The 72,089-nt window shown below is 40.1% G+C and overlaps 2 protein-coding genes and 1 long non-coding RNA gene across 4 annotated transcripts; 2 read left to right on the forward strand and 1 right to left on the reverse strand.

Moving 5' to 3' along the window:
* Positions 1-11,789: 11,789 nt before the first annotated feature.
* LOC108715353 (nuclear envelope phosphatase-regulatory subunit 1) lies at positions 11,790-50,389 on the reverse strand. The gene is made up of 6 exons (XM_018260429.2): positions 50,225-50,389; positions 40,235-40,306; positions 34,542-34,615; positions 18,712-18,821; positions 18,315-18,369; positions 11,790-13,971 (listed from the first exon to the last, which is right to left on the reverse strand). Exons 1-6 carry the CDS (start codon positions 50,247-50,249, stop codon positions 13,930-13,932), a joined length of 378 nt encoding a protein of 125 aa, XP_018115918.1. The 5' UTR covers positions 50,250-50,389; the 3' UTR covers positions 11,790-13,929.
* Positions 38,205-39,019, forward strand: LOC121393208. Its single transcript, XR_005960853.1, has 2 exons — positions 38,205-38,501; positions 38,677-39,019. It is a non-coding gene; the product is annotated as an uncharacterized LOC121393208 (long non-coding RNA).
* Positions 50,390-50,497: 108 nt separating the features above from the next.
* Positions 50,498-55,172, forward strand: tiprl.S (TOR signaling pathway regulator S homeolog). Of its 2 annotated transcripts, none has more exons than XM_018260426.2 (2): positions 50,498-50,666; positions 53,908-55,172. In XM_018260426.2, the coding sequence occupies exons 1-2, from the start codon at positions 50,591-50,593 to the stop codon at positions 54,747-54,749; spliced, it is 918 nt and encodes a 305-aa protein (XP_018115915.1). In that variant the 5' UTR covers positions 50,498-50,590; the 3' UTR covers positions 54,750-55,172. The 2 variants fall into 2 exon arrangements, with proteins under 2 accessions (XP_018115915.1, XP_018115916.1); XM_018260427.2 differs by having other exon boundaries at positions 50,513-50,644.
* Positions 55,173-72,089: the final 16,917 nt, after the last annotated feature.

A 72,089-nucleotide genomic window follows, 5' to 3' on the forward strand; every position in this document is an offset into this window, starting at 1 on the left:
ACCTTGCCAGGTCACCTTATTGCTTTGTAGTTTCGAAAAACGGTCCGCACACACCAATGTTGCAGTCGGGGATAGTACCCCTTTTATTAATGCCACCAACAATAAATTTTCAACGTTTCGGGGGGACACAGCCTCCCTTCTTCAGGATAAATTTACAAAGTGCACAGTGCCATATTCTTATACCCTTAACTCCTCCCATCTCATCTGTGTAACACCTCATTAGTATCAATCATGTGATTAACCCATTCAGTTCATTTAAGTACAATTACAGTGTAAATCATGTTTTAAATAATATTACATATGTTTTTTTATATATTTTTCATTAAATAGTGGAAAGCATTTCTTTCAATCAATAAAAAACATTTTTTACTCACTGCCCCTGGTTGCGTTTTTACTTTAGCTTTAATATTTGGAAAATCTTAACACCACTCTTGTGTAATTGGGCTATCATGATACTTCATCTGTGAAGGAAAAGGGTGATTGTAAAAATTATTAAATAGTGTATAATTATCTAAAAAACCTACAGAACCACATATATTACAAATAACATGTTAAATTAAAATCTTCATTGAGGCCTTTAGGCGAAAGTGTTTTCAGACGCCAAATCCAATATGCTTCTCTCCTCAATAATGATTTTTTAAAATCAACACCTGCATTTTTATAAGTAACTTCTAAAACTTGCCATCTTATTTGGGAGACATTATGTTTCGCATTATAAAAGTGTCTAGCTAGTAGGGTTTCTCTTTTATATTTCTCTTTACTTCTTTTATCTTTAGGATCAGTTCCCTCATCTGGTTTATAGTTTCTAATCACGCTTTTGTGTTCATTTAGACGTGTTTTAACTGCTCTTGAGGTTTGGCCCACATACCCTAGACCACAGGGGCATTTTAACAAGTAGACTACCCCCTCCGTATTACATGTTGCCATATGTTTTAATTGAATTTCATATCCTTGACTCGGATGGGTGCATTTGTCACCTTTAATTATGCCACTACAGTGGCCACAATCGTGACACGGAAGGGTACCTCTCTTGTTAAACCTCGCACCCTTACCTTTCTTTGGTTTAAAATCAGATCTTATTATTCCATCCGCAACACTTTTACATCTTTTAAAACTAAAGATTGGTTTTTTGGTAAATAATTTACCATAAATTTGGTCTTTTTGTAGAATGTGCCAGTGTTGCAATATACTTTTCTTTATCAAATTGGAATGTGGGCCAAACGTGGTTACACAAACACACTCCTGTTCTCTCTTTTTCAAATTTCCTTTTGGTTTCAACAAATTTTCTCTTTCTATCCCCATTACTTCATTTTTAACCTGATTTAATTCACCCCTATTATAACCTCTTTCACTGAATTGTTTTACAATCACCTGTGCCTGTCTTTCATACAAATCATTTGTTGAGGTGATTCTTTTAGCCCTTACAAACTGGCTTTTTGGTAGTCCTTTGCTGACCCCTGCTGGATGAAAACTGTCTTTCCTTAATAGATTGTTCCTATCTGTTGGCTTTCTATATAAATCCGTAACAAAATTACCATCCTTTATTGTGACTTGTACATCTAAGAAACTGACGGTTTGTGGACCCTTGTTCATTGTAAATTTTATTGTGTCATGTACACTATTGATATACATGAAAAAATCTTCCAATTGGTCATCTGTGCCAGTCCAAATTATAAACATGTCATCCACAAACCGTCGCCACATACCGATATACTTTTTGTATTCAGGATGTTGAAGGATGTACTTATGTTCAAACCAATGCATATATATGTTTGCATATGCTGGAGCCATATTAGCACCCATACTCGTACCTTGCAGTTGTAGATAGAAATCTGTGTTGAAGCGAAAATAGTTTCGCTTCAACACAAATTCCAAACAACTGCATAAAAAATTAACCTCATGCATGGGTAACTTTTCTGTCACTAGATAATCTCTACAGCATTCAATGCCTTCTTCATGTTTAATCGAGGTATAAAGATCTTTTACATCGATTGTACAGAGTATGGGTGACTGGGAATCAATTTTTAACTCTTTAATTGTGTTCAGGAAATGTGTTGTATTTTTGAGACAGGTATCGAGTTTAGGTAAAATTTCTTGCAAATATGTGTCCACATAAATTGCAAGTGGTTGTAATAGGGAGTCCACACCTGAGACTATCGGTCTTCCAGGAGGATTAATCAATGTTTTATGCACCTTTGGTAATATATAGAAGACTGGTATTCTCGGATTTTCCTTTTTTAATAGACCTTCAATCTCAGGTGTGATACTCCCCATTATACATGCATCATTTAGGAATACCTCAATATCAGTTTTTAATCTGTTGGTTGGATCACTTTGTAATTTACAATAATGTTTCACATTTTCCAATTGTCGGTTAACCTCTCCCACATATTTCTCTGTGTCCATTAACACTATACTCCCTCCCTTATCCGCTTTTTTTATAACTATATTTGTGTCATTCTGTAAGGTTTCCAATGCTTTCCTTTCTTTTAGTGTTAAATTTTCCCTTTTAGGAGTTATACATGTATTCAAATTATTTTCCACATCTTTATACACCACATTTGTAAATGTTTCTATGGAGGAATTAACAACAATCGGATTATAGGTACTGCGATTTTTAAGTTTATTATATAGAACCTCAATTTTATTATGGGGCAAAATTCCCCTGGTTTTATCCATGAATATCATTTTTAGTTTGAGGGTTCTTATAAACTTAAAAAGTTCTACCTGTACAGTAAAGGGATCACTCCTAGCTGTGGGCACAAAACCTAAACCTTTGTTTAAAGGAGAAGGAAAGGTTAAAACTAAGTAAGCCTTATCAGAAAGGTCCATCTAAATATACCAGTAAACCCCCAAACTAGTGCTGCTCTGAGTCCCCTGTCAAAAGAAACACTGCATTTCTTTCCTTCTATTGTGTACACATGGGCTTCTGTATCAGACTTCCTGTTTTCAGCTTAAACCTCATTGCCCTGGGCAAGAGCATGCTCAGTTTGCTCCTCTCCCCCCCCCCCCTCCCTTTTCTACTGTAATCTGAGCCCAGAGCAGGGAGAGACTCAGGCAGGAAGTGATGTCACACCATGTTAATACTGCAGCTCCTATCCTAAACAAACAGAGAGTTTCTAGAGCTTTTTACTCAGGTATGGTAAAACATTCTACAGAATAAATATAGCATTCTAGCTTGCACTATTGTGGTTAATATATTGGCAATAAAATGCCTCTGTAGCTTTCCTTCTCCTTTAAAACAGACAATTCATCTGGGGTTATAGTCCTGGACGAAAGATTTATGACAAGATCTTTTACCTCCTCACTCTGCGTGGATTCAGCTTGGTTCCTTGCTGTATTGCCTGCGCCCCTTCTCCTCTCGGCTGTGCAGTCCTGCGCATTGTTGTGGTATCGCCTCCTGCCTCTCCCGAGTCCTCTCCTCGTTCTCCTGTAGTCGACAAAAAAGGAGAGGAAGTAGACGGGGCTGCGCTGACCTCTCTTGCCGGCATTTCAAACGAAGATTCTTGCGATCCGGTGGTTGACGCGCTCCCTCTGCGATGTCCTTCATGTTCCTCTGCTGACGTCATCCTTGTGCGCCGGTCACGTGTGCGGAAGCGTCTGCTGACTGGGCCTCGGCGTTCTTCCCTTCTTTGCTGCGCCCACGTGTATACCTGGCTCCGCTCATAATCTAGCGTGTCTCGCCTGAACTTCTTCAATTTCTTTTGGAGGATAATTTCGTGGAGTTTATCCAGCTCTTGCTTCGTTTCATCAAACGCTTCCTTGGCTTTCTCTTTAGTGAGTATATTTTTTAACTCAGTCGCTGCCTTGTATACCTCCTGTGTGGTTTCTTGAATCTCCACCTGTAATGCCTCTATCATCAGGGTCATTATATATCAATAGTGTACATGACACAATAAAATTTACAATGAACAAGGGTCCACAAACCGTCAGTTTCTTAGATGTACAAGTCACAATAAAGGATGGTAATTTTGTTACGGATTTATATAGAAAGCCAACAGATAGGAACAATCTATTAAGGAAAGACAGTTTTCATCCAGCAGGGGTCAGCAAAGGACTACCAAAAAGCCAGTTTGTAAGGGCTAAAAGAATCACCTCAACAAATGATTTGTATGAAAGACTGTGATTGTAAAACAATTCAGTGAAAGAGGTTATAATAGGGGTGAATTAAATCAGGTTAAAAATGAAGTAATGGGGATAGAAAGAGAAAATTTGTTGAAACCAAAAGGAAATTTGAAAAAGAGAGAACAGGAGTGTGTTTGTGTAACCACGTTTGGCCCACATTCCAATTTGATAAAGAAAAGTATATTGCAACACTGGCACATTCTACAAAAAGACCAAATTTATGGTAAATTATTTACCAAAAAACCAATCTTTAGTTTTAAAAGAGGTAAAAGTGTTGCGGATGGAATAATAAGATCTGATTTTAAACCAAAGAAAGGTAAGGGTGCGAGGTTTAACAAGAGAGGTACCCTTCCGTGTCACGATTGTGGCCACTGTAGTGGCATAATTAAAGGTGACAAATGCACCCATCCGAGTCAAGGATATGAAATTCAATTAAAACATATGGCAACATGTAATACGGAGGGGGTAGTCTACTTGTTAAAATGACCCTGTGGTCTAGGGTATGTGGGCCAAACCTCAAGAGCAGTTAAAACACGTCTAAATGAACACAAAAGCGTGATTAGAAACTATAAACCAGATGAGGGAACTGATCCTAAAGATAAAAGAATTAAAGAGAAATATAAAAGAGAAACCCTACTAGCTAGACACTTTTATAATGCGAAACATAATGTCTCCCAAATAAGATGGCAAGTTTTAGAAGTTACTTATAAAAATGCAGGTGTTGATTTTAAAAAATCATTATTGAGGAGAGAAGCATATTGGATTTGGCGTCTGAAAACACTTTCGCCTAAAGGCCTCAATGAAGATTTTAATTTAACATGTTATTTGTAATATATGTGGTTCTGTAGGTTTTTTAGATAATTATACACTATTTAATAATTTTTACAATCACCCTTTTCCTTCACAGATGAAGTATCATGATAGCCCAATTACACAAGAGTGGTGTTAAGATTTTCCAAATATTAAAGCTAAAGTAAAAACGCAACCAGGGGCAGTGAGTAAAAAATGTTTTTTATTGATTGAAAGAAATGCTTTCCACTATTTAATGAAAAATATATAAAAAAACATATGTAATATTATTTAAAACATGATTTACACTGTAATTGTACTTAAATGAACTGAATGGGTTAATCACATGATTGATACTAATGAGGTGTTACACAGATGAGATGGGAGGAGTTAAGGGTATAAGAATATGGCACTGTGCACTTTGTAAATTTATCCTGAAGAAGGGAGGCTGTGTCCCCCCGAAACGTTGAAAATTTATTGTTGGTGGCATTAATAAAAGGGGTACTATCCCCGACTGCAACATTGGTGTGTGCGGACCGTTTTTCGAAACTACAAAGCAATATTATGAAGTGAGACAGTAGCACTTGTATTGTAGCTAAAGTGACTACTGGTAGCTGTCCAACTACGAATATTAATAATAACTAGGAGCAGCTGGAAAATGAGAGGAGAAATGTAGGTATTTATTCCCAAAGCCAAATATAGTGTAAGACCTGAAATAATGCAGAATCAAGCCTCATCAAGCCTTTTCTAAGTAATCATCAGATGATCCCTCAAACCAGTGGAAGGCAGAATCTACAGTTAATGAAAACTTATATATTTTCTTATTTTCATTTGCCTGTGACTGCATGTGGGGGGTTGGTTACTCATGAAGTTGCACCTATAAGGCAGGTCAACAGAACTCACACACACAAACTCAGGCGCACACACACACATTCAGGCATACACACACACACTCAGGCATACACAGACTCGCAGACTCAGGGATACACACTCAAACACAGACTCAGGGACGCACAGAGATACTCTAACACACACACACATACACACAGAAATGCACATCACAGGCACCTGTTTCACAAAAGACTGACCATTAAATCAAGGTGAACAGTCACTAACAGAGCACTCCATAGCGTAGCCTTATCAAGTCTCTAAAATAAATAAACAAAGTACTGTTCACATTTCACAAAAGCCAGACCATTAAATCAAAGTGAACAGACACTAACAGAGAGGTCTAACATAAATAAAATAAGTACGCTTCAGTCTGTCCTGCACACCGAATACAGACACAAGTTCCAGCTAGAGGACTCAGGGCAAATGCTGACGGAGTTTCCTGCTGCCATATCTTTCTCCTCCATGTGGGAGGTGAAATCTCACGAGATTTATAGTTTTTCCCTTGAGGCTTTGCGTGCCGACTTTCAGAAAGTCGGACTGGTAGAGTCTCGTGCACTCTTTGAAAACACTGCATTAGTTACATTTATTCAACAAAAAGATGCTGGTATGTGAGTATTTATAACTCTTTAATTACAGTCCTACTGTCAGTAAAAAAGGGTCAGGTTTCCTTTAACTAAGAAACTCAAGAGTAAGTCAATCTACTCCTTTAAAACAGGGAAATAACAAAATTAACTGATGGAGGGCGACACAGACAAGCTTTCTTTCTAGGCTCTGATCCATGACCCCCCAAACTGAAGGATTTCCCAGCGGGGTGCAACAGAATTGCTCCCCCCTTTGGAAACCCTAAATAGTGTGCCAATTTGTGAGACTACAAAACATTTTGATTGTTATTTGTGCTTTGTTACTAATTTCCTTCTCCCCCCCACTAGACCACCTCTAACTATCTATTGTTTTCTCCTTCCCTCTACTATGGTGACGCTCCAAAATATTATACCTGCAGGCGAGAGAGGCCTACGGACCACTTCAGGTCACCGCCCCTTTGAACTGAAGGTAGGCTCACACAATGTCAATGGCCTGAACTGGCCCCAAAAATGCCTTCTCAGGTTATGTTTTTTTTTTTTTAATTTAAATGTTTTTCATAGTTTTAACATTTTCATAAACAACATCAAATTGGACATCAGTTTAGCTCTTGCATCAAATTTTAGCCTTACAGTTCTTGAGATATTTATCTGATGTCCAATAACATCTCAGTTTATGTTAAACAAAGAATAAACATCTTGCTGCTACACGAGACACACTTTAGTAAAACATCAACACCAAAATACCCATCTAAACGCTATCCTCATGTATACATGGCTCACGTTATCAGACACAATCCAGACAGAAGTATTCAAGTAGGAATCCAGGAACATAAAATAAACCTCTTTGCTGATCCTCCTCACACTCACGTCCCCTCAAACCACCTTACAAATTTATCCAGACACCAGAACTGTTTCAAAGGGTATCCGGGTACATAATTAACCCCAAAAAATCACACGCATTGCCATTGAAAATGTCCGATCCAGAATTGAAACTACTTCAGCTAAATCTTGACTATAGATGGGAAAAAGAAGCCTTAGCATACCTTGGAATTAACCTCACTCCATCCTATGACACTTTATATAAAGCTAACTATCCAAAACTGATCGATAAACTCAAAAAAGATTTAGTTACATGGCTTACTTAGCCCCTATCGTGGTTTGGCAGAATAGCAGCTGTCAGGATGACACTAATGACAAGACTATCTATTTAGGACACTACCAACAGCTTCCTCACTGCAAAAGGCAATATCAGACTTCATCTGGGGGGGGGGGAAGAGACCCAGAATTAAAGCAACAATTATGACCAAAACTAAGTCACTGGGAGGGTTAGGAGTCCCACATGTATATAGATATTACTTGGCCATCAGACTAGAAGCTATGGTCCAAATACATACCCCGACAGACGAGCCATGGAAAGACATTATAAATCACTATAAAAACCTTTTACTAACTACCTCGCCTATTTTGGATACCCAAGAAGTCCAGAGTCACCCCTAGGAACCACTTACCACCATCGCAACAAGCCCTAGATTTGTGAGACCCAATAGCTATCAAGATGAAACCAAGTACAGTAGATACAGAACTATTTTCTTTAACAAAGGTTTCCCACCAGGTTGCAAACCAGCAGATTTTAAACCCTGGATAGATGCAAACATGCTCACCATTTCAGCTTTTCATCCAGATCAGACCACAGTATCTTTCCAACAATGTAAAAAAAAACCCACAACATCCCATGCTCGCAATTTTTCAGATACCTACAAATCAGACACTTTGTAGAAACAGAAATTAAAATCCAAAAGACCCAGACCCCAACCTATTTTAAAAGCATGAGTTTAAACATTCTTACCCATAACACAATCTTACTGATATACAACTGTCTTAGAGAACACAGACAACATGACAAAATGGGAGGAAGATCTAGAACTCACGATATCCGAAAAGTCCTGGTTATACATGTGGGAGACGTCTGTATGAAAAGTTTCCAGCGAAAGAGCATATAAAATTATATTTTGATGGTACTACACCCCTACACGCATCACCAGACTTAGCAGTAAACCAGGCCACTCCATCTGTTTTAGAGGATGTGGAGAGCAAGGGTTCTTTCTACATACATGGTGGATTGCACAGTAGCTCAGGAATTCTGGAACATGGTAACGACTCTGCTCTCCGAGATTCTTCACTGCACCATTCAGGCGACCCCCCACACATTTCTCTTAGGTATGAAAATCACAGCCATTTGTTCAAAACAACCTCATAAACTAGCCACACACATCCTAACAGCAGCAAGAGCACTGTTAGCAGCAAATTGGAAACTACCACACATACCAGGTCGGCAAACAGAGACCAATGTGAATTGGTTCAGGGCAATGGAATCCATTAGAGACAGACTCCTAGACAGGAGCTACGCGGCGGAGCTGTAGTGGCATTCATGGGCCCAGTACTTGGAGAGTCGACAACCTGAGACTAACACAATTACATAAGGTACTATTTAAGGACTGCAAAAGATATTTTGAGAGATACACTGAGAAGCCGGAACATTTGTGCCCCCCCCCCTTTGTTGTCTCCCCTTCTGCTGTCACCCCTTTTCCCACCCCATGCGGCTATATGATAACAGAATAAATACAAGATAACTCAAGAAGCTTTAAAGGAGACTTAATTTTACCTAAAGATGCATTGGAAGAGTCGCATAGAGTTATAGACTAATGAATCATAAGCTGCTGTTTATATGTTGTATCTATTACAATTTTATTTTGATATGCATTTATTAAAACCAATAAAACAATAAAAAAATCTATACAGTGTTTATAAGAAACCTGACGGTATGCAGTGAAATTCCCCCTTCATTTACTTGCTCTGACTGCTGCAGATATGAATCTCTACATGGTCACCAGCTGTTTTACAGGGAAACAAACAAAGCTGTTTAAATTCTGGGAAGTCCCTCCCCCTGCTGTTTGAAAGTATGATCTTTTACTCTTTAGAAGTAATATGATTATTCATTATAAGTACATTTGGGCATTATAGACCACTAGCGCAAGATCTATTTTCATCGGATTGGGAAAATAACTTATTTGCAGCATTGTAGGTGGTTCTTCACAGTGAGGACAGTAAGGTTGTGGAATGCGCTGCTGGATGGTGTTGTGATGGTTGATTCTGTTAATGCATTTAAGAGTGGCTTGGATGATTCATTGGACAAGCAAAATATCCAAGGCCATAGTGATAGTAAAATCATCAAATTATAAATAATTTCAGTGGGTGTGTGTAGGTATGTGCAATGAGTTTTATTTGGAGGGGTTGAATTTGACTTGGTCTTTTTAAACCCAACTTGTGTGTCTAACTTGTGTGTGCGTGGTGTGTGTAACTATGTATTCATTACATATATATGCAACATTAAAAAATATTTTCATCAGAAATCTGCTAGGTTTTTTTTATCTGTGTTCTCCTGACAGACAACATACATCATGAAGCTACTGTACATTATGTACTGTTTATTCTTTACAAAAATTGCCCTTTGTACACTGTATTCTATTTGTAAATGGCCTTATTAACACTGCAGTTGCTTTTACGTCACAGTAACATAGGATGTTAAAAACACAAAATAACTGTTTCATGCGCATACCCTGGCCTCTGTGATATTCCTGTCTTATGCTTAGTGGACATGGCACTCACTGCTTACACAAAAAGTATCCACACTCTCAGGCAATTCAAACCGGCTGAGGCCACAAAAAAGGTGTTCTTTTAACTACATTTCTTGGTAACCTGTGTTTTATAAAATTTTTTAGAAAATCAGGGGGGTGTTGCTGATATTTCTCAAATACAAGCAATACTTTCTGGGACTTAAACGTTTCTGTTTAAGGCTAGGATTTTTTAAAAGTGGGTTCTCCATCCAGAAACCTGTTTTGTGCATAATGAAAGAAACATAATATAAATTAAAGTTTTTTCAAACTATTTGTATAAGCAATTGAAAGCTGGATATGTTTACTGAAAGCCTTCTGTTGCATGGTTTTAACATTTTTCCAGAATCTTTTACATAGAACAAGTATGTAATGCATTTTGGAATGGTGTTTAAAACAACATTTTATTTCATTCTGCAAAAAACATTTTGATTAGCATACTGCTTTAAATCAAGAAAAATAGGACATGACAGAAACCAGGGAACTCAAAAGAGAGAGAAGCAAGTATGGCGCAAGACAATCATAATCTAACAGTAGCTAAATGTAAACATTTGTGAGCATGGACCATAGGATAGATCCAAAAGAATCCCTGCAAAAGTTGTAAGGTGATAAAAGTTCTCATGTGATTACCCTTGGAAGTAATTGTCTACAGAATATTCTCTTTATAAGTAATATCATAACACATACCTTAAAGAGATACGAACACCAGAAATGAAACCATTTTTACATCTATCATAGTATTGGCTTTGTTTGTTACTTATAATTTTGCCATTAAGTATTTGCTCAAACCTTTTACATTACCCATCTGACTCCCCGTGCTCATCTATGAGGGGGCTGCCACAATTGTGCAGCAGAAGTCTGTTAGCATTAGAAACTTTAACTGACAGGCTGAGATGGGACAGATTACAAAAACAGTAAGGTTTAGGAACAGCAACTAAAAATCATTTACAAAAACAGACCTCTCTGCAAAAATCAATCAACATGACCTATAGGTAACTTTTAATGTACACACGTCCATCAAGTTCACCCTTTTAGTTTTTTTTTTAATCTGCCTAACTGCTAGTTGATCCAGAGGAAGGCAAAAAAAACCCCATCTGAAGCCTCTTTAATTTGCCTCAGAGGGGGAAAAATATCTTCCTGATTCCAAAATGACTAGTCAAGAAAGACTAGTCCCTGGATCAGCTTGTATTGTGAGCTATCCCCCATAACCCTGTGTTCCCTCACTTGCTAAAAAGCAATCCAACCCCTTCTTAAAGCTGTTTAATGTTTCAGCCTGTACAGCTGATTCAGGGAGAGAATTCCTCACTGTAAAAAACCCCTTCCGAATATTTAGGAGGAACCTCTTTTCCTCTAATCGGAATGGGTGACCTCGTGTCAGCTGGAAAGACCTACTGGTAAATAAAGCATTAGAGAGATTATTATAAGATCCCCTTATATATTTATACATAGTTATCATATCTCCCCTTAAGCGCCTCTTCTCCAACGTGAACATCCCCAATTTGGCCAGTCTTTCCTCATAGCTAAGATTTTAAATACATTTTAGCAGCTTAGTTACCCTTCTCTGTACCCTCTCTAATACAATAATGTCCTGTTTGAGGGATGGAGACTAAAACTAAACAACATATTCTACCTACAATGTATAATAAAAATTAAACAGTTGTTCAGCAGACTGCTTGTGCTGTCCCAGGGCTATGAAGGTATAGTATATGTGAGAACATCAAACACTGTAAAATGCAAACAAAAAATTAGCATTTATTGTGAAGTGTGAAAATAATTGCAACAATCTATCATGCTGTCAGTTTTGCACTATTTAAATATACTTAAAAAATACATAACCCTAAAATTGGTGGAGACATTGTTATAAATCTACCTGTTCTGCAAATCGGCACATACTTCATAAAAAGGAAAAGAAAATATCAATATCTTAACAAGTGAAGCCCCAGTAGCAATATGAAAAATGATTTTACTCAAACATCTGCTTTGTATTTTTTAATAAAAAGTCCAAACATTTATATAGTTTTCAGACACATTAAGTCAAAAATGTAAAAATAAAACACTACTAACCGCCATCGCCAGCAACTCAAGATATATCTAAAGACATGTACTTAATCTGTGAAGGAGAAGGAAAGTCTAAATCACTGAGGTGCCAAATGGTGATCAAATCACTTACTTGATACCCCGGGCTGGTGTTGCTGTTGGCAGAAAACTGCACAGGCCTGGGATACTTTTGTGCAAGCACCAAGGATGGAGCAATTATTTACCTGCTTCTTTCTTTGTGCAGTGGGGTGAAAACTTTAACAAAGATAGATGGCTATTACACTCTTAACTTTGCATGCATCTGCATTGAAGTTTGTTAAAGAAAAAAGTGGAAGAAGAGGATCATTCCTTGGTGCTCATCAGGTCAGTGTATTTTTTTTTTGCTTACAGGAGCACTGGCCCAGGGTTTCAGGGTTGTATGTGATTACAATCACGGGGTGTGCCTAACATTTGGCATACCCCAGTGATTTAGATTTCCCTTAACCTTTAAATGGGACGATAAAAGAACAGCTGTAGTTTAGGCATTTTGCTTCTTTTACTATTACTTGTTTACTGTGCTGTAACAAGTTAAGTACCATACATCACTTCAGAATTACCAATGCATTGCTCTGAATGAGTTATAATCATCATTTATTTATATAGCGCTGTCAAGATACGCATTGCTTTAATGCAATCGCTTAAAGCAGTCTTAGCCTGCCAAGTCAGATATGAATCAGGAATGGCACTGTTTTGGCCCCATACCTGGTCCAGTATGTTGCTGTATTGATCAAGACTTGCTACATATTTGTCCAAGTTATTTTAACTTAAATTCTCCACAGATCAACCCCATGTAATGGAGAGAATGGGATGAGAATATTTTGTGCAATGTAATTATGATTTAGATTCTCTCATAAGCACATAAGAAGGATTAGAGACCAAAAGGAGGTTCCTACATAGCATTAACAAATTCAAAAAAAAAAAACTTTAATTAGAACAAATAACAAAAGCACATTTTTTATATTCCCTTTGCTAATAGGAAGTTATTTAAGACAAAAATGAAACGTCAAAATTTGTCAAGAAACCTAAAGAAAAGGTTAAACATTTGAAATTAAAATATAAACATCCCACTCTAAAAACATATATCACAAATATAGTTTACAGGTAGAATAGTGACTTAAAATCAGACCAGATTTTCATTTGGCTGTCTTGGTCAATAAAAATATGATCATTCTAAAAAGAAAATAGCGTGTAATACTCTTGGACCTTTTAGGTATAAATGCACAGACAGCATCATTATTTGAAATATAAACTCCCTAAACTTCAGTTACACACATTAAGACCCTGGCATTACAAAAGTATACACAATGAAAATATATAATATAATACAAAAATAAAATAAATATTATGAGATACATTTTCCAGCCTTACTTTAAAGGTCACAACTCGCTCTTATGTGCATGCGTGTGGCATAAGTTTGTGAGGTGCATACATATAATGAGCAAGCGGGGAGATTCTATCATTATGCGCATGCATGGCCACTTGCACAGGAACCATATCCCTCCCATTGCAGACAGCCTAGCACTCGCAGGGGCAATAAAAAATAAATAAATAAATATTGAAGACCAATTGAAAAATTGTTTAGAATTTGCCATTCTATAACATAGTAAAAGTTAACTTGAAGGTGAAACACCCCTGTGTGCAGAATTTCTAAGGTCTATTGATTCAAGTGTATTAAACAGCTCCTCCAGAAATGGAATAGATCCAGCTGATGCTGCACGCTTTTAGTTTGCTGGAACTCTTTCACGTGACATTACTTTCTGAGAGTTTTCTTTCCAATGTTAGAAAGATAAAGATGGTCATTGGACATGAGGCCTTGGCTTTAGAATTAGCTTTCCAGTCTGTAAAATGAGAAGAAAAAGCAATGAGATGCCATGATAGGATCACATCAAAAATTAATTATTTAAAAACATATTAAACACAGTTGCACAAATTGGCTCTTCTATTTTCATATCACTCTAGGCTGGTTGAGAAGGTTTGGGATCTAGTTTGGTTATTTGCGCTGGTGTACAATGAAAGTGCTGAAGACATAGTTACTTATTATGAATGTAACCTCAATGAACTATTGCCCCAATGCTAGAAACTTCAGATAAATTAAGGTCTAAACCCCATGGCTACCTCCTGCATTCTTCCAGTTAACTACATTTATTGAACATAAATTAGATGAACATCTTTTGTTTGACTTGTTGCTTTAAATTTTTCACACATTTTCATTCCTTGAACTGCATTAGAGTGGATTCTACAAACGTGGGGCCTACATCTCACAGCTCTCCAACTAGCTTGTGTGGTCCGACATTGAAGTCTGGCTGATGTGACTGCTTACCTTTATGTATGCATTAAAAAGGTATCAGAAGTGTAATTAACTGGCCTCTACATTGTTCGCACATCATTTTCATTATTTAAGTGCCTGCACTGTTAACTTGTTAACACCTCAGACTCGAACCCAGGCATGTCCAAAGTCCGGCCCGCAGGCCAATTGAGTCCCGTTTTCACCGGCCCGCAGCCTCCATCATGAAATTAATAATAATGCAGCCCGCCAGTACAGTGCAATCAGTAATCGCGTAGCCGTAGCAGTAATATTTGGGCACATTAGTGAAATGATTTGCCACTTGGTCTATACTGCTGCCTGTGTGCTGAAATCGTTAGCAATAGACACGTACTGGCACTTAGTGACGCGCCGCTCTCGCATACTTCTTTAGGGCTGCATGTGTTAAACAATTTACTGATGTACAAGTACAGTAAACTTAAGAAGTATGCGAGAGCAGCGTGTCACTAAGTGCCAGTACGTGTCTATTGCTAACACCCTCAGCACACAGGCAGCAGTATAGAAGTGGCAGATCATTTCACTAATGTGCCTAAATATTACTGCTACAGCTACGCGATTCCTTGTTTAAATAAGTTAACTATTAATTAATTATGTTAATGGTTCAAAGAATGTCAGGCTAAATGGTCGGCCCCCACAAATTTTCACCTCACCAAATCTGGCCCTCATTGCAAAAAGTTTGGACACCCCTGCTCTAACCTAACACCTCAGAATGTAGAAGCAGCACTGGTGTTAATGTACATAGTACAGAATGTACTGTTCACCTAAGCATAGTCCTGATCAGTTTTGCATGGTCCCGAAAGTTTTCCCTGTCCCCTACCCTGCTCTGCCTGCCCTATGTTGCCTGTTTGTGCCATACGCTAACTGCCCTACTCTGTCTACCCTGCTATACCTGTGGGAGGCGAGTCTGATGGAGGGTTTGTCACATTTAGAAATACTTGTTAGGGGTTCCTAAGATGTTCAATTACTCACTGGGGATAGCTGTGCTATCCACTGGGTTTGAAGAGGCATTTAGATTTAAGGGTATGTCCTAACATGACACACTTTCACATATGGGTTATAGGTAGGGTTACCACCTTTTCTGGAAAAAAAATTCCGGCCTTACTATATTCTTGCCATTTTATCCTATTAATTACATTGGCATAAAGCATAATGTTTACCGGCCAGTTGGCAACCCTAGTTATAGGTGATATTTGTTTTTTTGGTGTGCTACCACCATTAATATGGATATTGTCTTAACATTTCTTGTGTTAACATAGGTGTGGTTTTAATAAAGGGAGTGGTCAATACTGGTTTTGATTATCATCCCCCCCCCCACCCCAGTAGGCAAGACAAATTCCCTCAGTATCACAGAAGTTGGACAGCACTGTCATGGATCCATATTACATAAAATTTATTTTAAAAAAAGGCATAACGACACCCGGTTATTAAAATAAATGATCTCACATGCAGGCTAGCTAGAGGTACTATTCTGAAGAGACTACGCTGTGGCTGCTTTCCTGGGTTGTGATTAAGACTTCCTTCATCTTTAAAATATATTATTTTTTTCTGCTCCTGTGTGCTTAAAGAGGTTGTTCATCTTCCAAACACTTTTTTGCCAGTTGAGTTCTTTTCAGATTGCTCACCAGAAATAAAGGCTTGCTTGCTCATCAGAAATAAAGGCTTTTTTCAATTACTTGACATTTTTTGTTTTTACCGTTTTTTCCAAAATTGAAGTCTAAAATTTAATGTTCGTCCCTGGTATTTCAGTCTCAGTTATCCAGGTGCAGATTCAAAATTTTTACATTTAATTGTAACAATTGTTTAAATATCCTACATTTAATTGATACATTTATCAGCAGCATCTGTGGAATATTAGCAACTTTGTATAAATGTAACAGTTGCCTTTAACAAGACTCAGGGACTCTGGTCAGCAGGGACAAAGATAATAAATGTATCAACTAAATGTATCAATTAATTAACAGTTCGAGTTGGTAACACCTCCTCTCAGAGTTGATTCACAAAGATATAACTGGAAAATTAAACTTTGGACTTCAAAATTAGAAAGTAAAAAGAAGTCTATTTTTGGTGAACAAACAAACAAACTGAACTGAAAAAAGTGTTGGAAGGCGAACAACCCAATAACCATCTCAATATGAGTCTGTGGCACTGGAGAGGCTACATTGCACACCTTCCTTTAAGTGTAAGCATAATTTGCTTTGCCTTTTGTTTTTTTTTCTATATCATGCTTGCATGCCAATGTAATACAGTAATGATTTTTTTTTTATTCCAATACCACATAGAAATCACCCTATGTCACAGCTGATTTCTAATCAATTACAGCAGCTGTCCACCCAAAAACTAAAAAAACCAACTTTTTTTGCATGACAAAATATAATTCTAAATAACTTTCTAATATCTATTAATGACACATGTTGAATAGTTGTAAATGTAATTTGTATCCACCCAAATATATTTTGTAATAAATAAAATTGTAAAAGAAAATATCACTTTAATCAACTGTTCAATATACAGTACAAACATTTATATTTTATAGATGGCTTTAAATTTATTTGAAAATGTAATTGCAGCTGAAAGCAGTGGAGACTTGGACTCTTTTTACACAATTCTAAGAGGCAGACCAAGAGAAAAGAAAGGGAAAAACAAAACACACAATTCTTTCAATTACAAATGGTTTTAAAACTAATGAAAATGTTTAACTAATGCATAGTGAAAAGATTCATATTATAAAAAAAGATCCGTTTTCTGATGGAGGACCCCTTTAGAATTCCACGCATCACTGAAACATTGTATAGGTAGGTAGGTAGCGTTCTTCCAGCCAAGATTTCTCACAATGCCTGATAGCATACCTGAGAAGAACAGCAAAAGCTAAAAAACCTGAAAAGCCTAAAGCAAATGCATTAGGCTAGTGCCACATGGGGTTTAAATCAGCCTGTCGAAATATGCATTTTAAGTCCCTACGTGGGCAGTATAGAAATCAGCTGAATGTGTTTGCGCAGGAGCCGACACAACGGTTATGGATGCAAAAAGAGAAGTCTATTGCCTGTGTTGGGACAAATAAAATCGCCCCACGTGGCACTAGCCTTATGGAAGTCTTGGCTGGAAGTTATGCTGATTTCTGATAAACTGTTTTTGGAATATGGCAAACTGAGAAGGAAATGGCAAAACACAGAAAATACTTTCAATAAATATGTATTATTTGAATGGAAATTCCCCATTTAAAAATGTTAAAAAATTGTTTATATGCTCTAAAAACAAATAGCTTAGCGAAAGCCTTGAGTCATCCTTTAAGAGGCAAAACAGCTACCAAAAAGGCTTTTCTTTGTAATGAAATAGTTAAGAATACTGCTTACTCTACATAAGAATCTTTACTTAATGAAATACATTTGGGATATTACATTTTTTTAGCAGATCCAGTGTACACAGCGTCATACTGGGGGGCCCAGGGCCCACCGGGCTGCGGCCTCAGGGGTCCGCCACACCATCCCCCGTGCCGCAAAGTCCGACCCACCGCATACCACACAACCCCGCTGCAAAACACAAAGCCACCAACCTCCCGCCGCCGAGCATTTGCGCCTTTATCTGGCACGTCTGGGTGCATGACATTAAGGAGAGAGGGTCTCCCTGCGCAGGTCTGGGCCAGCGGGGCCCACTGGGTTTTTTCCCAATGTCTCACCAGCCCAGTCCGACCCTGTGTGTACAGCAATGTGTGTTATCACCTATATCAAATATGAATGGAACACTATTGAATGGAATCAAAGCAAGTTTTACTAGACCTAAAATAGTGACCTATAATGTGATTTTGTATGGAGAAAATAAATAAAACAAGAGTAATGCAATTTTTAAACCACAGATACATACATCATCACATGACATGTTATATTCAGCCAGGACAGTTCGACATCGTGCGGCTAATCTAAAGGGTTTATAGTCAGGAAAAGAACCAACAATATTTTCAAAACTTATAACTTCAGACAATTTCATAAAATAGTCCCAAGGAATGCTTCAAGGGACAGATATTGCTTATTCAGAGCAGGGACTACAAAGTCACTAACCATTGGTGGCGGCAGCAGCAGCCCATAAGTTACCGGGGCCAGCAAAAAGCCAAATTTCCCATTTTTAAATTGGAATTTTGGCTTTTCTGGTGCACTCCTAGGCTGCATAAGGGCAATGACATTTCATGCATTCGACTTCAGGGGAACATTGCGTTCTATGCATGCCTTGCCACAGCAATTAGAAACAATTAATTGAAGGATACATTGACGGAGCCACTACTCTTTTGTGGATGCCGGCAAAGAACAAACCAATTAGAGTTATGCAGCTAATAGTAAAGAAAGGATGGTTCCACAAAGATGTGAAGAATGACACCTTTAAAACAAACAAAAAGGCATTATAACAACCACATAATCAACACCAAACATAAAATTCCTGAACAACCAATATATGTTTTTCCTAGAAAAGAGAACACATTTGTTAGATTTAGAATAACATTATAGGTGCTTATGTGGTTTTTTTTCTCTGATGTTGATGGAAACCATAGGTAGAATAATGAAAATGTTAAGCTTCCCCAAAGGGAATAAATGCTACATATTCAAATATAATTAGAAATTATCCAATAGAAAGCCTTTTATTTGCAGCCTTCACAAACAACATTTTCACACTTTTACACAAAAGGGAAAAAATACTCAGATACACCGGGTCTACTATATCAAGTAGAGGAGATCTGAGGCACCTATAGATGACTATGGTTATTTTCTTTTTTTATAAACTGATGTTTTGTTTTTAAATTACATTTGTACTTTTCCCACAATAAAAAAAAACAGTTCATGGACAGCAAGTATTGCAAATTTTCCAGCTTGCAAGTTTATCATGATAGTGATAAATGATTATTCAATTATATTGAAGTTGCAGAGAACATAGTGGTTATAAATTCATGAAGGCATTTGTTGCCACATAATATTGTTTTATTAAAAAAAAAAAAGCTTTCGCTGGGTCTTTCCTGAGAAGCACCCCTATAACATTTGTGATAAAAACATAAATACTGTAAGGGCTTAGGTAGCTGGGATCAGCTTTCTGGGGGTAAAGCAGCCCACGGCACAATCAGAATTCTCAAGGGGGTTGTTTCTTTCTGGCAGTTTATTTTCACTTGCAGCAAAACAACATAAACAATTCAAAATAAAATCCTTGCCACTTAATGGGCTTCTAACTAATACAGGTCAGTTTTCCTAACTACCAGGAGAAGGCCTACCGCCTGTCTCCCCAAAACAAAGAACATACAGGAATATATAAAATCCCAAACCTTTTGGTGATTTCAATCCCTCTCACACACAGCTTTTCTGTGTCTTTTTACCCAGCCAGGAACTCTCCACTCTGGCTTGAGCTGCCTTTTAATTAACCACCTGAGATACCTCAGTACAATTCAAAACACCTGGGCTGGACTAGCAGTCCCGGAACCACTCTGTTAGGAACCTGGGGCATAAATAAGCTCCGTCCTGGACTTTCCCAGGTATCCTGGTAGTGACCTCACCACAATACTTATCCAGAACCTGAATAAGTTAGCTGGCTAGGACACTCTAGCCAGCTAACCACAGCTGCTGTAACATAAATGTGTTGCAGCTTAATCAAATAATATCAAGCAATAGATTTTCTAAACATGAACGTACATTTCTTTCCCAAAATTGGATAAATCTTAAATCCTTTATTAGGATTAAATGGGCTAGGTGATCATATATCACAGATATATATATATATATATATATATATATATATATATATATATATATATATATATATATGTGTGTATGTTTTTTGAGGAAATACTTGGAAGCAAATGAGCTGAAATAGCATTGGTTTGGGAAACATTTTCTCTCGCCATTATGACAATATATATTTCTTATTTGCTTGAATTTAAATAGTTCCTGTTCTGGGATATCAGAGGTCTTGTAGTTGTTGCCAGGTCAGTAAAGCATCTGAGCAAAGAGATTATGTGTAATTGGTGTTGTTCCCACCACTGGAAGAGACCTTTCTGGGTTTCAGGGGGAAATTTCAAATTAGCAATAAAACTAGTCACAGTTTTAGGTTATATTAAGAGGTAAACTTATGTGATGTGGTGACCATTTACCATAATTTAAGAGAATGTAGTATAACAGGATTGGTATCTGAGTTTCTTTCCAAACACTTAATCAAAGTATCCGGTTACATTTTTACTCGTAGTGGAGCGTTGTACTCTTTAAGTCAATGAATTAGTTGTACAGCCACATAATAGTATTTTAGATTAGGGATATCCAAACCCCCTTTGCTATCTATTTCTGGAGGCGATAGCAAAATTCAAACAACCCAACATTAATTTGTTAAAAGCTCTCTGTAATTTCCTTAGCATCTGACTCTGGTAGAGTCCGGAATAAACTACTTTTCCTGGCTCTTCTCTGGGGCGCTAGGCCAATGAGGTAAAAGTTGAAAAACTTGCCTCAGTTGGCAGCACCAACAGCGTATCTTTAAGAGCCAAGCCAAGTGCCATTGCACTTTCCGCACTGGCGTTGAGGCCTCCCCCCAGACTCCTGCGCAGGAAAGGTAAGCGGGTGAGGGAAGCAGCATTGCACAAATCACAAAATTAAATGAGTCTGCAAGAAACATTTGTACTAAATACAGATGTGCAAATTTGCCCAGTGGGGGGTGTGCGAGTCTATGTCTCACTCACAAATGCAACAATATAAGTCTTCTACTAACCACGCAGGTATTTTGCGACATACAATTCTATACTATATACATTGGGAAAAAGGTTATCAAATAATACAGAGAATTGGAGTTGAGTAGGAATGTATCATGCTAATTGAAGAATAAAATGTCAGTAGTCACAGCTTTATCTGGCTTGAAACTGCTAAACTCACACCTCAAGCCCACACTCAAGGTCACACCCCAAGCTCACACCTAAGCTCTCACTCGAGCTCTCACACTTCAAGCTCTCACATTTAAGCTCCCACTCAAGCTCACTTTCAAGCCTACACTCAAGTTCACACCTCAAGCACACACTCAAGGCCACACTTTAGGCTCACACTCAAGCTTTCACACTATATTTATTTGAATTGGGATATACACTTTCTGGAATTTTTTTTCTATCACTTGATAGCCACAATTGGTAGATAGGGTGGTTGAAATGGGCTGTTACTATATCTTGATGAGTATGTGGGGCTGAGAAGCCTATATATAATATGAAGCTTAAAAGAGAGAAGCTCCTCAATAAGGAATAACATTGAAATAGTTATGTAATGTGGCCTAATGTTAGAACGTATATATGGGGAAGAGATGGGGCTCCAGGTGACGAAAGGGAGAATAAGCAAAATCGAGATACGCTGGAGGAGGATTCGAGGGAGATTACACATGAAAATATATGCTCAGCTTTTTGATGGACATCAAAAGAGTTTTGTTGTTATTTCTATGTTGTTTGTATTTCTATTTTTTCTTTGTTGGATTTTTCTTTTCTTTTTTATGTTATTCCTGTAGTGTACATTTTTACTTGGAGAAAAAAAAAAATTCTTAATAAAATATAAGTAAAAAAAAAAAAGAAACTGCTAAACTGAACTTAAATGGGCACATTTTCCCAAATCTGATTTTTAACAACTATTTTGATAAACAAATACCCGATACACGTGACACACAATATAATTTGTTCCATACACATAATATGGGAAGGGGAATCTGCCTCTTTCATAGTATGGTTATGCGTTTGAGTACTTGGAATAGACTTTGTTAGGTAAATTACTTCACTGCATACTTTGGCAATCACAACAAAAGTTACATGTGAGTAGTAATAGAAGGCATTTTTCATATTGTGAGTGCCCAAGATAATGTGTAAAAAAAATAAATAAGTGCATTTTGCCTTTAATTTCTCCCCAATAGGAGATAAAAGCTGCAAAGAGATGTTACTAAACAGAGTTTAGAGAATTGTTTTTCTGTTTAAAGGATTTTGCTGTTTGGCCCTAAAAGCTATGGTGTTCTGGAAGAAAATGCAAGGCAGAAAATTCATTCCAGTGGTCCGTATATTGGAACTCACTTTCCACAGGAAGGCTGGCTTGTGGAGAGGTATATAATTGTTGTGGAAAGCTTAGAATGGCCTCTCTGAACAGGACAATTACCTGTCTGTGCTAGGAACTTCCAGAGAGGCTGGGGGTGCTGCCTGCCACTGCAAGGAGCAGAGGGAGTCAAGACCATGTGACTGAGAATCTAAAGTGATTGAGAAAAGCCAGAAGATGAGCCAGCCCAGAGGCTGGTGAATTGGTATCATCGGTGGGGAGAGTCAACAGGGGTTAGTGAGAAGCCCAAAATATTCTAGGAGTGTGGAAGCCACTCTGAATGGTGAGAACCCGAGTGGGGAAATGTCTTGAATGTGTGCTGTTAAAACGCTATTGAACGGTGTTCATGTTACCTTTATGTTGGGAAGAGCTGGCCTAAATAAACCTGTGTTTTTGCCCGAAGACATGGTGTCCCTGTCTTTATGCTCCTGATCCAACGCTTACCTGACTATCATAGCTAATTTGCCCCAAAAACATTGTGTACAGGTAGCCAGCTTGTCACATATGCTGTTCTGATAAAGGCAGAAAGGAACATTTAAAAATACATACACCTGCTAAAAGGGCTAAATAGTATGGTAAGCACTGCCTTTAAAGGAACACCAAAAAATGAAAATATAATCTATTGTTGCCCTGTACTGGTAAATCTGGTGTATTTGCTTCAGAAACACAACTGTTTTTTATATGAACAAACTGCTGTGTAGCTACAGGGCCAGCCATTCAAGCACAGGATACACAGAAGTTAAATACCTTCTGAAGAATCTCATTGTATACTACAGAGCCTATAAGTTATCTGTTGTTTATCCTGTGATTTTTCACCTTTTTCAGCTTTAAATAGCTGCCCCATGGCTACACAGCAATTTGTTTATATACTATTGTAGAGTTTCTGAAGCAAAACACAATTTTATATTTTCATTACTTTAAAACACTTTCCTTTTTTAGTGTTACTGTTCCTTTAAGAGACTGTGATTAATATAAGTGTTGCTGCTTATCCCTGTGCTTCAGCTGTTCAGTAGGAGGCTATGCAAGCCATGTTAAAGGGACTGTTGAAAGTCAGTGGAAGTAAAAGTTATGGGTCACACTGGATGTTAAATTAACTGAATCTGTGGTGTGGCATGAACTGCTGCTATTTATTCTACCACAGCAGGAGGACTCTAGTGAACAATGAAAGGGACTGTCCACTCACTTGTGGTTGCCAGAGACATTAATGAGGAACTGTTGAGTTGTGGGGAACAGGGCCGCCATTAGAAATCATGGGGCTCCATACAACAAAATTTTTGGGACCCCCTAGGCCCCACCCACCCGGGCCCCACCCACCCCAGTCCTCAAGCCCCACACCACAGTTAAAAGATTAGACAGACATCTGCGCTAAAAACGGCAAACCCTCCATACACAAGTTATAAAAAGACATTAATGGTCAGGGCCCTCTTATGAGTTAAAAAAAACAAAAAAACAAAAAAAAAAAAACTGTGCTGCCACGGCCCCCCATAAAAGTTTTTTTTTAAAAAAAATTAGTGACCAGAGACCCCCTATAAGTTAAAAAAAAAAAAACATTGGCTCCAGGGCCCCATAAACTTTTTTTTCTCAAAAAACATTTGTGCCAGGGCTTCCCCTTAGAAGTTAAAAAGAAACATTAGGGCACCAGAGAATATTTTTTTAAAAAACATTGGTGGCAGGGGCCTATAGAGTATTAAAATAATACATTGGTGGCCAGGGGTTTAATAAAATAAAAAAAAACACACATTGGTGTTCAGTAGAACTTCAACTTTGGTTCTTCGGACTACGGCAGATGCGGCTTGGCAGTCAAGGGGTACCCGGCAATTTTGAAAAGTGCAGTACAGCCGGGCCCCCCTTAAGGCCCGATACAGTAGTACACCCTGTGCCCCCTGATGGCAGCCCTGGTGGGGAAACCACAAAGTTTTGAATGTGGAACAATCAAAACAGGTGAGACACCTGTAAGGGGTGGTTCACCTTTAAATTAACTTTTAGTATGATGTAGAGAGTGATATTCTGAGACAATTTGAGATTTGTTTTCATTTATTATTTGTAGTTTTTGAGTTATTTAGCTTTTTATTCAGCAGCTCTTCAATTTGCATCTTAACCAATCTGGTAACTAGGGTTCAAATTACCCTATCAACCATGCAGTGAAATGAATACGAGACTGGAATATGAATAGGATAGGCTTGAATAGAAGGATCAGTGATAAAAAGTAACCATACATTTGTAGCCTTACAGAGCATTCGCTTTTTAGAAGGGAGTCAGCGACACCCATTTGAAAGCTGCAAAGAATAATAAGAAAAATTACTATAAAACTATAACAAATAAAAAAATGAAAGCCAATTGAAAAGTTGCTTAGAATTGGCCGTTCTATAACAGAATAAAAATTACCTTAACGGTGACCCACACCTTTAAGTGAGAAGTAAAGTGAGAGTCCTGAAATCTTTGACTCCCAAGCTATGTGTGTGAACATAGCCAGAGTAAATAATGGGTGAAAAATGGTACAGTGATTGTTAATGATTATAAGCCAGTCAGAGTGTCTGAGTGGCTTGGGTTGCTCACTAACTTTTTACATTTGAAAGGACTCGCTGATAAAAAAAAAAAAAAAAAAAAAGGTTGGGGACCCCTGGTTTATATAAACAAGCTGCTGTGCAGTCCTTGGGGCAGCCATTCAAGGCACATGCTACATAGCAGATAACAGATGCACTCTGCAGAATACCATTGTATTCTATTAACGAGCATATATATTATTTAAGTAACCTGTGCCTTTTCTCCTTTTCAGCTTCAATGGCAGCCCCCATAAGTACACAGCATCTTGTTTATATAAATAATAGTAGTCTTTCTAAATCAAACACAACTTTTACCAGTGAAGGGTAAAAGTACATTATATACTGTAGTGCATAAAGTACCCCTTATTGTAAAATGTAAGGAGATTATAAATCACAGAGGAGTTCCATTACCATATAAAAGCACAAGCCCAAAGGCTAAAAGCATTTTTTAAGGATATAATTTAAAGGATGTTCATGGCTTTTGTGCATTATATCTGAATTACTTCTAAACACTTTAATTTTTAAGGGTTACTGTTCCTTTAACATCTGAAAAAGTCCAGCCATTCCAAACTCTCTGAGGGAGAGTGAAACAACCTGGTGCCTGACTCTGTACCGGACTGCTAACAAACCGCATTAAATTTGTTACAGGCACTTCTTGACCCCTTTGATATTTTATTTATTGCCACTTTAGTTCTACTGATTTTAGGAAAGGATCAGCATTTACTTGGAGATTTTTTTTCTGGACCAATGCAAGAATTTTATATGTACAATTTTCAAAACTCTGTATATTTTTGGGCTAAATACATTTCTCAGTTTTTCACAACTGAAGGGTGCTACTGGATCCTTGATTGTAATGATGGCTTATTTGGGGCTTCTAGTATTGGAGTTTGTGTAGGTACCCTGGGAAGCTATTACACGAAGCAGTTGGGGGCCCATTCTTGAAGAACGTTCTTCCACAAACACCTCCAGGTAAATACATTCTCTGGTAGGCCTGGCAGTTTTATATTACTATTCCTAATGCAGTGAGTGCCCCATACATAGTAGATTCTATATGTGACTTTTATAGGGTTAGTCAATAACAACCTACAACATTATAAGCCATATGGAAGGAAAACAAATGCAGAAAGCCTAACCAATAATGAAAGTACTCATGATTGTCGTAGGACCTCCAGCTCTGCTAAGGACGCTCCCTAGAAATGTTTTTTTTTACACATTAAACACACATTCATGTATACTAGTTTTATTATAATTAGCTTTTTTTTTTGTTTTCCACACATGTATACACTCACACACACGTTTACACAAATTTATACACTTTTAGAGCTGTACACACATGCATACACAAACACACACTTATAGGTTGTTTTTTTTAGTTCTTTATTTTATCAGTTTTCCTCGTTATTCCCCTAAAAACTGCTGATTTCACATTGTGACTATTGACTATTCTGACCGTTGACCACGCAATCAGATCAGTTCTTTTGTTATTTTATTGATTGACCTAATTATAATAGCAGTCAGGTGCTTTGCTCACAGAAGCCGAATTGGCAGCCGAGAAAATTCATATGCACTTTTTATTTGGGGTTCGCACATTCCAGCTGCTTTGGTATATCTATGAATATTGGGCATCAAACTGTTCAGTAGACCCTCCGCATCAATATTTATTGTGTGTGTTTTATAATTGTATGTAAGAAATTGGGTGAGATAAATGCAGCCAATTGCAATAGTTTTAGGCGAATTTCAGAAATGTCATAAAAGCCGCTGCCTTTATCGTAGCTTTGCAGTATGGTAGTTTGGAGTAGAAAGACATAATTACTTATTTTGGATTCATCAGAATGTGTACTTTACAAAAATATACGGTTTGGGTTTTTTTTTGTGCTGTAAAGTGGACTTGTGGCACATAATAGGCAATCAAGGGTCTTTGTTCACAGAAGGTGAATCGGCAGCGCGAGAATATTCATATGCAATATTATTTGGGGTCCGCACATACCAGCTACTTTGGTATATCTATGCACATTTGGTATCAAACTATTCAGTAGACCCTTGACAACAATATTTAGGGTGTTTTCCAATTGTATGTAAGAAACGGGGTATGATAAATTTGGCCACTTGCAATATTTTTAGGCGATTTGCAGAAATGTCATAAAAACCAATGCCTTTAGCGTAGCTTTGCAGTTGAGTAGTTTGGAGTAAAAAGACAAAATTAACCATTTTGGATTCATCAGAATGTGTTTTTTCCAAATAAAATTGGTATATGATAATTTTTGTACCTTTTATCCCACATAAAATTGGCATTGTTTATAAATTAGTGTAGCCATCAAATAACTAAGCAAAAGGTAGATTCTGGGGTCTTTACAAGCCATTTACTTCAATAAACCTATGTACATCGGGTATCAAACTGTTCAGTGGACCCCATGCTTTCATATTTGGGATGATTTATCTTGATACCTAATAGTATGTGGGAACTAAGATGCTGCAGGGTGGAAGTTTTGAGGTGATTTTTGGAAATGTCACCAAAATTGACAAATTTAGGAAAGGTTTGCGGCTTGGTGTTTTGGAGTAAATACCCAATTTGGATTTGGGGGAATGTGTAGTTTGCGAAAATATATGGTTTTCTAGGGTGAATGTACTTTTTTCTGCCTTTACTCCCCCCCCAACTATATAAATGTTTTGATTTTGCAGTATCTGGAATTACAGAACTGATAGCTCAAATGGGGTGTCTATATTTTGGGGCCCCTATATGCCACATACTTAGGTAAATCAATACATATTGGGTATCAAACTGTTCAGTGGAGTAGGATGTTTTACATTGGTACCTAATGATGTGTGGGGGATATGATGCTGTAGATTGGAAGCTCTGAAGTCATTTTTTAAAAAAAAAAATCACCAATTTCTATATAAGTTATAAATTTAGGAAAGAATTGCAACATGGCAGTTTATGGATGTATTTCATTTTGCCTCACAAATCTTTTAGGAAAATATTCATCCAGAATTACTACTAATTTTACTATGTCTGATACAAAATCATATCCCATGTCTACAGAAATATAACTTTTAGCAATAAAAGCCTTTTAGCAATTGGCAGCAGATTAATATTTACAGGGCCGGCCTTAGGCTGAATAGACCAATCGAACCCCTTGCCCATGGGGGCACCACACAATAGAAGTAGCAAGGACAAGCTGGACCTTTCCACAATGGCAGATGCTGCCTGGCTCCAATCACAATTGCATCTTCAATGTGAGACCTACTTTCTGCGATCTTCCTGTCTCCAGGCTGTCTCCTGGAGAGCAAGCAGGGGGCACAAACAAGAAGAGCCAAGAGTTGTAGTGATCAAATTAGAGTCTGGAGTCCCTGACAGTAATTCACATTTCCTGCCCACACACTGGCTGCTGTTCATGAGGGACAGGAAAGAATTTTCTTAAAGGAATAGTAACATCAAAAAAATGTATAATTTAAAGTAATAAAAATATATAATGCAGTGTTGCTTTACATTGGTAAACACAACTATTGTTTATACAAATAAGCTGCTGTGTAGCAATGGGGGCAGCCATTCAAAGAAGAAAAGGCTTAGGTTACACAGCAGATAGCAGATAAGCTCTGTAGAACATAATGGTGTTATCTATTATCCAATATTTAACCTGTGCCATATAGTCTTTTTTCAATTTCCGGCTTGTTTATATGAAAAGATACCGCAGTATTCGAGCGCTGACTTCCAGAATGCGAAAAAGTCTATTTCCACAAGCCATCAGTTATCTCAACTCCCAAGGACTGAACTGAATATATTCATAAGGAACTGAATTTATGTCAACTTTGCCCAGCATGACCGTGTACTAGAGTGGTTGTCGGGGGGGTTCTGGAGGAGCGCCATTTCATTTCTACTATGCACCGTCTATACTGTATATGGCTGAAATGACAATAAAATCCACTTGACTTGACGAACTACAGTCCTGTTTCTGAAGCAAACAGATCAGTTTTACCAGCGCAGGACAAGAGTACATGATATTTTCATTACTTTAATACACTTTCATCTTTTGGTGTTACCGTTCCTTTAAAGCTGGCTGGGCTCTGAAAAAACATGGCTGAAAGCAAATTGGGGGCTCCGTGGCTGGCTGCTTCCCAGATCCCCACTCCCATGCAGGAAAAATACTGGTTAGGACTTTATACATGAAATTGCCTCTGTCAAATCTCCTATGAGTCTGTGGGTAATAGTTACCATCCTACTAGGAGTTCTGGGGGTATTTATACATGAAATAGTCAGTGTGCAATCCTATGATTTCTGGGGGTATAGTGTGCCATCCTGCTATAAGTTCTAAAACAAATAGCAGCTTTCATCCGGGGACCATTTTTTCCTCTGACAAGTCATCAGTGACATTTCTATCCGCAAACAGCACATGGGCCAAGTCCATGCAATGTAAAATGCAGGCTTACACAGGGGTTTGGGAAGACCAAGCAGGCTTGGTAAATATAGGTACCAATGACAAAGTTAGAGCGGGTGATGTCCTCAAAAATGATTTTTAAAAAAAACTAGGTGTAAAGTTGAGGGCAAGGACTTATCTGTGCCACGAGCAACGTTAAGAAAACAGTGGGAGCTTAGGGAGATTAATGCGTGGCTGAGAGATTGGTGTAAGGCGGAAGAATTTGGGGTTTTGGAGAACTTGGCTGATTTATCAATCAGTTAGAGGGTCTTTGCCAGGAATGAGTTGCACCTAAATGATGATGGTGTAGCTGCTTTGGGAGAGATGATAGCTAAAGGGTTCAGTAAAGGATTACGTAGAAGAAAAGTTAGATGAGATAATGGGCAAAGGAAGGGAAAACAGAGGAGGAACCTTGGTTGGGGGTAGGTGCCACCTTTTGCTAACTTTTTTACCGGCTGGTGGGGGGCGGGTACAAAAAGGGGTGGGGTGTGACATCAAAGGTGGCGGGTTGTAACGTAAAGGGGCGGGGCCACAGCGCGGCCAGGAGAAAAACAGAGGAAAAATCTAAGTTTACAGGGGATTGTGGGCAGGCCGAGTAGTCTTTTTAAGGGTATTACAAATTTACCGGCAGCTACATTGCTGGTTAATTTGTAATATCGCCTGGCCTTGGTAGGTGTTTTACCGGCTGGGCCGGTAAAATACCGGTAGGGTGGCAACCCTAGTTGGGGGTAATGTTAAAGGAGAAGGAAAGACAAAACATACTTATGGTCCCCTTGTGTAGCCCTTCTATAGCCCTCCTCAATCGCTAGGTTTTTTAAAAAAAATACTTTTATATTTTATTTATAACTTGAACTTGCTCATTCCCCATTGCTGAGGAGGAGACACTGCCGCCATTTTAGTTAGTAAGTGGATTACTGCGCATGTGCCAAATTCCTGACCCCAGGCTCTCCTCCTCATTAACATGCCATTATGCATGCAGAGCAGGGAAGTCAGTGCTCCCGGTCTGCAGCATTTCCATCATTATAGTTTTAAAAGAAATCAGGAGTAAGTTTCACAGTATTACACTGTGCACCAAAATATATTGAGCTCCAAATAGTCATGTGCAGCGCTCCTGACCATACACAGCTGACAGTGTTTCTACTCGCTCCTGTTCCCTCCCCCATCTGCTAGCCGGCAGCCTTGAGCGTTGTCATGGAGACGAGAGGCGTGTATTCCAGTTGGCTGGTGGGCGGGCTAGACTGGGAAGCAGAAGAACATGCAAATAGATCGGAGGCACTGAGGGAAGGGATATTATAATTAGGAAGATGCGCAGACTGTAGAATGTGACTCTTCTGTGCCAGAGGCAGCAGAGAGAGAATGCTAAAGAATTTAAGTGACATCACCCGACCAGGAGACTCAGCTTGTGCAGGCAGTACAGAGAAAAGAGACAGCCTTGATCCGCTCAGTGCAGTAAATGCTAAAACAGAAAGCCTCTGATTTAAGCCAACATGTATATTAACCTTTCCTTCTCCTTTAAGGACAGGGAGGACAACATGTCATATGTTAATTATGGTACCAGTATTAAATGTATGTTTGCAAATGCAAGGAGTCTGACTGGCAGGTCTGAACTGAGTCATAATAGGCCCTGGCATTCCAAGTACACAAAGGCCCACATTATCCTCCACAAACCCACAAATAGTGACTGTCTATGGGACCTTACAGCAGCCCCTGTAGAATTTCCCTGAACCCAAAGATTGCCAGTCCGGGCCTGCAGTGACTGGTAAAATGATAGAGCTGGAGGTGCTGGCGCTGGAGGAAAAATATGATGTAATTGGTGTGCCCAAAACATGGATGAATGAGTCGCATGACTGAGCAGTTAACATCAGCGGCTATACTTTGTTTTGGAGGGACAGAGGCAATAGAAAAGGAGGAGTGGTTTGTCTGTTTGTTAGGCAGGTTTTAGAAGCTTATATAAAGGATGAGGTAATGTTAGAAAACGAGGGGGCTGAAGTCTTATGGGTGGAGCTCTTCATTGATTGTAAAGAGTCCAGCAAATTAGGGTGGCCATAGACTCCAAGATCCGCTCGTTTGGCGACATCGCCAAACAAGCGGATCTTTCCCCGATATGCCACTAAACTGCATGGCTATATCGGGGTAATTCGAACGTTCGGCCGTATGGTACGGCTCCAACGGGTCGGTCGGGTAAAAATCCAACCTTCCCGATCGATATCGTGGCCAGATATCGATCGGGAAGACCCGTCGGAAGCCCCCATACACGGGCAGATAAGCTGTCAAATCGGTCCAAACGACCGATATCGGCAGCTTTATCTGCCCGTGTATGGCCACCTTAAATTGTAGGAGTATGCTATAGATCCCCCTAATGTAAGCGAGGAGGAGGAGGCTAAGATCCTGATGCAAATAGAAAAGGCTGCTAATTTGGGGTAAGCAATGCTAATGGGTTATTTTAATTACCCAGATATTGACTGGAGCAAAAGTACAGCCAGGACAGTTAATGGGAACAAGTTTGTAAATTTAAAAAATTGTTGAGGAGCCAACCAGAAAAATGCTATTCTGGATCTAGTGATCTTTAATGACCCAGAATGTATAGCTAATGTGCAAGTAATTGAATCCCTGGGTAATAGTGACCATAATGTGATATTTAATGATTGGTGCAAAAAACAAATATACACTGGGACAACAAAAACCCTTCATTTCAGTAAAGCTTATTTTAGTGCTCAAAGCACTTCCCTTCTGAGCATAGATTGGGGGTAGTATGTTTTCAGCTAAAAACACAGAACAGAAGTGGTTGTCATTTAATATTATATTAAATCATTACTCTATTTAGAATCACCAAGAATCACCCTGTGTGGCTTAATATAGAAGTAAAGAAGTTAATAGGAGAGAAGAGAAAGGCATTTAAAAACTACAAGTCTGTAGAGACAGAAACTACATTTAATGAATATAAACACTATAATAAATGTTGTAAAACCACAATCCGGAAGGCAAAGATAGGAAATGAGGAGCGCATTGTGGCAGAGGCCAAGACTAACCCCAAAAAGTTTTTCAAGTATATTAATAGTAAAAAGAGAGTGTTGCTCATTTAAATAATGGTATTAGTATGGTTGTAGAAGATACAAAAAAGGAAAATGTGCTAAATCAGTTATTTTCTTCAGTGTACACAATAGAGAAGTCAGAGTTCCCAGGCCCACCTCATAGCTGCACTGTTGGCTCAGCTCAGTCTAGTTAAGTGGCTTATTTAGGATATGGTTCATAAAGCTTTACTAAAAATAAATGTGAAGAATTTGCCAGGGTCAGATAGCATACACCACCGGATTCTGAGCTTAGCTCAGTTTTAGCACCTCTATTTCTGATTTTCTCAGATTCGCTTTCATCTGGTATGGTGCCTATGGATTGAAGGAAAGCTGATGTCATTCCAATATTTAAAAAGGCATTAGGATCTCAGCCTGGCAATTATAGGCCAGTAAATTTGATATCTATGGTGGACAAATTATTCCAAGGCTTGTACGGGATCACATTCAAATTGTTGTCCTAGCAAATGGCATTAAGAGAAGCAATCAGCATGGCTTTATGAAGGAAAGGTCATGTCAGACAAATTTGATTGCTGGACAGAGGGGTGGCAGTAGATTTGATCTATTTGGATTTTGCCAAAACTTTTTATACCGTGCGCCACAAATGACTGCTTTCTAAACTAAGGTCTGTTTGGCTTAATGAAGTCGTTTGTACATGGACAGGAAACTGGCTACAGGATCGGGTACAGAGGGTGGTTATTAATGGTACATCCTCTACCTTGCAACAGGATCTTGATAAACTGGCAATCTGGGCAGCTAATCGGCGGATGAGATTCAATGTGGATAAATGTAAAGTCAGGCACCTGGAATTTAAAAATATCCAAGCCACTTATACCCTTAATGGGACTGAACATCATATTGTTAATTCTATGTAATTTGTTATCTACATAATGTGGAGTATAAATAATGTCATTAAAAAGAAAAATGTAGAAAGAATAGATGCAAATGCAAAGATGCAAATAAAAAGAAATTTTTTAACCAACAATAACAGGTAGCATCAGAGGCGTAACTACCGGGGGAGCCTGGTGGTGCGAGTGGGTCAGGGTCCACACCCCCTCAGGGCCCCCCTGCATCTCGCGCACCACTGAGTTCTTCAGTTCAGAGGCCGTTTCCAGGTGTACGGAGGGGGGCCGGGGCCCGGCTGCACGTCCCGTGCCAGGGCCCGCCCCCCTCTAGTTACGTTTCTGGGTAGCATTGTAAAGTTTGTATCCATTGGGGTAACGGCAGTACAAACAAAGGTACATTCATAATTATTCCTGTGGGATTGTCGGTTTTTTAAACCTATTTTACTATGTTACACAGACTGAACTTACTTGGATAAAAAGTACTGCTGGGATTAATGACTTTAATGGTTATACCGAGCTCAGTAGAAGAGGTTAGGAGAAAAAAATAGGCGCAGACAGATAGAGCAGAGTTTCTATGAGAACCAGCAATGTCATGTCTTCATTGGCTGCTAAATTACAGGGTGCATTTATTAATCTAAGAGAAGAACTAAGCATGCTCAGTAGCCAACTGCCAAAGGAAATTACTGAGGAAGTGGCAGAGGAGAAGGAATCAGAAACTTAAGTGATTACATGGATGCTGCAGCCAAAATATTAACCGACTTTTTTGTGGGGGGTTTATATGTCATTTAAGTCTTATAATAACCATCTTTAGAAAACTTTTCTCTGTGAAAATATATGTCAGGGACCAAAGAAATGTGTCCAAACTATCTTTTCTATACTATTTTTCTTGCGTTACTGCAAATTTTGTTTCTTGCCTATAAAATGAAACAGAAAATCAGTACATAAAAACATCAATTATAAAACTATACATTCCACTGGATTAAAAGTATCAAATATGGACATACTTTTTTTTACCAGCACACACCAGCTTGACATTAGACAGACCTCTCAAATAATTAAAAATAGTTACCTTCAAATTTCTACTAACACATCTTTTATAGCACTCAGGAAATTCAAATGAAACATGAAAATGTGGAAGATAATTATCTTACCTTTTGGGTCTCTGGATCGATTAGCCAATTCCATGCCCCCGTGGCAGTGCAAACAGAGACCACTATAAGTATCACTGGTAGTGAAAGATTACAGTTAAAATTTGACTATAATTAAAATGAAGTTAATTAAATTAAGTTATATATATATATATATATATATAATATATATATATATATATATATATATATATATATACACATACACACACATATATATAACCGATGCAGGGACCAGCACACTCTAGTAAAGGTGAATTACAGTGTTTTTATTTGTAACCAGTGCTGGAATTTGGGCGGGATGCGGCGGGACGGGATTCCGCTACTTCTTTTTTTTCACTAAAAAGCATCCCGTCAGGCGGGATGCTATTGTTCAAAATACCGGAGCTTTTTTTTAGAGACTCCAGAGCAGGCAGACGGGTGGGAGGAGGGACTGTTAATTAAAAAAAAGAAAGAAGAGGACTTAACATTGCCCTGGGAGGCATAAATCCCATCTATCTGTCATATGATACTGTTCTTGGATGCCAGTTTTTTTACCTATTAGTGTCTACTCAGCATCATATACTTCTGTCATGTCAGGGCTTAATGCCTCTATTTGTTATATACTGCAGTGAGCTCTGGCATGCCTAGTGATTAAAGTGATTATTGGCATTTCTTGGGTTAATTACATCCATTTTCTATTGTGGTTGCTAGCATTTCTGGTGTTAAAGTTGATCATTTTCTACAGTGACTACTAGCATAATGGATCAGTATTTGAGTTGCCAATCTAACACAGTCCAACAGCAATCAACATGTCACATTTAAACCAAAAAGGGATGTATGTAAAAAATAAAGGCATTGATTATAAAATGTTTTCCAGGTTAGTGTTAATGTGACCTGTTGCTTGCTGTTGTTAATAAACATGGAAATAGTAAAAAGTTTTTTAAATTGGCCGAAACAAGAAAGTATTGGTGGGTGTGGCTTATTATAATGATGGGCGTGGCTAAAAAATTCCACGGTGTGCTACGCACACCGCACATACCATCCCTCCACTTTTTGATCCCAATTCAAGCACTGTTTGTAACACAGCATTGTCCAACATTTTGGTCCCACCTGGGGACTTTTATCAAGGATGATGTGCTCTGAGTGAACAATAATTTAAATACCCTCCCCCTCTTGTGAATTTTGGCGCCCTTGTGACGTCATCAGTCCTTTTTCAGTTGTTTGGTAATCTTGGTGCCAAAGAAGCATACTATGAATTACTACGCCTGAAAAAGAAAGAGGTGGAACTGCACCTCCATGGCATCTCTCTGTCAGATTATAATCGTAAACACAAGATCCCAAGGGGATTCCGCATAACCAACACACCTACCATCGGGAGAGCAAACCCTGAGTTTTGTAAACGGTGGTGCCAGATCCTGGACCGATGTTCTTTGGATCTGATCCTACTAGTGACAGAGGAAGTGGGCCCTGAACTGAGACAGCTGAGGAGTGATCTGGAAGCCTATGAGACCACACACAGACCGGTCATAATTGCAGACAAAGAAATTAACTGGCAAGCCAGGCTACAGGAGCAGGTAGCAAAATATAAGGCAGACATACTTGCATTCAAAAATTCTAAAAGATTGAGAGTGAACCAGGACAACAAATAGTCCTGAGTATACCGCTGGTTACAAGGAGGCGTTCCCCTTAAGAGAAGAACAGTGACACACCAACCGCAAAGACCACTGGGATACCAGTCCAGCAGTGAAGGATCGAACAGCAACCGCAAGTTCATCACTACAGGAGGAACAGCCGCATCAGACCCGACACCCTCTGCTTCATCTCCAATATCTGTATAGTCTTTTTTAGGGGGAGCCCCGGCCACCAAAGACCCTGGAAAACCACCGGCAGGGGCGGGCGCAAACACTATGGCACGCACAAGATCGCAGAATACGGACAGGCAGTAAAACAGGAGGAAATGATATTCAATCGCTCCTCACACAGCCTTACAGCCTCTGAGAAATGACTGCTGCACAAAGGTCTAAGCTTCGTCCCAACGGTGAGTAATCACCCTTTTGAAAATGTAGACAATTTTAAATTTACACGCCAGCTCAAATTGAGAGAAAAGTTTGCTGGGGACAAAATGGAAGCCAGTGAATTAATTCAAGGGGCTGAAGGGGTTAACAGTTTGGCCACAAAAGGGGCAGGGGATCCATATGAACGGGCACTTAAACCTAAAAGCACATATGACCCCCTAAGTCACAGTGCCTCCATAAGAATTTTCCACCGTTTACTTAATGACAATACCTCTAAGGCAACACACGGGTTACACAGGTGGAGAGGAAATTTAACCCCTGATGAAAAAGAAGCAATGAAAAGCCTGAAGGACAATAGGGACATCATTATAAGAAATGCGGACAAGGGTGGGGCTGTGGTCATTATGGACTATATTATATTATAAAATGGAAGTTTTATCCCAGTTATCAGACACCAACCAATACGGGAAGCTCACATATGATCCCACAGAAAAGTTTAAAGGGGAACTCACAGGATTAATTAATATGGGTGTAACACACGGATGGTTGACCAAAGAATTGGCAAGTTACCGAATTCCCAAAAACCCTGTACTGCCAGTCATGTACACGCTCCCAAAAATACATAAAAACCCTGAGAGACCCCCGGGGAGACCAATAATATCGTCCACTGGGTCCCAGAATGAGAAGCTAGCACAGTACCTTGATATGCTACTACAACCCTGCATAACCACAAGCAGCTATAGGACACGACATATATTATGTGAGTAAGTACAACCCTCTAAGTAGATTTACTAAAGAAGCAGTACTTAAACATTGGGAAATAGTGGCCAAAGGTGAAGCACTAACCCCAAAGACCCCCAACAAACCAAAATTCAGTTTCTCAAGGAATACCAATCTTAAACAACACTTAAGCCCTGCCGACCCAGTAGGAAAATATGCGCAACCTAGGGTCCAGCATTTTCTATCCTCTTGTCCAGGTGTGTACAAGTGCACAGGTTGTGTAGTGTGCAATACTCTAATAGTGGGCAAGGAGTTCAGACATCCCAGGACGGTCAAAAGATATGAAATCAAACACAGGTTAACGTGCACTTCCACAATGGTAATATATGTCATCAAATGCCCATGTGGCCTGATTTACTGTGGTAAAAGCTTCAGGCAATTGAAAGAGAGGATTAATATGCATAGAGCAAGCATTAGAGCAGCTCTAGACACTGACAGAAAGGTTGATGCAAACAAACAGGATATAGCACAACAACCTGTAGCGAAACACTGGAAAGAAGCGAGGCATGATCCATCTACATTCAAGTGTATGCCAATCGATCATGTACCTAAACCGCCCAGGGGTGGTGACCTTGATAATATATTGTTGAGACGAGAAGCTTTTTGGATACACAAACTTGATTGTGTCATGCCCAGGGGACTGAATGGGCTACTGCAGTTAAATTGCTTTTTAACCCGAGGATGTTTTAAGTTAACAACTATATATATTGATTTGTACTTCTTGTTCCACAGGAAGGGTTTATACAAAGTATCTGATTACAGTGTGATTGTTCTCCAATATCTTTAAGTAACATGTTTCCATCTTTTTTGTTACTAATCAAGAACAAAGTATACTTGTATGTGCATATAATCTACAGTCTGGTCATTTCCCTATGGGACCAGACTGTAAATTATATCCCTATAAACGGCGCGTTCTGGCGTCAGAACGCGCCGTTTATAAGCTTAAAGTGACAGCACTTGCAGCTGCTGCTCTCTCCCTGCAGCGTTCTCTCCACTCGTAACCCCCTCCCACCTGTCTTCCACACATAACTCTCTTACTTTACAGGAGCGCTGCTTCTGTCTCTCTCAACTATCGTTGCTCTTACTTTACTTTCAGGTCTCTCTCTCTCTCTCCCAGCTCCTCCGTCTCCGGTTTCCTCTTTCGCTCCGCCCACTCATAATGCCTCTCCTACGGAATGCATTTTAGGTCATGCTGCGCACCCATTGCTACAGCACATTTAAAGCGATCTACGTTCTTTCAAAAGGGCAAATGTAGCTCCGCACCTAAGCAGCGTTACCCGGTATGTATTTCAGCAGAACACTCCAGGGAGCAGCAGGTGTACAGCAGCCCAACACTAGCGCCTGTATGGAACGCATTTTAGGACATGCTGCGCACAAATACCTTTGCTGCATGCGTTGTCCTATGCCTATAGCTCATTCTCCTCCTCACAGTCTCTTGCTCCCCCTCCCACCATGGCAAAATCTCTCTCTCCCTCTCATGTTCAGCTGCCCCTCCCATCCTCCGTGTCCACAGTCTCACTCGTGTTGCTTTTCCTCATGCTCCGTTTAAGGCAGAGCTGATCATCTCACCCAAGGCAGGTAAAACAAAAAAAAGCTAAACAAAATCAAATGGAATACAAATAAAAGGAACAAACAAGGGAGTACAGGCAAGCACAAAAAAAACAACATTAAATAAGGTGAACACACACAGGGGAAACAAACAGGGTTAATAGACACAAAACACAGTGTAGCATTTATAGACCATACATGAAAGCCAGGATGTAAGACATGCAAAAACTGTAGATTATAATGCATAATGTACCCCCTACTTAAATTTATCAAGATATCAGAAGTCACCTCGGAGTTATGTGACCTGTATAAAAGCACTCGGCCTGCGGCCTCGTGCTTTTATATGGTCACATAACTCCTCGGTGACTTATAATATCTTTATAAACTACAGTAGGGGGTACATTATCCACTATATATACACATGAAAGACTTGGCACTGGAGCACAACACTGACACCGATGGTGGAAATGGGAATGACAATGAATGAACTTTATTTGTGGAAACAAACAACTGTAAAAGGACTGATGATGTCATGAGGGCGCCAACATTCACAAGAGGGGGAGGGTATTTCAACTATTGTTCACTCAGAGCACATCATCCTTGATAAAGGTCCGAAAACGGTGGGACCGAAACGTTGGACAATGCTGTGTTACAAATAAAAACACTTTAATTCACCTTTACTAGAGTGTGCTGGTCCCTGCGTCGATTGTATCATTCCAATTGACGAAAGTTCCTGTGAGGAACTGAAACGTTGGTCTAATAAACCTACACAATGTTTTCAAGCTTATTTTGCTGTTGAATTGTCCTTGGTGTGCCGTCTATTCCCCCAGATATATATAGATATATATATATATATATATACACACACACATATATATTTTTTTTTTCACAACTGTATTAACTCGAGGTTTTTTTACATTTGGATTTTTCATAAATGAGCAAACATTCATTCAAGTTTTTTTTTTACATTGAGAGTTTATTCGAAGCAGAGAAAACCTCACCAATTAATTTTTGATAAATAAGCCCATAAGTATCTGCTTGCTGAGTACATTAAGAACATTAAAAACAATGTATTTTTTCTAGTAACACAATGCATGCTTGTAAAAAATAACTGTATTTGCTCAGTAGTAATACTTAATACTAATTCTGAATGAGAGTACCCTTGTTTTTTATTCTGCAAACAAAAACTTAAATACGTATGGTTTTCTAAGCCACTTGACAATAACGTGCATTATAACAATAATATATAAATTTGGAGGGCTGAGCTGGAAGACTACACATAGCTACTGCTTATAAATCTGGACATAAACTTAGTAAAAATGAATTTAGAATGCCAACTGTGGGATTTTTTTTTTTATATAAATAGCTTACTTCTCCAACGTCCTGTAGCAGGCTGTAAACATGAAACGTATTCAGTAAGTCTTCTTTCAAACGCTTTTAGATCTTGAAACACAAACACAAAAAAAGTTAATAAACCTGAAATGTAACAATATAAAAAATTTTTACTCACATATGTTTTAATATCCTTAAAACTTAAGACACTTTTAGTAATCAGAACTTGCTTAAGTCAGACAACATACAGCAAAGGATAACTTTTTCAAGTATTTAAACTACTGCCCCTTTAACCACACACAATGCAGTCTAATGTAATGTAGACTGTAAGCTCTACAGGGCAGGGACCTCCTCCCCACTGTCTCTTACCACATAGCACTTAAGCTCTGTGTCCTGTGTATATCTATTGCGTACTTTTATATATTGTACTTTTATGCATTGTACAGAGCTGTATTCCTTAATGGAGAAGGAAAGTTGTTTCCCACTTGGGGGTGCCAAATGTTAGGCACCCCCAAGTGAATGTATTTACTTACCTGAAACCCGGGGTTATTCCAGCGAGCACCACGAAGCGATCCTCTTCCTGCTTCTTCTTTCTTCATATTTCATGCGCAGTAGAATGAAATAACCGTCTTTTTAGTTTAAGTTCGGCTTTTCATTTTAATGTCTACACAAATGAGGAACCAGCTAATGAAGGTTTCCTTATTAATAGTCCCAATTCTAGTAATACAACTAATGATGCATGATTCACACATGAAGAAATCCAAGAGACACTAGAACATGTTAAGAAAAACAATGGTCCCGGCCAGATAGTATTCTTCCCATGTGTAAGGGCCCGAAGGCGCAGTTGGAGTGCGGACCAAGGAGGAGGCTGGTAGTCAGCGAGTTCGTGGTACAAAGGGATCAGGCAGAAGAATAGTCGAGGTACAGGCAAAGGGTTCAATCCAGGCAGCAAAGGGTCAATCCGAATAACAGGCAAGGTTGGTACACAAGAAATCAGTCAATAATATAACACCCAGGAATCACGAAGATGAACCTATACTTGGGCAATGTTTGCAATGTCCAGGGGGTTTAAATAGGCAAGTTTTGGCGCCAAGATTTTGAACGCGATGACGTCATGACGCTGACGCCGGCGTCAAGACGCTAACGTCGTGACGCCGACGCACGTTCTGACGCCGGCGACCATTCCGTCGCCGGCGACCAATCGGAGAGCGAGAGGCAGCCGACGTCATCACACAGGGACCAGCAGGATCCACATGGGGGAGGAAGGAGTCGCCATCTTGGACGCCGTCGCCATCTTGGACGCCATGGCCATCACGAGGGTGAGAAACTTCAGTTTCCATTACAGTACCCCCTTCCTTAGGGGGGGGCCTCAGGACCACCAAAACCGGGACTGGAAGGAAATTGCTTGTGGAATCTTCGAATAAGAAGAGGAGCATGGACGTCAGAGTCCTTCACCCAGGAGCATTCCTCTAGACCAAACCCCTTCCATTCGATTAAATACTGTAACCTACCCCTGGAAATTCGAGAGTCCAGAATTCTTTTGACTTCAAATTCTTGGTGTCCATCAATAAGAACAGGAGTAGGAGAAGACGAGGAAGAAGAAGAAGAATCTTTTGCCGGTTTGAGAAGAGATACATGGAAGACATTGGGAATCCGCATCTCGGGGGAAAGCTGAAGACGAACTGCCACGGGATTGATGATTTCTATAATGGGGAAAGGACCGATGAACTTGGGACCGAGTTTAGGAGTAGGAACTTTAAGATGAATGTTCCGTGTAGAAAGCCAAACCTTATCACCGAGGCAATATTGTGGGGAAGAAATTCTTCTCTTGTCCGCGAATTTCTTCTGAGACAGAGAACTCTTCTCCAAATTAGCTTTAGTGGCAACCCAGATAGCAAGCATATGAGCGGCCTGATCATTGGCAGCAGGGACGTTTGTGAGAAGAAGATCTTGCGGAAAAGCTAGAGGATTCTGACCATAGACACAAAAGAACGGAGACTTTTCAGAAGAAGCATGCATAGCATTGTTGTGAGCAAATTCTGCCCAAGGAAGAAGGTCTGCCCAGTCGTCTTGGCACAAAGAGACATGGCAACGAAGAAATTGCTCCAATGCTTGGTTGACTCTCTCGGCAGCTCCATTAGATTGAGGGTGATAGGCAGAGGAAAACTGGAGAGAGATATGAAGTGCCTTGCATAACGATCTCCAAAATTTGGAAACGAATTGGGAACCTCTGTCCAACACCACTTCAGCCGGGAATCCGTGAAGGCGAAAGATATGCTGAATGAATAATTTGGAGAGTTCCTGAGCAGAAGGTAGCTTTCGCAGGGGAATCAAATGGGCCATCTTGCTGAATCGGTCAACCACGACCCAGATAACAGTATGACCGAGGGAAACAGGCAGATCCACAATGAAATCCATCGCAAAGTGAGTCCATGGACGAGAGGGAATGGGTAAAGGTAGAAGTAATCCTTTGGGAGGAGAGTGGCCAGACTTGGAAGCTGCACAAACAGAACAGGAGGAGACAAAATCCTTGACATCCTTTCGGAGAGAAGGCCACCACACTAGGCGAGACAGGAGTTCAGTAGTTTTCTTGATACCAGGATGGCCGGCTTGTCTGGAATTATGAGACTGAGCAAGGATAGAATGACGGAGATCTGGAGGAACAAAAGCAACTCCCAAAGGAGTACTGTCAGGAGCAGAGGACTGTGCGGACAATAACTGAGAGGCCATGGTGGGGAATAAGGCAGCAATAATTTTAACAGGAGGCACAATGGGTTCAGGGTCTTCAGAACACGAATCCTCGGGAATGAAGCTTCTGGAAAGAGCGTCAGCTTTCTTGTTTCTGGACCCCGGGCGGAATGTGATCACGAAATTGAATTTGGAGAAGAAAAGTGCCCATCTAGCTTGCCTGGGATTGAGGCGTTTAAGGGACTGGATGAATTCAAGGTTCTTGTGATCCGTAAAGATAGATACTGGCACCGAAGAACCTTCCAACAGATGTCTCCACTCTTCAAGAGCTAGTTTAACTGCCAGTAGCTCACGGTTTCCCACATCATAGTTCTGCTCAGAAGAAGAAAACTTTTTAGAAAAGAAAGCACAAGGATGAAGTTTGCCATCATTAGAAGACCTTTGGGACAACACCGCACCAGCCCCTACGTCGGAGGCATCCACCTCAATGAAGAATGGTAGAAGAGGTTCTGGGTGCCTAAGAATTGGAGCAGATGAAAAAGAGTCTTTGAGGTTCTTGAAAGCTTCTAAAGCCTGAGGAGTCCAACATTGGGGCTTCCCACCCTTCCGAATGAGAGACAGGATAGGGGAAATCTTGGAGGAGAAGCCTTTGATGAACTGTCTGTAGTAATTGGCAAAGCCAATAAACCTCTGGATAGCTTTAGTGCAGGTGGGGAGGGGCCAATCCTGGATCGCTGAGACTTTGGCCGGATCCATCTTGAAGCCTTGTTGGGAAATAATGTACCCCAAAAAAGGAATAGAAGAAACTTCGAAGGAACACTTTTCCAGCTTGGCAAACAGATTATTTTTCCTTAAACGAGATAAAACTTCCCGTACCTGGATTCGATGCTCGGAAAGGTTTGAAGAAAAAATTTGAATGTCGTCTAGGTATACGACCACACTTATGCCAAGTAAGTCCCGGAGACATCGTTTACCAGCTCTTGGAAAACCGCAGGGGCGTTACAAAGTCCAAAGGGCATCACGAGATACTCGTAGTGCCCATCACGAGTATTAAATGCGGTTTTCCATTCGTCCCCTTCTCTGATCCGAATGAGATTGTAGGCTCCACGAAGATCAAGCTTGGTAAAAATGCTGGCACCTTTGAGCTGGTCAAATAACTCGGAAATAAGGGGGAGCGGATAGCGTTTTTTTACTGTAATCTTGTTCAATCCGCGATAATCAATGCAGGGACGTAGACTGCCATCTTTTTTTTCTACGAAGAAGAAGCCTGCTCCTGCAGGAGACGAAGAAGGACGAATGAAGCCCCTAAACAGATTTTCCTGGATGGACTCTTTCATCGCCGCAGTTTCAGAGGGGGAGAGCGGGTAAGTACGTCCTCTTGGAGGCATGGTTCCAGGAAGAAGCTCAATGGGACAATCATAGGGCCGGTGGGGAGGCAGGACTTCAGCAGATTTCTTGTTGAACACATCGGAGAAATCTTGATAAACAGGAGGAATTGAAGAATTAGAAACAACAGAGGATACCTTGACCAAGGACTGGAAGACAGTTCTGTTGACAAAAGAAACCCCAACGAAGCATCGAACACTGTGCGTAGCTCACGAATAAAGGCCTTCGAATCATCTATCAGGGGGTCCTCTTTCTCCCACAACGGTGATGCCCATTCCACGGCTTTCCCGGTCAAGCGGGTAATGATGTATCCCACCTTGGCACGCTCTGAGATGTATTGATGAGGTAGCAGAGTTAACTGGATCTCACACTGGTTGATGAATCCTCTACAAGCCTCAGAATCACCACTGAAGAGCGGAGGTGCCGGAATCCGGGGTTCGGAGACATGGAACGGCGCCACTGGAATAGTGGCCGGAGCTGAAGCAGGAACCTGAGCCGTAGGAGTGAGAGCCGACAATTTGTCCAAAATGGCCTCAAGAGCTTGGCCAAAGTGCGACTGCTGAGCTTCATAGGCCTCCATGCGTGAGGCAATCCCACGAAAGGCTCTTCCGAAATCTGGTTGAGCCGCAGCCTCCTCAGATGGGTCCATGGCCCAAGTATAATGCCCGAAGGCGCAGTTGGAGTGCGGACCAAGGAGGAGGCTGGTAGTCAGCGAGTTCGTGGTACAAAGGGATCAGGCAGAAGAATAGTCGAGGTACAGGCAAAGGGTTCAATCCAGGCAGCAAAGGGTCAATCCGAATAACAGGCAAGGTTGGTACACAAGAAATCAGTCAATAATATAACACCCAGGAATCACGAAGATGAACCTATACTTGGGCAATGTTTGCAATGTCCAGGGGGTTTAAATAGGCAAGTTTTGGCGCCAAGATTTTGAACGCGATGACGTCATGACGCTGACGCCAAGACGCTAACGTCGTGACGCCAAGACGCTAACGTCGTGACGCCAAGACGCTAACGTCGTGACGCCGACACACGTTCTGACGCCGGCGACCATTCCGTCGCCGGCGACCAATCGGAGAGCGAGAGGCAGCCGACGTCACCACACAGGGACCAGCAGGATCCACATGGGGGAGGAAGGAGTCGCCATCTTGGAAGCCGTCGCCATCTTGGACGCCGTCGCCATCTTGGACGCCATGGCCATCACGAGGGTGAGAAACTTCAGTTTCCATTACACCATGGTACTTAGCGAACTTAGCTCTGTGATTGCCAAACCTCTTTACTTAATTTTTCAGGATTCATTGAACTCTGGATCCCTTTCTCAGCCTCAAAACTAAAGGCCAGTTAGTCTGACGTCAGTAGTAGGAAAACTTTTCAAAGGCATGAGGAAGGATAAGATATTGTACTTTATAGCAAATAACAATACTAGGAGTTTGTGCCAGCATGGTTTTATGTGTAATAGATCTTGCCAGACTAACGTAATTTCTTCTTATGAGAAGGTAAGCAGGGACTTTGTCTTTTTTCAACCTGATTTAACTATGTAATCCCGGGCACGTGCAGTTTTCTGCTGATAGGAGCACCAGCCCGGGGTTTCAGGTAAATAAATACATTCAGTTGGGGGTGCATAACATTTGGCACCCCCAAGTGTGAAACGACTTTCCTTCTCCTTTAACAGTGCATTACAAATAAAGTTATGCATACATACACAATAATCCTAAACTGCTGGACCATATCAATGTGGCGCACAAGTATTTTGCTCTGTTCTGTTAGCCGATTATTTTGTTTAAACTATCATTATACCCCTTTGTTCAATCGACTAGAGCTTGTATTTAACATACTTTTGCCTATTATTTAATTAAATATATCAATGGGTTTATTTATTGTACTTAAAGGAACAGTAACACCAAAAAATGAAAGTGTTTTAAAGTAATGACCATATCATGTAGCTATACAACAGCTTATTTATATAAACATAACTAGTGTTTCTAAAGCAAACACAGAAGTTTTACCAGTACAGAGCAACACTGCATTATATATTACTTAAAAAATGTTTATTGTTCCTTTAAAGGAGAAGGAAAGGCAAGGCTTACAAACAGTCCCCTTCAATAGTCCTCACACTGTACACCATGATCGCTCTGAGACACTAAAGGATGTGTCTCTGCCTTCTGTCAGTAATGCGCATGTGGCAAAAATTCCCTACCCCAGACGCATGTTAGTTAGTTATAAAACATTATACACGCATTGAAAACCTGTAATACGACACTTCAGTGCCTGAGGCAGCAGGGGAGGAACAGAAGAGGATTTTGACTATGTCACCCAACTCTGTGACTTGGATCATGCAGGCAGCACGTTTACATCTAATTGAAGACAGAGACATGGGCTCTGCACAGTAGGTGCTTAAAGGACCAGTAACATCAAAAACTTTTTTTAAAAAATTCGTTAGTATACATCAAAAAATAAACACCAACACAAATTAAACTTTTAAATAGCAAAGCCTTTATTAAAAAAATAACTTACTGAAACTCCACTTCCGCTTCTGTTCAGAAAAGACGACACGGCGACCATCCATCCTGCAACAGTTGATTTCTTCTCCCTCACTCTCTCTCCTGGCCGCCCTATGTCTAGCGCATGTATTGTCAGACTGACACAGCACGAAGCCGCTATGACACTTCTAATAATGGTACGTTCCCAAATCCAGTCGCAGCAAAAAGTTATAGAAAAGGCAGAGTAGCTCGGACCCATAGCACTGGGCTCATATGCTGGGTTCCACGTAGGGAGGTGCTGGTCTGGGCTCACACGTGGGCCGCGTTCAGCCGCTAATTCAATCCAACCTCACAGAATTAGACGCATACAGCTGCAAAGCCGCCCCCTTGCGCAGTCAAACTCTTACCTCTGCTTGTTTTCTGGCGCCGTTTTCAGGGCTGAGCAGGTTACCCAAGAGCAAGTAGAACTGTTACTGCTCGGCCGAATTGCTGCTGCTCCAGAAACAGAGGGGGAGAGAAAGAGAGAGAGGGCGTGAGAATGAGCAAGGGCTGGAAAGCTGCCTGGGATGGACAAAACCATGTGCTGGAGGGTTGCAAACTGCACGCGATCTGACCTCACGTGGCCGGCACGCCGGAAGATTGAAAGATGCTTATAGGTGGGGGAGGTTGGCGGCTGTAGTTGGGATGCTGGCCGTGGCAAAGTTCTAGTGGTTGGGGAAAGTGTGGTGGAGGAGGAGAAGAAGAAGCTGGCTGACATTCTTGCCGGCAGAGCGCGCCAGACCGAGCACAGCCAGGAGAGAGAGCCTGCAACTGCTGCAAGATGGATGGTCGCCGTTTCGCCTTTTCTGAACAGAAGCGGAAGTGGAGTTTCAGCAAGTTATTTTTTAATAAAGGCTTTGCTATTTAAAAGTTTAATTTGTGGTGGTGTTTATTTTTTGATGTATACGAACGATTTTTTTAAACATTTTTTTGACGTTACTGGTCCTTTAAACAGAATGTCTGGGATGGACAAAACCATGTGCTGGAGGGTTGCAAACTGCACGCGATCTGACCTCACGTGGCCGGCACGCCGGAAGATTGAAAGATGCTTATAGGTGGGGGAGGTTGGCGGCTGTAGTTGGGATGCTGGCCGTGGCAAAGTTCTAGTGGTTGGGGAAAGTGTGGTGGAGGAGGAGAAGAAGAAGCTGGCTGACATTCTTGCCGGCAGAGCGCACCAGACCGAGCACAGCCAGGAGAGAGAGCCAGGGAGAAGAAATCAACTGCTGCAAGATGGATGGTCGCCGTTTCGCCTTTTCTGAACAGAAGCGGAAGTGGAGTTTCAGCAAGTTATTTTTTAATAAAGGCTTTGCTATTTAAAAGTTTAATTTGTGGTGGTGTTTATTTTTTGATGTATACGAACGATTTTTTTAAACATTTTTTTGACGTTACTGGTCCTTTAAACAGAATGTCTGTCTGGTCGCCGTTTCGCCTTTTCTGAACAGAAGCGGAAGTGGAGTTTCAGCAAGTTATTTTTTAATAAAGGCTTTGCTATTTAAAAGTTTAATTTGTGGTGGTGTTTATTTTTTGATGTATACGAACGATTTTTTTAAACATTTTTTTGACGTTACTGGTCCTTTAAACAGAATGTCTGTTTTAAGCAATAATGATTTTTAACCTTTCCTTCTCCTTTAACATGAGACTGAAAGCAGTTTCACTAACCAACCTGAGGTCTGTGGTGCTTTTGAGCAGCTGTGAAAACAAAGGTTGTTATTCAAATTAGCAGTCAATTATACAGAGCTTATTCTTATCTGAAAGTCTAAGGGTAAGGCCACACAGGGCGTTTTGGGGAGATTTGGTCGCCTGGCGACTAATCGCCTCATTTTTGCGGCGACCAATCTCCAATCACATGCGGCGATTCGGAAAACAAACCGCTGCGTGTGATTAGCGCCGGTGTTTTTTCATTTTAGCCGGCGCACAGTCAGGGAAGACGTTTGGTGAGATTGGTCGCCGCAAAAACGAGGCGATTAGTCGCCAGGCGACCAAATCTCCCCAAAACACCCTGTGTGGCCTTAGGGATTTTATTATACAGCACTTATATATATATATATATATATATATTCAAACTAACTATGCTTAATTCAGGTAAAAAAAAGTCATGACCTACATGTATTTTCTTTATTAAAAGAATAGGCAGACGACTTGAATTTACTGTGCTCATGTTGAACCCAAATGTGTATAGGCATACAGTTCTCTAAGAGGAGGGCAGACACAGCTCTTCACTTCCTGCTGTACATAGGAATGGCCCCAGAGGTGGTCCCTCACTGCATCTGTTTGGCCCATCAGGCAGTGTGTACCAGTGTACTTTAAAGTAACATCAAAAAAAAAAAAAGAGTGTTGTAAATAAATGATAATATAATGTACTGTTAACATGCACTGGTAAAACTAGTGTGTTTGCTTGAGAAAAACAATAAATAGCTGCTGTATAGCCATGGGGGCAGCCATTCAAGCACAGGATACACAGTAGAAAACAGATACCTTATGAAGAATCTCATTGTATATTACAGAGCTTTTCTGTTATCTGCTGGGTATCCTTTGCCTTTTCTCCTTTTTCCAACTTGAATAGCTGCCCCCATGGCTATGCAGCAGCTTATTTATATAAACTATAATAGTCTTTCTGAAGCAAACACACTAGTTTCTACCAGTGCAGCGCAACACTATATTATATTTTTATACTTTAAAAAACTTTAATTTTCTGGTGTTACTGTTCCTTTAGCAATTACAGAAAAATTGAAGACAGACGTATTCAGGCTTATAATAAATTAATGGAGCTTAGATAGCTGTTCCCGTGCCCTATTACAATGATTTGTACATGATTTTTTAATATATCATATTCATGATTGTACATCCATACATAGGTTCATCTCCAAGAACTAAGGCAGAACACACACGCTACTTTCGCTTTATTTGATAAGACAGTGCCATCAATATATACCACCTGCCACAAATAATATTTCAAATTGCACTGTTACAAACAAATGTTTATTCCGTTCAAGCACACAGAATCAATGCAAAACTGTATTGCATCTTGATTATTATTAACATATATTTTTAGAGCGCCGAACATATTGCATAGCATTTTAAAATGAATGTGCATATACAAAGAAATCATATGTATTACAGACATATAACATACAGAGTTACATACATAACAACCAGTACTGGTACAAAAGGTGAGAAAGGTCCTGTGCAAAACAGTTTACAATCTAAAGGGGAAGGGAATGAGACACAAGGTGTGGGAGTGGGCAAGCTCAGAAATCAAGGTGAGAGATGTAGGATATGGTATCACTTCGTAACTAAACAGGGTAAGGGTAGCCTTTTCTAATTTTTTTAACCTTTTACATCTGCGATCAGCAAGATAAAAAGTCATATTTGACTTAACAGATTTTATGTTATGGCTTCATATAGTACAACAACGTAAATCAAATCCCAAACTAACCTTCTGCCTGCTCTAAGGAGTTCATTTCTGCTTCCGTAACCACAGACAAACTCAATATAATTATTCGCAGCACTGCAGTCTATTGTCTTAAACCAAGCTATTACGAGACGAGACCATGTATTAATTCCAGTGCTTCCTTAAAAAAATGTAAACCCTACCACTATTGGTCTTAACAAGCAGCCTTTCTAATGGACCGGAAGGTTCATGGCCGCTGATTGGTTGAAAGTTCAGCGGAGTAATCTTCGCATTGGCCAGTGAGTACTTCCTGCACAACACCGGACAAACGCTCAACTATGCGATAACGCTAGTGATTGGATGAGAGAACGCCTAATTCTTACAATGATTGGAGGCATATTCTGTCGTTAAATGTATCAGGGTTTGATTTGGCTTGAAAGATTAGACGGCGGATCTACATACGGAGTACGATATTGTGTTGTTCGTGGTCAGTATGGTGGTCAATAATTTAATGTATTGTAAGGTATTAATAATCGCAGGCGTTCTTGTGAGGTTAAAATTTCATGTTCTGTAAGCTTTGACTGCTTCTAATTGTTTGTTTTCTGAAATGCAATTATATTTGGGCAGGTCCAAGGAACATATATTCTTCTGGTGTGTTTGAGAAAAAGCGGATTCTTTCTCCAATCTCCAGTGTGTATGTTTTCTTCCTGGCGCTTTTTTTTTTGTCCTGCAATAGTGAAGCGCGGGCCTTGCGTTTTCATTTGTCCCCGGGGGTATAATTTAGAAACACTCCTATTATTATAAAGACAGATGTTGGTGTCTTCTGGAGGGATTATTTAATGCAAACTGCAATCTGTCTCACAAATAGATGGTGGGGTCCTTCAGTATTTTTTATCTGTGCTGAGATTTTGATTGAAATAGGGCTAGGTTATTAATTAAATCTTATTGATAGACACGTTTGACTAATTTATCATTATCAATACATTCAAGGGATTAGGTGTCTCAGACCCCAAGTTATCGGTTGGTTTAATCCACTGAATCTGTGGGAGCCAGTGACCAGCATGCAATGGTGCTTGAAAGTTTGTGAACAGTTTTTATGTGGATGTGTCCTAAAAGTAGATGAAGAAAACCTAGTAAAACAAATGAAACACAAATAATTTTGTCTGTGGCAAAAGTAAGTGAATCAGTATTCACTTACTTTCTCTTAGTATTTGGTGTGACCCCCTCTTGTGCAGCAATAACTGGGACAAAACATTTGTGTTGACTAGTCCTGCACATTGCCTGTGGAATTTAAACCAATTTGGTTTGGATGTTAGAGCTTTGATGGTCAACTACTTCTCTTTCATAACAATGGTCTTGAATTTCCTCCCTTTGTACACTGTCTGACTTAATTAGTCCTAACTTTTTAGAGATATTCTTGTAACCTTTTACAGCAGTACATTACCACAATGAATTTTAAATAAAACAACTCGGATACAGTTGAACTGCAGACTTTGAACTTTAATTCTGTGGGATGAACAAAAATATTACATAAGCATGTGAGGAACTAACGCCTTTTTTAACACAATAATTTTGTTTCATGGGCTCAAAAGTAATTGGACAAATTAAAATACTGAAAATAAAATCTTAAATTCTAATACTGAAACCCTTAGGGGGTGGCCTTTACTGCTGCGGCTTTCAGTTGCTGTTTGTTTGTGGGCCTTTCTGTGTGAAGTTTAGTCTTCAACAAGTGACATGCATGATCAATTGGGTTCAGATCAGGTGACTGACTTGGCTATTCAAGAATATTCCACTTCTTTGCTTTAATAAACTCCTGGGTTGCTTGGGCTGTATGTTTTGGGTCATTGTCCCTCTGTATTATGGAACGCCTCCCAATCAAATTGACTGCATTTAGCTGGAGCGGACAGAAGTATGTCTCTAAACACCTCAGAATACATTCGGCTGCTTCTGTCCTGTATCACATCATCGATAAACACTAGTGTCCCAGTGCCACTTGCCCAAACCATCACACTGCATGCCCAAACCATCACACATGTTTTATAGATTCTCCATACTTTTTTCTTGCCATCAGTCTAGTAGAGGTTGATCTTGGTTTCATCTGTCCAAAGAATAGTTTTCCAGAACTGTGCTGGCTTTTTTTAGGTGTTTTTTTTTTAGCAAAGTCCAATCTAGCCTTTCTATTCTTAAGGCTTATGAGTTGCTTGCACCTTGTAGTGCACCCTCTGTATTTACTTTCATGCAGTCTTCTCTTTATGGTATACTTAGATATCGATACGCCTACCTCCTGGAGAGTGTTGTTCACTTGTTTGGCTTTTGTAAAGGGGTTTCTCTTCACCATGGAAATTATTCTATGATCATCCACCATTGTTGTCTTCCATGGACGTACAGATCTTTTTTGCGAGTTCACCACTCCTTTCTTTTTTTCTCAGAATGTACCAAACTGTAGATTTTGCCACTCCTAATATTGTAGCATTTTCTCGGATAGTTTTTTTTTCTGTTTTCAGGCTTGTTTCACCTGCATGGAGAGCTCCTTTGACTGCATGTTGTCTGTTCACAGCAAAATCTTCCACATACAAGTACCTCCCCCCTCAAATCAACTCCAGGGCTTTTATCTGCTTAATTGATAATGACATAACGAAGGAATTGCCCACACCTGCCAAGAAATAGCCTTTGAGTCAGTTGTCCAGTTACTTTTGAGCCCCTGAAATGAAGTGATTGTGTTAAAAAAAGGCTTTAATTTCTTCATCTGCATCTCCGCTATCCTTGGTCAAACAAAAACTACACCATATCTTTCACATGGATTGGGTGGAATCCACTACAAACAAAGAGCAATTTACTGATAACTTTTTCTCAATATGGATGAGTTACGTATGTTTGCTCCCAATACATATCAGACACCTCACAATCTATGCATTTTGATATACTACATGGTATGACACTACTACTATTACTAAATAATACTAATACTAAATAATACTATCGTACAAGAAACTGACCAATACATTCAAAACTTACATCGACCACAAGAACAGAGTCCACGATCGCCCCCCCAGGAGCCACCATATAAATTGGATGCTAAGTACAAGGTGTTATTAAGTATTAATCTTTAAATTACGTATGTGGGAAGATTGATGTGCTGATCATTATTCTGAGAATCTACACCTAGACGATGATAATATTCTCGCTATTATTAATATACAGTATGCTAAAAATGTGCTTGTAATGGATTCCAATTATCATCTTTTCTGTATTTCCAAATTCTTGTAGGTTTGTTTATTTTATTTTATTTTATTTGTTATGCAACATTAGACTAAACATGTATTTAAAAAAAGGCTTTTAGTTTAGCAATCTTTTTGTTAAACCCACTGAATTAAAGATGAAAGTCTGCAGTTCAACTGCATCTGAGTTGTTTTATTTAAAATTCATTCTGGTAATGTACAGAACCAAAATAAGAAAAAAAAGTGTCTCTGTTCAAAGATTTATGGAACTAACTGTACATTGTTAGGGGGGTATAATTTTCATTTAATTTACATAATACATAAATTGAGTATTAATAAATCAGTCCTACTTCAGTCCTAAAATTGTATTTCCTTGGTATTTGGCTTTATGTATATACACTAGATCTGTTCTAAGGAGTGAATAGTGTCTTATTGCCAGTATCACTGTGATGAGTAGTATTTAACCTATGTTTTAAAATTAAAAACTAAACTTTACTTCTTTTGTTTTAGGTTGTTTAGTCTCAGCTATGATGATACACGGCTTTAAAAGTAGCAATCAAGAATTCAATTTTGGACCATGGCAACTCACTGCAATCAAAACACACATCATGAAGTCAGCTGATGTTGAGAAACTGGCTGAAGAGATGAGCATGCCATGTCTACCAGAGATGATGTTTGGGGATAATGTCTTGAGGATCCAGCACACATCGGGGTTTGGCATAGAATTCAATGCAAAGGATGCTTTGAAAGTAGTGAAAAATAAGCAAGGGGCTGTAAAAGTTGCATGTGCTGAGGAGTGGCAGGAGAGCAGATCAGATAGTGAGCACAGCAAAGAGGTTGTGAAGCCTTATGATTGGACATATACAACTGACTACAAGGGAACATTGCTTGGTGATAATATGAAACTTAATGTTGTACCAACAACAGAAAGAATAAACACAGAGAAACTGAAAGCAAGAGAGCAAATCATGTTCTTTGAGGAGGTCCTACTGTTTGAAGATGAATTACATGATCATGGTGTGTCCAGTCTAAGTGTTAAAATTAGAGTGATGCCTACAAGCTTTTTCCTTCTTTTGAGATTCTTTTTGAGGGTGGATGGTGTACTCATCCGAATGAATGACACTCGTTTGTACCATGAGGCAGACAAGACATTCATGCTGAGGGAATACACATCCAAGGAGAGTAAAATCAATAATCTTAGCCATGTTCCTCCTCCTCTCTACACTGAGCCCAACGAGATTTCTCAGTATTTACCTGTTATACAAACCATTTATGAAAAATTAGAATTTTCATCACAACAAGATATGGAAGGAACAGCACTAGTGGGGACAAATAGTCTGCTAGCCCCATAAACAGCTTGCTTCAAAGCACTGTATGCAAGATAAGAGAGCAACTGGTAACTGCATAACATTCTACAAGAAATATTATTTTATACATACAGAGGATTAACCAGTTATCTATGTACATGGATTAAATGAGCCTACTGGGATACAATATTGGATATGGTGTACAATATCAGGCTAATAAGCTTTAATTTAAACTATGAAAAAACCTGAGTCTTTGTGTCTATTGGCATTTCTGAATATTGACCTAATTTCAGTTGATTGCATGCACTATTGATTACTTGGATAGTAATAATTTGTTAAGCAAAATTAAGATGGAAAAAAAAATATTTTGAAATGTTGAAGCTGAGCAAATGTTTTGAGTAGAAATATGTTATGATTTTTCTATAATGTACAGTCATCTAAGCTCCATTAATTTATTATAAGCCTGAATCCTGCTGTCTTCTGTTTTTCTGTAATTGTTAAAGGGATACTGTCATGGAAAAACATGTTTTTTACAAAATGTATCAGTTAATAGTGCTACTACAGCAGAATCCTGCATTGAAATCCGTTTTTCAAAACAAGAAATGGATTTTTTTTATATCTAATTTTAAAATTTGCCATGGGGCTAGACATTTAGACATTTTGACATTTCCCAGCTGCCCTCAGGTCATGTGACTTGTGCTCTGATAAACTTCAGTCACACTTTACTGCTGCACTGCAAGTTGGAGTGATGTCATTACCCCTCCCTCCTACAAGCTGCTGTAATGTAAATAGAGCCTTGTCTGCTGAGCCTGTCAATTGAACAATAGGCAGGAATCAAGATAAGCTCTCACTGACACCACTTCAGAAGGACTGAAATAAGATAGTCCTGTGATCACTGCCCCCACTTACGTTTCAAGAATAAATATTTATATATACACACACACACACAGGGCCGGCCTTAGGCCAATTGGGCCCGCACCTCTGGGGGGCCCCGCACCACAGGGCAGCACAGATAATATTTCCCTCAGCACATGATGCTGCCTGGCCTGCCCCCAACTTTGAGAGTCCAGCCCATCCCCAAATCCATAGGTCTAGCCTGCCCCCAACTCTCATAGGCCCAGCTTTCCTCCAACCTTGATAGGCCCTGCCTGCCCCAATCCAACCAAGCCTGCTCCCAAGCTGAATCGGCCCAGCCCCAAACTAATTGGCCCAGTCCACTCTCCTATTTCCTCCCTCCCTCTCTTACCCTGTGTGCCCCTATTATGTTACCTTGTCTGCCCCATTCCTTTCTATTTTGTGCCTGTATGCCCTTATTTTCCTAAATACTTGGTGTGTCAGTAGCCAGCAACACTTTGTCTAGGGGCCCCGCCAACATGGTCCCAATTGGGCCCCACATTTGATAGGACCAGCCCTGCACACACACACACTCACTCTCTCTCTCTCTCTCATATTTTGGGCACTGGAAAAAATATTTTATATAGATAGGAGCAAGGTCTGTGTGTGGTGGATAGCAGAGGGAACTCACAGCTCCTTTACCACATCTAGTAACCAATAAAACTAACTAGGAAGGCAGCAAGGAGAGAAAGTTTCCCCCCCCCTCCAAAGGAATGCAGAGAACAAACTTACAGAATGGCAGGAGCTTTGATAGTGTCTGTGGGAGGAGGGGCTGCTAGTGCAGCTGTAGAGCAGAACGTAGGAAAGTGAAAGTAATTGCTTCCCTGCAAACCATGTGACCTCTCTCCTCCAAACATCATACGCATGGGCAGAGAGGGGAGGGGGAGTGTACAGCTATATTCTCATGTCGTAGTGCGACTTGGCTTTTCATTACAGAGTGGCTGCCTCCAAGCACACAGGTAATGCTGTGCCTGCTGTTAGAGCAGCACAGGATGAATGTGTAATGAGCAGAAATGGAAGCCCCCATGACAAAATACAAACTAAAATAACTTATGCATGGATTTGTGGATTAACATTTTATTTGGCAGACAGTGTTTATGGATATGTGTTTTTTATAAAAATGCAAAAAAAAAAAAAAGTTTAAAATGACGACAGATTCCCTTTAAGGTCATAGAGGAAAACTGTTCATAAAATATAAATTGAAGTTTAAATAGAAGCTGTTGCTATGCAAATGGATATTTCACAGCTACTTGCAGGACATTTTCTGCTAAGGATGAATTTTAGGGGGGTTATTTATCAAAATCTGGAACTTCTGAAAACTACTACTATTAATAAATGTTTCTTAAATATTTTTGTGTGGCAAAAATTTCGCTAAAATTGTGAAAAAATCTGAATCGTACAAATTTTTTGGATTTGTTGGCCGAAAACACAAAATCTTCACATTATTAAACAAAACCCAGCACAGATCTGGATATCAACAGGACATCTGCCATTGACTTCTACATGAGTTCGGCAGGCCTGAGAGCATTTTTTCATTAGGATAAAAGTACTTTTATATTAGGATAAAATAAATCATGAAAAAAATTGAGGTTCTGTTTTGCCGAAAAAATTGTTTTTCTCTTTAAAAGTCTGACCAGAAAAAATTGGGCTTTAATAAATAAACCCCCTAGGCTTGAGGTAAATTTTAAACTTTAATATTTTATTACAAGGAACTTGTTTTGTCTTCCTTAAACACAACTGCCTTAAATTACAGCAGGATGTAATTTTTCATCTAATAAGGCTAGGTGTACTGGGAATAATATTTCCATAAATATTAAAAAATAATTCCCCTAACCTGGGTAAAACTGGAGAAGGCTGCAGCTATCCAAAACTGGGCTACACAATGTTTCTATTATGCTATTAGCTGCTACAAACATATAGAAACAAACATTAACAACTTAACTCCTTTATTGAGTTATGTTCTTGAATTTAATAACTTTTTTTTTTTTTTTTGCAATTTTTACTATATTTACATAAAATTATGAAAAAGGAGAACTAATAGATTTCAAATCCTGGGCATAGAATAGTATAAGTATTGAGAGACACTTTTGTGTGTAGTATGAGAAGAGTCTAGAAACTCAATGAATGGGAGAGTGAGTCACATGCAGCCTCTAAAAGTTGACATGCCTTACGTAGTTCACTTTAAACTTAAAGGAGAAGGAAAGCTACTGAAGTAGTTTATTGCAATAGATTAGCCACAATAGTGCAAGCTATATGTCTATTTTTTCTGCAGAATGCTTTACCTTACTGGAGTAAATAGCTCTAGAATCTCTGTGTGTTTAGGATAGCAGCTGCCATATTATCTTGGTGTGATATCACTTCCTGCCTGAGTTTCTCCCTGCTCACTCATAGCTCTGGGCTCAGATTACAGCAGGGAGGGGAGGGGGAAAAGTGAGGGAGAGAGGAAGAGAGGAGCAAACTGAGCATCCTCAAGCCCTAGCCCTGGGGGTTTATGCTGAAAACAGGAAGTTTGATACAGAAGCCCATGTGTACACAATAGAAGGAAAGAAATGCTGTGTTTCTTTTGACAAATGACTCAGTGCAGCATTACTTTGAGGGTTCACTGGTGTATTTACATAGGCCCATCTGTTAAAGCTTTCTTAATTTTAGCCTTTTCTTCTCCTTTAAAGGGATACTGTCATGGGAAAAACTATTTTTTTTATTTTTTTTTCCGTAACGCATCAGTTAGTGCTGCTCCAGCAGAATTCTGCACTGAAATCCGTTTCTCAAAAGCATAAACAGATTTTTTTATATTGAGTGTTGAAATCTGCCATGGGGCTAGACTTATTGTCAGTTTCCCTGCTGCCCCCAGTCATGTGACTTGTGCTCTGTTAAACTTCAGTCACTCTTTATTGATGTACTGCAAGTTGGAGTGATATCACCCCCTCCCTAGCACAAGATAACCACTGCCTGGTAGATCTAAGAACAGCACTCAATAGTTAAATCCAGGTCCCACTGCAACCCATTCAGTTACATTAAATAGGAGAAACAACAGCCTGCAAGAAAGCAGTTCCATCCTAAAGTCCAGTCTCTTTCTGAAAACACTTGACCAGGCAAAATGACCTAAGATGGCTGCCTACACACTAATATTACAACTAAAAAAATACACTTCCTGGTTCAGGAATGACATTTTATATTGTAGAGTGAAATATATTGCAGTTTAAACAGTGTAATTTAGAAAAAAAAAATACATAAAAATCATAATAAGAATCCCTTTAAGAGAAAATATACCTCCCCTTCTGACACATGTCCACTCAAGTTGAGTTTATGTAGAAGTCCATAAACATTAAGAAGTTCCAGATATTAATATAAATGTTATTTTTTACAAAAACATATTTGTATTCGCTGAGGAACCCATGATGATCTTGTCTCTTTTTCACAGGCACCAGTTCCCCATCCCCCCTTAAAGGAATTGTTCATTGTGAAGATGAAAGGGGGTAAATAAGCTGTGCTAAATAAAAAAATGGTTTCAACATAGCTAGTTAGTCAAAAATCAAATTCTATAAAGGCTGGAGTGAAAAGATAGCTAAAGTAATAGCCAGAACACTACTTCATCCTTTGCAGTTACCAGTCAGTAACCAATCAGTGAACTGAAAGGGGGGCATATGAGACATAACTGTTCAGTTAGTTTGCTTTTTAATCTGACGTGTCCCAAGGATCAAAGCAAACTAACTGAGCAATAATTTCTTACATGGTACACTTCAAGTTGCTGACTAACTAAGAAGCCGTCTCCGGCAGCGTCGAATTCAAGATGGCGGCGCCCTTGACCCAGGTGGGCCGGCCTGATGACGTCAATGCGCTGGTGCGAAAATTGAAAGTAAAAGGACTTCCCAGTCACGGGTTCATTGCCCACTTAGGAATTGCTGTCTTGTGTTCCTGGGTTTTCTAAATTGCTGTTTCCTGGAATCTGGACCCTCTGCTAAGACACTGATTCTGATCCTTGCTACCTGCCTTATTGAACTCTTGCCTGAACTTGACTACGCTTACGCCTGTCACCTTTGGATACCACAAACTTGGACTTAATCCCTAAACTTCCTCCTTGGTCCGGACTTCTCCGTTAGGAGCCGATAGGCCCTTGAATAAGCTTACACAGTAATGCTACACCACCCGTATCGTCTTTTATTGTGAATTGCTGGATCCTGGGACTTTGCATAGTGGGTGGTGCACAGACTCTGTGAAAAGTAGAGGTACTTCAAGTCACAGAATCCATCATTTTATAATGGAACAAGATAAATATGGGATTGCAGTCCATTGTGTGGGGTATTGGTAAATTGCTTGTATGATTTTATTATAGTTTTCTTTCTGTGGAATCAGATATGTTTATGTAGGAAAAAAAACATTTCTATCTGGCAGTTCATATAATGTTTATGCCAGGGGTGTCCAAACTTTTTGCAATGAGGGCCAGATTTGGTGAGGTGAAAATGTGTGGGGGCCGAAAATTCAGCTCGACATTGAGGTTATTAGAGTAATATTAGTGTAATATAAGGATATTATCCATACCTATCAATGTATGACATGAATGAGAGCACTCAAGCTGTGTCTGGTTCCAGGGGTCAATGACCCCATCAAAAAAAAAAAACAAATGCTCTGTAAGACTACAAATGTGTTGTTATTGCTTTTTATTACTCATCTGTCTATTCAGGCTTATTCATATTCCAGCCTCTTATTCAAATTAAGGCATGCTTGCTATGGCAATTGAGAACCGGAGAGCTGCTGAATAAAAAGCTAAATAACTCAAAAACAAATCATAAAACATGAAAACCATTTGCAAATATCACTCGCTACATAATACTATAAGTTAATTTAAAGGTGAATAACCCCTTTAAGCCTCTGGTGCAAGGTTCCCAGATCATGTCTCTAACAAATAATACATATTTATTGAACTTGTAGCTGGATTTTCCAGACATGTCTCTGGGTTTTCAAGTGATCAGTTAACCCTACTGTGGGAAGTCAGCAGATTCATATAGAAATTATGAATTCCCCATTACAATATAGAGTCATAGCTGGAAGTGCAGTGACAAAGACTAGAGCCTGTGGTTACTTTCATTGTAGGTTTTATCTTCCTCTGAGACATGCCAGTAGACTTACTTCAGTCTCAGGTATTAAACACACCCACTGGGGCCCACAAATAAACAGAGGCCACACTGCCTGTGTCTACATGCAAAGCATAGCAGGATTAAGCATACGCAAACAGCATTACAGATGTCAACATTAAGATCCTCTGTTTTAGTGAAACTACAACTCCCAGCAGCCTATTTCGAAATGGGAGGGAAGGCTAATGGGAATCCAGCCAGAGCAACAATAGAAAGCCATGGCGATTCTGCCGTGCTATGCTGCAATTGGTGTGAGTTACAGGAGAGCAGCTGATGACAGCCATTATCATTACCTGTTATCCAGTCACACGCAGGCCCCCGACACCGCACGGTGCAGAGAAGTGCTGCAGCAGCCGTGGCCCCGTAGTTGAGTTATTCCTGCAGCAGTTTCATTGCGATAAACCAAGCGGCAGCATCACTGACAGAATCTGTCCCTAGACCCGAGAAGCTTAGCTGGGCAGCTGAGGGAGTGTTGTGTTGCTGACGTTTATAGTGCGTTATCTGACTGCGCTTCCTTGACGACGTGTTGGTGGTCACCGCAATCGCACCATATTTCTTTACTGTACCACTGGCACGTTGGATACAGGCGGGGCGGCCGCATTATTATGAATTTCTGGAGAGACACTGAGGGCCATCGTAAATTTGTATGTGGGCAGCAATTGGCCCGCAGACCGGACTTTGGACATGGCTGTATTAAGTAATTGAACACGTCAACACGTTTTCTCAGTTATTATACTTCTAATGGGGCTATTAACATGTAATTTACACCAGATATCAGTAAAAGCCCAAGTAATCCTCGCATTTTAAAGAACAAATAAGTCCATATATTAAGTTATGTGCAATACAAGGGGAATAAGTATTGAACAAATGGAAAAAAAGGCATGGAAAGCCAAGAAACCTGCTGAAATCTGTCAGTATTTAGAAAGCAATCCTGCCCCCAATCAGTGCAAATTTCAGCTGATTTAGTCATAATTGATGCTCTATAAAAAAGGTCTCTCATTACCAAGGTATCACACAAGAAGCATTGCATGATGGGTAAAAAGCAAAGAGCTCTCTCAAGACCTTTGCAACCTTATTGTTGCAAAACATACTGATGGTATTGGGTACAGGCGTATTTGAAGCAAAAAGAAAAAGCAAAGAGCCAAAGATCAAATTAACGGCACTCAGTTCAACAAATGAATAGCCTAAAAAAGTGCTTACCAATACTCAACATGTATGATCAATATGATACCTGCAGGGTGGCCTGCTTCCCATAGGTACAGTCTGTCCATGAGTAATAATTCTCATTTAGCGGATGTAGTGTGGTTTATCAGAAAAGCGTAAGCAGCTATATGTACGTAGTCCACCCTAAGGGGTCCCAGCATCTCCTGTTCCTGCCCAACTCATCCCCAATACCTCCGTTATTACACTTACCCACCACAGTGGGTAGTGAGAATTAGTTTATGCTGCCACATAAACTCCTTAACGTCCAACCAGGTGTTATGACTCATTTAGACATCCTCAACAGGCTGTAACTTCCAACCATCTAAGCTTCCAACATGCTGAGTTCCATCAGGAACATCATTCACATTCCATTCCAGCACCACTATTGCAGGTCATAGATCAACATCATAAATCCTAGGTACATATAGCTGTAACAAACCTTTGTTCTCATACTGATTAGGCTTTTCTGATTAAGTGCTGATCGCTCCGTTCCTACCCGATCACCTGCCCCTAGGCAACGAGCAGAGCGGAGGATTGAGTGGCCCCTGGGGCATGATCGCCCAGGGGCCCAAGGCAGCATACCGGGTGCTTATATCGCAGCAGCCACAGCGTCAGCCGTGAAAATGTATATACACTATTGTCATTTGGGTGCCTCTGTACGCCACATAGTTTGGTAAATCTATGCATATTGGGCATCAAAGTGTTCAGTAGACCCCTGTCGTTCATATTTGGGATGTTTTATGCTGATACGTTAAGATATGTGGGGCATATAATGGGGTATAATGAAACTTTGTGACGATTTTCAGAAATTTGGTAAAAAGCGCTACGTTCAGCATAGCATTACGGTTTGGTAGTTTGCAGTAGAAAGACGTATTTACCCATTTTGCATTCATCAGAATGTGTGAAAATATGTTTTTTTTAGAGTTTTCATACTGTTAGGGGGTCTTATGGCACATAATACACATACCACTGCTTGTATAAAACTGTTCAGTGGACCCCTGGCATTCATATTTAGGATGTTCTCTCTTGGTACCTAATGCTATGTGAGAGATAAGATACTAAAAAGTGGAAGATTTGGGATGATTTTCAGCTATTTCATCAAAACTGACAATTTTGGGAAAGGTCGGATTTGTCTGAATGTGTACTTTTGTGTTTTACCCTGCAAAAACTGTAGTATATATGTTGCTTTTTTTCCACTGACCTCTAGGACAATTTGTATGCGCTAACTTCATTTTGGGGTCTCTAAACACCAGGTACTTTGGTAATCTTATGCACAATGGGCATCAAACTGTTCTGTGGACCCTTGGCATTCATATTTAGGATGTTTTTTCTTGGGACCTTATGCTATGAGGAAGATAAGATAGGATAAATTGAAAGCTTTGAGTTGATTTTCAGCTATTTCATCAAAACTGACAATTTTGGGAAAGCATTGGGACTCAGCTTTTGGAGCAGAAAGGCATAGTTACCCAGTTTAGATTTGGTAGAATATGTACTTTCCAAAAATATATGGTTTTGGGGTCAACATATATTTCTGTGTTTTTACCCCACAAAAATGCAGTCAATGTGTTGACTCAGCTAGTGATCCAGCTAGTTTGCACTAACTTCATTTTGGGGCCTCTAAATGCTAGATACATTGGTAAACCCATGCACAATGGGACCCTTGGAAATTATATTTAGGGTGCTTTTTCTTGGTATGTATTGATACGTGGACGATAATATGCTGGAAAGTTGAAGCTTTGAGGCAATTTTCAGATATTTCACCAAAAACGCCAATTTTGAGAAAGCCTTACAACTGGTTTGGAGCAGAAAAGCATGGGTACCAATTTTAGATTCAGTAGACTGTTTAATTTCTAAAAATATATGGTTTAAGAGGGTAACCCTATTTTTCAGTGTTTTTGCCCCACAAAAAAATGCAGTCAATGCGTTGATTTTTCATTAGCTGATATATTATTCAAATTGCAGGTGAGTGATTGCTCACCAAAGTTAATCACATCTCAAATGTCACAGTCTGGCACACATAAAATAAGTTTGAAACACAGAATGGACAAGCAGCTGGGGAGTCTGTAAAACAAGCTAAATACTCTACTGTGCTCAATGCACCATAGAGCACTTTCTAACTCAAGTCTCCAACTTCGCACTGAGGTCTTTCACCCTCATTAAGCACACGTCTCCAGATGTTATCATAGCGGGAGATGAGGGCAACGAAGTGTACAGTGTGAAGCATTAGAGAGTTATATCATGAAAGCGTATCAATGTAAAATTCTCCAACTGGCTCAAGTTGGGGAAGGAGGTGCTTGAGGGGATTGACGGATTTTGCTATTATTATGTCTGGAGGTGAGGAGTTCCAAGTAGGACATGGCTCTCCAGCACATAAAACCCCATCAATGAAGGTGTGAGAATCAGCAGAGATTGTGTCCTTGATTTCCTTGAGCAGACAGTGTTGAACCCTGGCATTGAGAAATCCCATGCATTGCATAACTGCCTGAGAGTCCACCCAATCTGATTTCCAGGAGTCCAGGAGATCGGCAACTCTGGTTAACTGAGCCTGGCATAGGCGGCGGATGCTGGTGAATTCCAACATCCTAGTCTTAAAAGATGGATTGTAAAGTATTGGCTCATTTAGAATGTCTTCCCATTGAACGGCTCCTTGCCTTAACACGGAGACCATGCTCTAGGTCTTTAGAGTGTCTTGGTAGTAAGCCGGCAGGTTTGAGAGGCTGGAAACCCTCATGTTCAATGACAAACAATTGCCGGTCATACTCCATATTGTGTACCTGGCGATAAAAGCTTGATGTTAGGTTACTGTAAGAAAACCTACCTGCCCTGGTGGTCTAGTGGGACACCCGCCGCGTGGTCCTCTTCTGGCGCCATCTTGCCTGCCTTAAGGCGCGCGCCTGCGCATTGTTTATAGGCGCAAACACGCTGGCGTGTTTGCGCCATCGCGTTTTGGCACGAATTCTATCCCCTATAAAAGGCCCATTCTGACTGTAGACAGATGCCCGTGATAGAATCTTGATTCTAGTGGTTCCTGAAGCCTTGTGCTGTCTGTTCCTGTAAAGTTTTATCTGTTATTCCGGTTTTGATCCCTGCCTGTTCCTGACAATTCTGATATCCGAACTCTGACCTTTGCCTGCATCTCGACTACTCTTTCTGCCTGATCCCTTCTGTTTGATTACCCGGTTTTGACCCTTGCCTGCCTGACGATTCTTGATATCTGCCTGCCTTGACCCAGCCTGTCTGACGATTCTCTTGCCTGCTCCATTTGTACCGTGACCTTTGGCCCAAAAGACTCTGCTTACAGCCGTGCCCCTTTGCCAGACAGAACATCTCGCCTTGCACCTCTTGTTAAGTCCAGGTGGCACCCAAGTAAGCTGAGGGCTCCTCCCGAAGCCCAACGGTGGTCACACTACTGGTGAAGCCGAGCCGAGACCAGGGTGCTTGGCACTTGTTCTGGTATTGGGTGCCGGTCGTGACATTATCATGGGCCCATGGAGGACGAAAGTCACGATGATGCTGCTGCTCCTCCTGCTTCAACTCCTCCAATTACCACCGAATCTCTTCTTACCACCTTGCTACAGCGCTTGGAGGACCATGAGCGGGAGCAGAACAATCTCCTACAGGGTTTTCACTACCTAACCCGTCAGCTGGAGAATCCGCAAGTCCGCAAGCTGCCTGTTCCTGTTTCTCCTGTGGGTTCTTCTGCTATGTGGGGTAATAGTACCAGGCCCCATGAACCCAAAATTGTGTTCCCCGAAAAGTTTAGTGGGGATCGCACCAAATTTTTTGTGTTTAAGGAGGCATGCAAATTGTACCTTGGTTTCTTCCCTCACTCATTTTCATCTGGCGAGGTTTGTTATGACCCTGCTTCTGGGTGACCCCCAAATTTGGGCCCTAAGACTGCCTATTCCTGACCCTGCAAGCTATTCCCTAGAGTAATTTTTTAACAGCATGGCAATTCTTTACGATGACCCGGATCGCGCATCTTCTGTCGATTCCGCGATTCGTAAGTTGCGCCAAGGGAGGAGGGATGCAGAGGTGTATTGCACCGAGTTCCGCCGGTGGGCAGTAGAAACTGGGTGGAACGACATGGCTCTATGGAGTCAGTTCCGTTTGGGGTTAGCTGATCCTGTCAAGGACAGTCTTGTTAATTACCCCCTATCTTCCAACCTGGATGACCTCATGTCTCTCGACATCCAGGTAGATAGGAGACAAAGGGAGAGAAGCGGTTCTACTTATTCTGGGGTTACTAATGTTAAGTGTAATATGGTGACCAATGTTAAGTTTTCAAACCCCTCTGTGCCTCTACCTCAGGAGGAACCTATACAGTTAGGCATATCTCATCTAACTCCTGAGGAAAAGGCACGCAGGCGTTCCCAAGGTTTATGTATTTATTTTGGGGAAAAGGGTCATTTCTTGAACCTATGTCCGAGGAGGAAAGGGAGGCTCCCTAACCTAAATGGAGAAGGGGAGCTCCATTTGGGCGCAGGAGTCTCCTCTCCCCAATCTGCCTCCAAGGTTTTGATTCCGGTCAAACTAACCTGGCCTACGGGCTCTGTCAAAGTGTCTGCTTTTGTGGATTCAGGGGCCAAGGGGAACTTTTTGGACGCTGCATTTGCAGCCAAACACAACATTCCATTGGTTCCTCTAAGTTCCCCCCTGAAAATTTGGGCAGTGGACAAAAGACCCTTAGGGTCAGGTATAGTGTCTAAGAAAACTGTCTTACTTTCTATGTCTGTAAATAATTTGCACAGTGAGGAGATTCGCTATACCTCATTGAGGGTGCTACTTCTCCTCTCATCTTGGGGTTACCTTGGCTCCAGAGGCATAACCCTCTGATTGATTGGGTTTCAAAAAAGGTAGTCCAATGGGATTCAAAGTGTGGTGGGGTCTGTATTCCTCAAGTAGTAGCTACTACTTCTCTAGAGGGGTTACCTGCAGCTTATGCTGAGTTTGAGGAAGTTTTCTCTAAAAAGGCTGCAGAGACCTTACCCCCACACCGGCCATATGATTGCCAAATTGACTTGATCCCAGGGTCTACGCCCCCTCGTGGGAGGACATACCCTCTTTCATTGCCAGAAGCCCAGGCAATGAAAGAATATATTCGGGAAAACCTGGAAAGAGGCTTCATTCGGCCTTCCTGTTCCCCTGCAGGGGCTGGGTTCTTTTTTGTGGGGAAAAAAGATGGTGGTCTTCGTCCCTGTATAGACTATAGGGGTCTCAACAAGATCACCATTAAAAACCGCTATCCCCCTCCCCTTGATCTCAGAGTTGTTCGATCAGATCAGGAACGCTAAGATTTATACTAAGCTAGATCATAGGGGGGCTTATAACCTCATTCGTATCAGGGAAGGGGATGAGTGGAAAACAGCGTTCAACACCAGGGATGGCCACTACGAGTATTTGGTAATCAAATCTGTAAAGGTGACTAAGTGCGGTTCATTCGAGGCTGTTAATCCTAGTGGACACCCCTGCCACAGGTGTATTAAATTCAAAGGTTCACTAAGGCAATCAGCCTTAGCAGAACTTGCTGCAAAGTGTTTTATTCACGGCATGTTTCGGGCTAAAAAGCCCTTTATCAAGTGTTATGTACAAACATACAAGGTGCATACATTTATAGTGTAACATGGAAATGATGTCATCACCTGAATAGGTGGATTAATTATCACAATTAGCATAAGTGTTCATACATAGAAACATAGTAACATAGTAAGTAAGGTTGAAAAAAGACACATGTACATCGAGTTCAACCTTTTTTTTTTATTTTTTTTTTTTATTATTAACTACCTATCTGCCAGTTGATCCAGAGGAAGGCAAAAAACCCATCTGAAGCCTCTCCAATTTGCCTTAGAGGGGGAAAAATTCCTTCCTGACTCCAAAATGGCAATCGGACTAGTCCCTGGATCAACTTGGACTATGAGCTATTTCCCATAACCCTGTATTCCCTTACTTGCTAAAAAGCCATCCAACCCCTTCTTAAAGCTATCTAATGTATCAGCCTGTACCACTGATTCAGGGAGAGAATTCCACATCTTCACAGCTCTCACTGTAAAAAACCCCTTCCGAATATTTAGGCGGAACCTCTTTTCTTCTAATCGGAATGGGTGACCTCGTGTCAGCTGGAAAGACCTACTGGTAAATAAAGCATTAGAGAGATTATTATATGATCCCCTTATATATTTATACATAGTCATCATATCACCCCTTAAGCGCCTCTTCTCCAGCGTGAACATCTCCAATTTGGCCAGCCTTTCCTCATAGCTAAGATTTTCAATACCTTTTACCAGCTTAGTTGCCCTTCTCTGTACCCTCTCTAATACAATAATGTCCTGTTTGAGTGATGGAGACCAAAACTGTACGGCATATTCTAGATGGGGCCTTACAAGTGCTCTATACAGTGGAAGAATGATCCCCTCCTCCCTTGACTCTATGCCCCTTTTAATACAGCTCAAGACCTTATTTGCCCTTGATGCTGCCGACTGGCATTGCTTGCTACAGCCAAGTTTATCATCTACAAGGACTCCAAGGTCCTTTTCCATAATGGATTTGCCTAGTGCAGTCCCATTAAGGGTATAAGTGGCTTGGATATTTTTACATCCCAGGTGCATGACTTTACATTTATCAACATTGAATCTCATTTGCCACTTAGCTGCCCAGATTGCCAGTTTGTCATGATCATGTTGCAAGGATGCCACATCCTGGATGGAATTAATTGGGCTGGATAATTTTGTGTCATCTGCAAACACTGATACATTACTTACAACACCCTCCCCTAAGTCATTAATGAACAAGTTAAATAAAAGTGGACCCAATACTGAGCCCTGGGGGACCCCACTAAGAACCTTACTCCAAGTAGAGAATGTCCCATTAACAACCACCCTCTGTACCCGATCCTGTAGCCAGTTTCCTATCCACATGCAAACGACTTCATTAAGCCCAACAGACCTTAGTTTAGAAAGCAGTCGTTTGTGGGGCACAGTATCAAATGCTTTGGCAAAATCCAAATAGATCACATCTACTGCCCCCCCACTATCCAGAATCTTACTTACCACATCATAAAATGCAATCAAATTCGTCTAACATGACCTATCCTTCATAAAGCCATGCTGATTGCTGCTCATAATGCCATTCATAAGGACAAAATTTTGAATGTGATCCCTTAACAAGCCTTCAAATAATTTGCCCACCACAGATGTCGAGCTTACTGGCCTATAATTGCCAGGCTGAGATCGTAATCCCTTTTTAAATATTGGAATAACATCAGCTTTTCTCCAATCCATAGGCACCATACCAGATGACAGTGAATCTGAGAAAATCAGAAATAAGGGCTGGTCTAAAACTGAACTAAGCTCTCTTAGAACCCGGGGGTGTATGCCATCAGACCCTGGAGCCTTGTTTACATTAATTTGTATTAAAACTTTTTGAATCATATCCTGAGTCAGCCACTGACTAGATTGAGCTGAACCATTCGTGCAGATATTAAGTGAGCCTGTGAACCCAGACTCCTCTATTGTATACACTGAAGAAAATAACTGATTTAACACATTTGCCTTATCTGTATCTGTTACAACCATACTGGTACCATTATTTAATGGAGCAACACTCTCAACCTGCATCTTTTTACTATTAATATATTTAAAAAACTTTTTAGGGTTAGTTTTCACCTCCACCGCAATTAACTCTTCATTTCTTTTCTTAGCCTTCCGGATTGCTGATTTACAACATTTATTACAGTGTTTATATTCATTAAATGCAGCTTCTGTCCCTACAGATTTGTAGTTTTTAAATGCCTTTCTCTTCTTTCCCATTAACTTCTTTACCTCTATATTAAGCCACACAGGATGATTCTTAGAGCTTCTACGTTTAGTCCTTAAGGGAATAAATTGAGAACAATAATGATTTAATATCATTTTAAAGGACAACCATTTCTGTTCTGAGTTTTTAGCTGAAAACCTAATGCCCCAATCAATGCTCTGTAGGGCAGCCCTCAAGGCACTAAAATTAGCTTTTGCAAAATTCATGGTTTTTGTTGCCCCAGTATATTTTTGTTTTTTGCACCAGACATTAAAAGATATAACATTATGGTCACTATTACCCAGGGGTTCAATGACTTGCACATTTGCTATTAGTTCACTAAATCAAGAATAGCATTTTTTCTGGTAGGCTCCTCAAAAGCCTATGCTAAAAAATTATCTTGCAATAAGTTTATAAACTTGTTCCCATTAACTGATCTAGCAGTACCGTTGCTCCAGTCAATATCTGGGTAATTAAAATCCCCCATTATCATTACTTTACCTAAACTAGCAGCCTTTTCTATTTGCATCAGGAGCTTTGTCTCTTCCTCCTCACTTACATTAGGGGGTCTATAGCATACGCCTACAATTAATTTGCTGGATTCTTTACAATTGGTGAAGAACTCCACCCATACGACTTCTGGCCCCTCATTTTCTAACATAACCTCCTCCTTTAAATGAGCTTTTAAATCGTGCCTAACATACAGACATACCCCTCCTCCTTTTCTATTGCCTCTGTCCCTCCGAAACAAAGTATAGCCACTGATATTTACTGCCCAGTCATGCGACTCATTCAGCCATGATTCGGCCACACCAATCACATCATATTTTCCTTCCATCACCAGCAGCTCCAGCTCTCCCATTTTACCAGTCAGACTTCTTGCATTTGTAAACATACATTTAATACTGGCACCATATTGAACATATGACATGTGGTCCTCCCTATCCTTAACAGTATCCCCAGCCAAATCTCCTCCCCCATTTTCCCTTTCTTTGCCCACTATCACATCTAACCTGTCTACCACTGAATCTTTTACTGAACCCTCCCCCCCACACCTAGTTTAAAATCTCCTCCAACCCTCTAGCCATCTTCTCTCCCAAAACAGCTGCCCCATCATCATTGAGGTACAGCCCATCCCTAGCAAAGAGCCTGTAGCCGACTGAAAAATCAGCCCAGTTCTCCAAAAACCCAAAACCCTCCTCCCTACACCAATCTTTCAGCCACGCATTAATCTCCCTACGCTCCTGCTGTCTCCTTAGCGTTGCTCGTGGCTCAGGTAATATCTCTGAGAAAATTACCTTGGAAGTCCTCACCCTCAGCTTTGAACCTAGTTTTTTAAAATCATTTTTGAGGACTTCACCACCTCCTCTAACTTTGTCATTGGTACCTATGTGTACCAAGACCGCTGGGTCTTCCCCAGCCCCTCCCAATAATCTGTCCACTCGTTCCACCACATGCCGAACCCTAGCACCAGGCAAGCAGCAGACTGTTTGGCATGTAGGGGCCTTGCGACAGATTACCCTATCCACCTTTCTAATAATTGAATCCCCTATAACTAGAACCTGCCTTTCCTTCCTTGCACTCCCCCCCACCACCCGTATTAGAGCCACTGCCTCCCGGGGTGCTCCGAGAGTCAGCCTGCTCCATACACGCCATTCGGAGTTTTCCTCCCCAGCATCTTCAGCTATTGCAGGTGTGGAGATAGAGTGCATAAAACCAAACAGAGTAACATACATATCTTCAATGGTAAACATATTGATCTCAACATAGTTTCAAAGTCCATAGTAACGCTGCAAGTTCGTAGTAGAGCTGCAAGAGCCTAAAAAGGCGAAAAAACATAATGGAACTGCCCCACACTTAGGCCTACCATGGAAACTTCATAACGTTTAAACAAGAAGGGAAATACTGTATAACCTTAGTCTTACCAATAATCCTTATCTGGATTCTACGTATAGTATTCACTATTTCTTGCTTGTATATATTGGGTACACAAAAGTAACTTTATATGTGATGGAAGAAGGTAAAGTGTTAGTCACACCATTTAGGGAAAAAATTATTATCCAAGAAAACATTTTATACTCCAGCTATCATTTAGACCTTTAGGTTGCAATGTATCTAGTTTTTTTTATCCAGAAAGCTTCTCTCTGTAATCGGAATTTCTGCATATCACCTCCTCTTTGTAATGTTTGAATTATTTATAGCAATGTCCACTTTAATTGGGTACGGTTATGGTTTGCTAGTTTCAAATGCCTTACGACTGTTGTATCTGTTGATGTTCCCTTTTTAAAGTTCCGTATACTGCCTCTGTGTTCTTTGATCCTTGTTTTGATTGCTCTTCCAGTTTGTCCTACATATCCCATTTCAC

Source organism: Xenopus laevis, chromosome 4S (genome assembly GCF_017654675.1).
Source record: "Xenopus laevis strain J_2021 chromosome 4S, Xenopus_laevis_v10.1, whole genome shotgun sequence".
Classification (NCBI taxonomy): domain Eukaryota; kingdom Metazoa; phylum Chordata; class Amphibia; order Anura; family Pipidae; genus Xenopus; species Xenopus laevis.

Bases quoted from the DNA above. Each gene is read 5' to 3' on its own strand.
- LOC108715353 (XM_018260429.2), bottom strand. From the start codon at position 50,249: ATGAACTCCTTAGAGCAGGCAGAAG. The intron at 40,307-50,224 runs GTTAGTTTGGGA...TTGTGTTTCAAG, and splicing joins CTCCTTAGAGCAGGCAGAAG to ATCTAAAAGCGTTTGAAAGA. The intron at 18,822-34,541 runs GTAAGATAATTA...TTTGTTTTAAAG, and splicing joins TCGATCCAGAGACCCAAAAG to GTGTCATTCTTCACATCTTT.
- tiprl.S (XM_018260426.2), top strand. From the start codon at position 50,591: ATGTATCAGGGTTTGATTTGGCTTGAAAGATTAGACGGCGGATCTACA. The intron at 50,667-53,907 runs GTCAGTATGGTG...CTTTTGTTTTAG, and splicing joins ACGATATTGTGTTGTTCGTG to GTTGTTTAGTCTCAGCTATG.